We start from the raw sequence: 68,891 nt of genomic DNA, 5'->3' as shown, positions 1-68,891 counted from the left end.
GCTTAAACAGGCGACAGAGAGCGAAGATTATCGCCTTCTTCAGAGAGAAAAGATGATTTGCGGCTTGAACAGGCGGCTTGAACAGGCGGCTTGAACAGGCGGCTTGAACAGGCGGCTTGAACCGGCAGCGAAATAGAACGGAAGCGCGGAGAAGAAGAGAAGAAAGAAGGAAAAAAGAAAGAGAACGGTGCGCTCTCGGATTTTATTAGAGTATTAGTAACGGTTATTGATAAACCGTTACTAATGTTAAATCGCTATCAGTAACGGTTTTATCAATAACCGTTACTGATACCCCTTGTGAAGATGAAACGACATGATGCATATCAGTAACGGTTTTGAGAATAACCGTTACCAAGTATATTAGTAACGGATTCCCTTCAAAACCGTTACTGATACGCTTTGAATAAAATTTAAATTGAAAGCACATATTAGTAAAGGTTTTGAGAATAACTGTTACCAATACACTATTATTAACAGTTTTCCTTTAAAACTGTTACTAATACGCCTTAAATAAAATTTAAATTGAAAGCACATATTAGTAACGATTTTTTGAATAATCGTTACCAATACTCTATGAGTAACGGTTTTGAAAGAAAATCATTACTAATACTCCTTAAATAAAATTTAAATTGAAGACATATTAGTAACGATTTTATCTATAACCGTTACTAATACCCTTAATTTGAAAAAAAATAATAAAAACACTAGTATCTGTAATAGTGCTTTCTTATACCCATTACTGAAGATTTATATCAGTAACGGTTTTATATAGTCGTTACTAATATCTTAATAACAGTAACGATTTAATATTATTAGTAAAGGCGTTATAGCGTTGTTACTAAGCTTCCTTATCGAAGATTACTTTTCCACTAGTGATTTCAAATTGGTCCACTTTTCTTAAGCATATCAAGTAGGTTATATTACACAAGAGAGTATGTTATATAAAATTAAAGTAACTTATAAATTTTTAATGTTTGTAATTGTTATGTTAACTATAATTGTATGAGTTTTACCATGCATCATGTCAAAGTACATATTTTAACAATAGAGTATATTTTAACAATTGAGTGTAATGTTTTTGAAGTTTGATTTGGTCATTGATGTTGACATATTGTCGAGTAAATGTGATAAGAATAACATTTTATTTAAAGGCAATAATAGTAATAGTACCGTAGTAAAATAATTAGTTGTAGTGTCCTAAATTTTTAAATTCGACTATTTCAAAAGAGTCACTAAATTACATTGAATTGGAATGATATTAGCGTATATGTTCAAAGATATATTATAGTAGAGAGCTAATATAAGATTAAAATTTGATTTTGTCTGATCAATTTTATTATTATTTATTTATTTTTTATTTTGTGTTGTTATCAGTGTTAAATTGAAGATAATTTAAAGTTTTATAATTAATTTTGAATTTTAATTTAATTTGATTGTAGTTTCAAGATTTGTTCTTGTTGATGATTTGTGTTAGAAATCTTTATTCAATTGCGTTAATATATTTGGTGCTTAAAGAAACTCATGTTTTTATAAATTGTGTTAGTATTATTATAAATAGTTTGAAGAATATATTTTGATGAAGTTTGATGTATAAAATTTATAAATTATATTTTAGCTTTAATGACTTGTGTTTAAAGTTTAATTTGAATATATTTCTTTACGATAATAGATGATTGATTATGCTATTTTGTTTTAGGTATATTTTGAATGTATTTTGTGAGAATGAATGATTTGATTATGTTATTTGTTTAAGATATATATTTTGAATTTGTTTTGTTTTATATTTAGTTTTATAATTTATTTGAATATAATATAAAAATAATTATATATGTTAAAAAATTAAATTATAAAATATTTAAAAAATTAAATTTTGCGACTAATATTTCCATAAATAATTTTACTATAATGTAGAAAACATTTACTATAATGTAGAAAATTTCATCAAAGTTTTACAAATATTGTCGCAATATTTAAAATATATAAATTGGAAAATTCGTTGCAAAAACATTCCGACTAAATACTTATTCGTCATAGTATTAGCGACACATATATTTGCGAATAATTATTTAGATAAAAAACATCGCATATTATATATTCATCACAAATACATTTTTTCCCGAACTCTTAAAAAAATTCAAATGATAAGAGTAATTTCTAAAAGATAAAAATTAGTGGTCTTTGTCAAATTATGATAGCTTCCTATATTAAAATATATATATATATATATATATATATATATATATATATATATATATATATAACAATTATTTTATTATACTTGTTTTAAGATAATTAACTTGTTAAGGTAATTCTAAAAGTAGGATGGATTCTAAAGAAAAACAAAAATTACGATTTGATTCTTATTTAATAAATCTTAAATTGAAGTGGATATATGGTTATAAAGGATGATACTAGTTTTTTACATTTAAAAAAATGATTTAAGATAATTGTTTTTGTATAAACTCTTTTTAATTATTAAATTATTTTTAAATATTTAGTGCTTGATTTTTTTATATTAATAAAAAGTATATATTATAAATTTGTTTAAGAGACTAAATATTACAAGTTAAATTTTCAAAGAAAAATATATATTTTAATTTGGAGTAAGATTATGCTATTACTTAAGTTGTATCACATTCTCATATTAACAAAATTTACATTATATATTGACTAGACATTTAATTGATTATTTTAAATTTTGAAGTTAATGAGAAATTTATTTTAGATTCTATTATTAGTATGAGTGGATCGTCTACGTCACACACGTAACATTAACCAACCAAAGTGCTCCACGCAACTTTTGGTTGTAGAGAAAGAGTTTTGGTTAAGCGTTTGCATATATATATTGGAGAGATTTTCCTAGGATTTCGTCGTCGCCGCCTCATTTGCCTATTGATCAACAGGCAAAGTCGATATATCTTTATATGTTAGTCAGTGTCGATATCATTCCACAAAGCGGAGAAGAACTAGGAGTCGATGCAAATTCACCCTTTATTATGGGTCCTAACATCTAGGGTTCCGCATCTGGTTGATCTTGTCATTGAAGAGGTAAGTTTGTGCTTTATATAGATGTTTCTATGGTGGTTGGATCCAGTTTGGTGTCCCTATAATATTGGTTTAATTGATATCAGTTACCATTTCATGTTGATTCATTAAGATGTTTGACTGATTTTGCTAATTAATTTAGGAAAAATCTATTTTTTTAATTTTTATTGGTACAGTTAAAGGTCGGTCTTCCTGTCATCATGCTAAAAAATAGATAATTTGATATAATTACAAAGGAGTAACTTGGTCCATTATTACAAATAAGTTACTTGGTTAATTGAAGATAGGTCTAGGGTTACTTGACTATATAATAGATGATTGATTACCTAGGGTCTCTGGCTACAAGAAGGTTAATTGAGTAATGGTAGTTTTTTTCTACAAAGAGTACATGTTTATGGGGATAGAAATGTCTTCTTGTCTACGTGGTTACAAAAGAAATAATTGAATACAATTGAAAAAGAGTTAGTAGATAAATATGTTACAGATAAGTTACTTGGTTAATCGAATGTAGATCTAGGGTTGCTTGACTATTATAGATCTTGATTATCTAGGGTTGCTTGGTTATTATAGATCTTGATTATATAGGGTCTTTGGCTACAGAGGGATTAATTGAGCTACAAAAAGTGTACTTAGTTTTTTTCTACAAAAAAAAAGTATAGGCCTAAGGGAGTTACAAAAGACTTCTTGTCATCATGACTAAAACAAGGATAATTTTACACAATTACAAAAGAGAGTTACCGTATCAATTGGTTATAAATGATTTGGTTAATTGAATATAGAGGGTTACTTGCTCTAATAAATTTTTGATTAGAGAAGGTCTTTGTTACAAAGTGGTTAAGATTTACCCAATTCATAGGGTTTTGAGGCCCTTGGTTAATCTTTAGAATATTTTTTATTTGTTTTTGTTCATTTTTAAGTATATTTTATTATCATCAAAATAAAAATAAAAGTTGTATTTGAGTCACGACTTATCGGAAAAATATTATTTGAAATAAAAATCCGATTTGTAAAAAATGTACTTGTTAATTTACCTAAGACGACACTTAATAGTATTATGTTTATTAATATTTAAAAAAATATAAAAAAAATAAATAAGTTTGAAACTATATTTATGTTATTATATAAGGTAATATTTTTTATAGAAATATTAGAAAATATGAATATTTTGATTAATTATCTATAAAGAATTCTTAGTAGTAAAATTCAAAACAAAAATATGGGGAAAATATGAAAGATTGTTTATTATACTCTTTTTATTTTAATAAAAATAATAATCACTACAGGAATCACTTCTATGGTAGTGAATCTTTTACAATAATGATGAAATCTAATTATATGAATTAATTAATTTTATTAATTGTAGTGAAACATTGATGACAATAATTATAGAGGGATATATATATACTATAATTCATTATATCTTATTTAATTTTTAATTTTTATAATTAATTGTGTAAAATTACTACCATAAAAACTAAATGTATGTATATAGTAGTAGATTGAATAAATAATTATGTTATAAAATTCATTTTTCTTTATTAAAATATTTCTTAATTTGAACTATAATGGTAATATTTTTATAACACAATATTTTTATTTCAAATTTTCATTTCACATTAATATCCATTCAAAGTAATTAGTTAAATTTTTAATGAATTTATATACCTCCTCTTATTAATTAAAAACAAATATAAAATTAAGATTTTGATTTTAAATACAAAATGACATTGAAAATTAATGTTCATCTAAAATTATTTTATGTTTACAGGTAAAAATTAATTGGATTGACAATGTAACTATTTTAAAATAAAAATATTGTGTTAAAGGAATATTAACGTTATATTTCAAAAGAAGAAATATTTATTTAAATAAAGTGGATTTTATAACATAATTATTTATTCATCTACTAATATTATGATATAGAAATTTAGATTTTATGGTAGTAAATTTACATAAGTAATTATAAAATTTAAGAATTAAATTTTCAATTAAATTTTAAAAATTTGGTTAATACATTGGTTACGGTATATTAAATTTTATCTAAGTTTTTTTTAAAAAAAAAAATCTATATAAAGTGATTTTGTCATAACAAAAATCACAACATATTTTAAAAAAAAAAATTTCTTATTCAATCCAGTTAGAAACAACCAGACTAAAACCAAATAGAGTAAAAAGAAAGACAAATTTTCTTATATTCTCAAAATTTATATATATATTTTTTCAACATAAGATTTCTCTCTTCTAAAAAAAAAAATATATATATATATATATATATATATATATATACACGATAATTACATATTAAATAATTAAAATATATATATTGTCTTATAAATAAATTTTATTTATATATTTTCTCTATTAAAATATATATATATATATATATTTATATTGTCTTATAAATAAATTTATATTTGTAATAAAATAAAACTAATAGATTTGAAAGTTTCATCAACTTGCAACTCCTTCCTAACATCAACAAATTACATAAACAAATTACATAGAGCAAATTTAATCAATGTTTTTTATTTTATTTTACTATATTAACAATTATATTAAAATTAGTAATAAATTTATAAATAAACTAAATTTCAAAACCAAATATAATTTTTTTTATAAAATATTTAAATAACAAATATTTATTTTTATTAAAATTTTAAATATAATAATTTAATTTTAAAAGTTTATTTTTTAAAGTAATTACTTAAATAAATAGAATAGAAATAATTGTTTTGAAATAAATATTAGAAATGAAGAAATATAACTTTCATCATTCTTTAAAAAACATTTTTACACATTTATTAATATATTTAAAATTAATAATTATGCAAATTAATTTATATTTTAAATTTAATAATAAATTTATCAAATTTAATAATAATTTATAAGATAACAAAAATTTATTGTATAAATAAATATTTATATTTTTAATAAAAAATAAATATTATAATAAAAAATAAAATAACAATAATTGACCTATTCAATAAAAGAAAATTTAGGATAGGTAAGAAAAATTAAAAATAATAAAAATATAATTATAATAAAATATTTAAAATTTTAATTAATTTTAATAGAAAAATTATATAATGTAATTAATTTAAAAAATTTTAAAATAATAATATTTTTTATATAAAAATATAATTTATAAATTTAACATTTTATAATAAATTATATTATTAATGTATTTTAAAAAGTAAACTATTATAATACAAAATCAATCCATTACTTATTAATAAGTAAAATTTATTATTAAAAATAATTGTCTTAGGTAATTTAAAACTTTCAAATTTATTAAATAATTTCAAAATATTTAATTTTAAAATATATTTAAATAAAAATTAATGATTTATAAATTTTAAATTTTAAATAAAATTAAAAATTGTAATATTTATTATTGTTTTGTAACCTAATTTTAAATCTAATAAATAATAAAAATAAATTATTTATATTATTAATAAAAATGGAATAAATATTAAATAATTTAATTAAATATATATAAATAAATTAAAATGTTTTTTTTTTTATAGATAATAAGAATTTAGTTAAATATATAAAAAATTATTTAAATTATATTGTGTATCAACTTGATTGGAAAAATATTATTATTATATAAAAATAATCATTATATTTGATTCATCCCGATCATTTTGGATCAAAATCAAAATTTTAAAATATTAATTGAAATTTTGAGTTCTTAATTTGATCAAAACAAACCGTAACGGTAAGGGTTCTTGTTTTGGTGAAGTTGCTCAAACTTTTGGAATCAAAGAAACCAAGCTAAAATAAACGAATTTTAAAATGAATTTTGGTGTTCTTAAGGACCGAGGCTTGTTAGCATATGACCGAGAGATCTGATCGAGGATCTTCGGTCCGAATCGATAAATTCGAACTTAGGATTGAGACCTAAAACCGTGGATCCCCGAACCTATGACTGATGAACTTAGCCCATAGCTAACCTAGGCCCGATGTGTTTATACACCCTAGTCGATGAACTTAGACTATGGCTAACCCAGGACCGATATGTTTATACACCCAGACTGGTAATCTTTGTCAAGGACCGAGAGTCTTTAACACCTAGACCGAGGGACTTCGACACTCCGATCGAAAATCCCGAGCCTCGACCGAGGGTTTTTAGACCCCCGACCCATAAAAACGAACCCAGGGCCTAGGACTCCGGTCCTAAAGTCTGTTTGGTTCCACTTTTCAAAATCCAAAATTATTTTTGTAATTTTGAGATTTTAAATTATTTTCTATAAATTTTGAAAAATTAGAAAATGATTTAAAATCAGTTATTTTAAAATATTTTTGGGATATTTCCACAAAAATATTTCGATAAAAGCTCGTTTGAGATTTACGTTTAAACCTTAATGTCTTAAAAATGACGGATATTTTTGAGGTATTTCTCGTAAATCAACAACATCAGTAACATGTATCACAAAATAATTATTTAATATTTGTAAATTGGGGAGGTAACCGTTCTTAATTATTAACTCCAAAATATCTTTTTAAACCTTAACATAAATGATCGATGTTTAAAATATTTATTTGGTATTTGATTACATTGATTATTGATTAGAGTGACTGAAGTTGATTTTTTATTAACTTTCTCTTTATTCTAATCTATTTAATTATTTTTTTTTATAAATTTCAACATATTTAATTAAATCTTACCATACTACTAATTTATGTTAATAATAGAAATGTATATCAAGTTTTGAGCACATATAATTTAGCTTTGTTTAATAAATAACTTAACCAATAAATAAGATTGAATTTGGGGTGTAATATAGTTATGATAACATCTTTTATGGTGCGTTTTGACTATTGAAATTGTTATTAAAATTTCAATTCTATTTTTATATAATTGGCATTTTAAAATATAAAATTATAATTAATTTTAATTATTATATTTAAAAAAATATAGTAAAAATAATTTAAATATATATTATTATATTATTAAAATATTAATTTGATACAACCTTAAGTAACTCAAGTATCAAGTTTCTTTTAGAGTTCTATTCTCATTAAAAATTAAAAACAAATCCTGTATCCCAAATTTTGGGCTTAATCCGATAGCTTAAAAGACGGAAATAAGTTTTTCAAAAAGCAATATCTATCTTTTTTTTTTTTTTTTATAATTTTTGTCATAATTTTTCATTCACGATTGATTATTAGATATTGGTTCAATATATTAACTTTCTAAATTTAAAAAAAATCGTTTTAACTTACTAAATTCAAAATAAAAATAAAAATTATTGTTCCACACTTTAATCGTGTGATAAATTATAAAATAAAATAAAATAAATTGTTTGAAAAAAATAGATTTCAGAATTACAATTTCGAGATAAAAAAAATAGAATTGAAAATTACAAAATTACAATTTGTTTGAATTTTATTATAACAAAAATTTCAATTTTAAATTTTAAATGGTCTAATATCAAAATTAAAATTACAACCACAATTCCAATTATTAAGTTACCAACACATCAAAATTTCTAGTGATGATGTAGATTGTTTGGAGTATATATAAATATTTATGTTCCAGAATTAGTAGTAGGGGGTATATCTCTACATTAAGAGGTACAATTGTGAAGGTTCTATTCAAAATAAAAATTAAAAACATATGTGGGAATGCATTATTTATAATTTATCATAATTTTTCTAAAATTATAACAATTTTATTTATTTATTTTTGGTTGCAAACAAATAGTTTTTTAAGAATGAAAATGTCATTGAGCCCGTTAAAAAGAAAAAAAAGTTACAAAAAAGAGAAAACTTAACACATCTAATTAAATTATGATTCAAAACATTCTCTATTTATTTATGGAATAACCATAATTAAAATATATCAAATTACTCTCTCTTATATTATATTATTTAATTTATTAATTAAAATATTAAAATATTTTTTATTTTAAATTATTAATTTTTATTATTAATATTTTTTTAAGTCTTTTTATAAATAAAAAATAATAATAATATTAATAATAATAAAATAAAATACACAACAATCTAGGTTAATTATATAACATTAACCCGAACAGGCACAAATCAACAATATCATATATATGAAAAGAAAAAGTTTTTCTTTTTTGAAAGATTATTTATGTTCTCTTCCAAGTATATCAGTAAAAATTGTGTTCAAATGGGCCATTATATTTTCTTTATTATGCATAATTTTGTTATATTCTCGAATTTGGAAGTAATTTGTACATAATAACATTCCTAAGGGCTGAATTAATAATAGAGTCCTGTAAAAATGACACATTTTTACTTACATTCACACGGTAAATGGTAAATGAGTCAAGCCGAACTTAAAGTAGTTTGATCTCGAGTCGAGCTCAATTAAATATTTTTTTAGTTCGATTCAAACTCGATTTCAGACGAGTTTATAAATTAGAGCTCGACTCGACTATTTATCTACAAACTTGACTCGACTCGATTCGATAAACTTAAACTAAAATTAATTTTTCAAATATTTGTGAAGAAAAAATATATTTTAAAATTTTAAATTTTAATATTAAAATAAAAAAAATATTATTTATTACCAGACTCGAAAAAACTCGACAAACCATCCCGCAAATATTATATGAACTCGATCTCGACTCGAATATTAAACGAAACGAGTCGGTTCGAACTCGACTTAGATTTATCCTAGCATCAACCCAATTTGGAATTATGAACCGAAATCCTCCAGCCATCAAAGTTCAAGTGCCTATTTATACATTTGACAAAAGAACATGTAACAATAAAATTGATAATCAGACCGTAAATTTGGTGTTCTACTGATCTTCTCGATCTTTCTTCTGTTCATCATATACTCAAAGCAGCTAAAGATCAATTGACCAGAGATTTGTTCGTCATCGTCTTCTTAACGGTACAAGCTTAATCCTTTCTCTAGGTATGGCTTTTCGCATGGTTAACTTTGGACCTAATTGATCTCTCTCCGTTTGCGCGAAAAATTGAGGATCCTGGATTGATAAGGAAAACATTCATTTCTTAAATACAAGTAATCTACGGTCAATTAGCACTGTTCCTTTATGAATACGTTGAAATTGCCTACACTGTGTCAAATTGCATGTTTATCTTAGCTTGGTGATTATTTCGATTTGTATTTCTTATGCTTCTAGGTTTAAAGAAGTTTTGTATGAGTTTAGGAACTCTATCTGCTTCATTGATGGTGGGATGAGAAGAATCAGATCATTGCAGTGGAATTATAGAAATGTTGGAAGATCAATTTTTTTAAGATAAAACAATACCTTATAATATACAAATTTGATTGATTCTGATTTGGATACTATTACCTTGATCCATCATATAATAGATAATCTCTTTTTATTAAGTAACATATTTATATAAAAAACAGGTTCTCTTTGATTTTTTTACAAGAACCAGCATATATTTTTCTTGTTGTGTAAGCTAATATTCTTCTATGGTTAGTCAAATGTTTTCATTTGTTTGCTGGCCTCTATTTTAATCCTTTTAGACTACAAAGCTTGATTTCAGAACGAATGGTAACATGGGAATCTGCTTTCTTAGCTGCATCTATGTGCTCAAGTGTGTTGGTTATAGTTCCTTTTGATGATAGAAGGAAAATAATTTTGGGTGTATCCACTTTTTTTATATGCTATTCATAAGCAAACTTAATATTTGTTTCATGGTAAATCTAGATTCTATCATTCCATGTAAGGATTGGTATCAATTTTGCTACTACTTATGTTACTAGATTTTCTTGTTAGGTTACAACATAGTTGACAAATTTCCTATTTCCATTTGTTTTGGTAGAGCAAGAGGTTGGTTACACTTCGATTTTGGGTAGACATAAAATTCAGATAATTATAAAATTTTAGGTAATAAAAACTAATACGTGTTCTTCATTTGTTATTCACAATTTTGGCTTATGGATTTATCTTTTTCTGTCCCCACATTAATATAGCCTATAGGTGCTAGTTTGTGGCCAACCAACATTTTCATATATAGCTTTTTTACTTTTTCTCGTTAGCCAGAATTGCATCTTTACACAATTTATTTTGTTATTGGTTTAACGATTATCTACTTTTGTCTATTTCTAACAGATGGAAAGATCAGTCAATTTACTCGCATATAAAGGTTCTATTATTGAAGCAATTACCGAGTCAAAAAGACAGAAGAAACTATTTGTAGTTTACATCTCAGGTAACACCTTTCCACATAAGTTAGTCTTCGAATATCCTACTAGCCCATCCAAGGAAGGAGCTTAAAGTTTTCATTCTTTCTTGCGGATTTACAATTAATAAAAAACTGATCAGTGTGGTGAACTTTTGATCATTACACTAAGCATGATCTTCAAGTCCCATGTTACTTTAGAATGGAAATGATGTGGGGGGAATATTGGTTGGTTTTTAAAATGGTTTGGTATGTGGTATCTCACCCTGATCATTGATTTAACTTAGACAATGTTTGGTAGTCAAGTGTTTCTTATCCGTATTTGGCTTGGATCTGGATGAGAAAATGAGGTATGCCTAAAATGGTGACCGGGGTAGAATTGCTCAAGGTTTAGTGTGTGAATTGCTTTACTTAGTCATAGTCATTTATGAATGTTAAGATTTCAAGTTCACTATTCATTTCTTAACATTCACTTCTACAACAGATAACTGAGTGAATATCTCATGTCTCCTTTTCATTTTACTTCTCTTTTGGGAATTTTTTTCTAGGTGATAATTCAGAGTCAATTTCCTTGGAAGAATCTACATGGTTGGACTCAAAGGTAATTCTTCTTCCACCCTCATAATTTTCTTCTATATTTGATGTGCAGGTATATATTGGTGATAGTAGAAAAAGGATGAACTCAATGCTAAAATAGAACATTTCGAGCACTCAATTAATAGTTCTTCTAAAAAAATTTGAAAATTATATTACATGACTATGTAGAGATAGAGATTTAAGCTTATCTATTAGTTAGGATAGAGTTTTTTTTTATAGCATAGAGATTTAAGCTTATCTACTAGTTAAGATAAAGTCATAAGATAATATAACATAAAACATACTACCAACTAAATCTAATCCTACTATTCTGATAAATATCTTCTCAAACTGAAGGTAAACCAATTTTTATGATAATATTACATGTTCCAAATAATATTAAACTAATGTGTGAAAAGTAAAGCTTGTAATATTGTATTGTATCAGTATTTATTTTGTATTGAGCATCATATGCCACCTCTCAAAATTTGAATTTTTTTGGGGAACTCAATTTTTGGATTTACATATTCATTCCTACCTTTTTAGTTAATCTTGGTTAGTGCTTAGAGTAATATGGTACCTCTCTTTATTGAAAGAAAATGAATATACTCTTTCCATCCTGTAACATAATCACCATTCTTATCACTTCTAAAAATCAAATCAACAGTCTTTTTATGTACATTTACCATAATAACTTTCCCACTTGTAAAATCACTAAGTAATGATGTCTTTGATCTCTAAATTTCATTCGTAACTTCTCTTGACATTTTTCTAGTGGTATCATATAAAATGGGATGAATATAATTCTTGTATATCTGTAAATTGAAGACCCCTATGTGACATTATGACAAATCCTGGTCTTTTTGGTTTAGGCAGAAAATCTAACTCACTGGAAATAAATGTCTGTCTCTTGGTGTATGATGTCGTTGCAAAATAATCTAAATTGTAGTTTGTTTGAAAATAACGACCCATTTCTCTAAGATATTTTTAATCTATATTTGGCTGAAACTTTGGTCATGGTTTTGTGAACTTTTTAGCTCCATTGCCTTTTTCAGGTGGAGGACGTAATACTGAAGTACTGTATTTTACTGCATATCCGTGATGGGAGCACAGATGCTACCCAGTTTTCTGCCATATGTACGGTCTAGTACTGGATTGCACTACTATGAATTTGTGTTATTGCGTTATATGTCTGATCGTTGATCTGACATGTACAAATTTATACGACTTTATAATCAAAATTTTCCCAAAAAACAATAGTAACTTGGCTTTTCTCTTTTTTCATATCTTACAAATGAGATACTCATTATAGATGGTGATGTATGTGGATGCTTTATAAGTGTGGAATTGTCAAACTAGTTAGTGTGATAGTGGTAGAATAGTGGTAACTTCCTAGCTAGTAGTGGTAACTACCTATTAGCATTAATTTATAAATATAGTAGTATATTTTCATTATCAATACAGAAGGAAAAATAGAGGTCTTTAATCCCTCACCGATTCTCTCTCTCTAAAAACTCACAAGGCTAGCTGATTTTATTGAGAATAACTTTACTGTAATGATCTCATATACGTGCGAGTAAAATCTGAGTAGAAGAAGCATGTATACTTCCAAACATGCTATAACTTTTCTCCTTTTATTGACTTTCTTTTCTAGGCATAAAGTTGACTATTTAAAACTTGATAAATATATTCTTAGTTTTTTATCCTCTGTGCCCTGTTCACCTAGATAACCCTCTCTTATTCTTTCCTTGACTACATCTCTCTGTTGCATTTTATGTATTGCTTATAGACTTCATCAGTTTCTTGAGAATCTGAAATACTATGTTACACTCTTGCTCTATTGGAGTCTATTGTTGCTGCGTGACAGGCAGTTTGTTTATTCTCTCTCATTCAAATTAAAACTTATTTGGGATACATTGATCTTAATCATCATTTTTTTCTGGAAAATTATTTCTACTGCATAAGGTACTAGCTACCTTACTAGTTTGTCGTTCATATGTTTTTGTCATGGAATAGGATGGTTAACATGCATGAATAATGTTTTGGAACAATATCTTGGTAATAGATTCTTAGTTTGGTAATATTCTCATTTTTCATCTCCTAGGTCCAATATCTTTAGTCATTGAATTCCAATAAAAGCTCATCAACACTTCTGGCGCGTGAGAAATCTAACCCTGATTCACGAACCTAACAGATTTTGTAATTACCAATTTATTTATTGCAAGATATCTTTGTGCTCCTTTTACTCTTTTAGGGAAATAAGAAAGATGGCCTGCTGGGATGCATGATGTTCAGAATTGGGATAGCTTTTATCTGAGTTTTTCCATAGTTGTAGTCACCTCCTTGGCTAATGGAACATCCAAAGGGTTTTAGTTGTAGGAACTGCTTATCTATATTTATTTTCTCTTCATTCATGAATCTTTGATATGAGAAACATGTATCTGGAACTTCTTTTATAAAAGTTATCATGCATATAGGGTGAATGATAAATATATTGAATGGTTGAGACCTATCAATTCATGATACCTTCGGATGTACCTTTCTAAAATTGTTTGGTTGCCCATGAATAGATGATCACTTTGACATATTCATATTTGATACTCTGTTGGTTTTGCCATCAGTTGCTTAGCAAGCTTCTAACATGCAGTCTTTACATTCTCATCAACTTGCAGATCCACAGCGACCTGCTCCTTGTATCACAGCCATTGGATATAATGGTATACAACTGTGGCAAAATGGTATGACATTAACAAATAGACTATTTTCCTCCATTCATACTTGAGATACTTTCTTAGTCTTTAACTGTCATCCATTAGTCTCCTGTAAACATATTTAATTTGAATGAATCACAGAGGGATTTCTGATTGCTGATGTTCTTGCATCAAGTCTTGAGAAGGCGTGGTTGAGTCTTCATATCCAGGTAGATCACGCTGGTGACCTCTTATATCTTGGAATTTATTTGTATAAGCCTTCATCTGCTCACATTCATGACTCTCTAAGCTACATAAAGCATTTGTTTGAACATTCTCAGTCAAAATGTTCCACATGGAGTCAGAAATGAACTTTTTCATGCTACAATTGTTTATCACTGGAAAATTATTTAGAATATATCTGAAAAAAGCTGATGCAATCAGGAATTTTTCTTATGTAACCTTTTCCAGGAGACATTCTTGACTGTGGCACTTGCTTCAAATAAATCTGAACCACATGATACTCTGTACTCCAATAGCTTACCCATCGAGCAAGGAAGTTCTTCCACCATCAGTACTTCATCTACAGACACTAATCTTGCCCTCTCTTCAGATAATGGAGTCATTAGTTCCTCTGACCACGCAGTTGATGATGCATCTCCTGAACCAACTGTTCTTAAAGGATCAAGTGCTTCAAATGACAAAGTCAAAGAAGAACAAAACCAAAAACCTTTGAAGGAGAATCAGAGTGAAGCATCTTCTGCACCAACTTTTCTTAACAAATCAAATGCTTCAAATGAAAAAGAGAAAGATCAACAAAAACTTCAGAAGGAAAATCAGAACAAGGATCAAGCTGGTTGTAGTGTTGGAAATGCTCGAGCTGAATGTCAAACCTCAAGAGAAAATACAGAGGTGGCTGACCAGCAATCAGCTGCTAGAGAAGTAGAAGTTAAGAATGAAACACTGGAAGATACCTTGGAGGTTAAGTCAACAGATGTGCATTTCAATATTCGGTTGCCTAATGGGAGTAATATACGAGAGAAGTTTCTAGTGGAAGACACATTGAGAATGGTAAAAGACTATGTAGATGAAAATCAGACAAGTGCAATCAGCTCCTATGATCTAGCCATCCCATATCCTCGCAGAGTCTTCAGTAGTCACGGTATGGTTATATAACTCCTAAAATTTTATCCATCTCTATTTAACTTGGAATCCTGAACATGAGAAGACGTCTTCTATTATGGTTCAGTTAAAAATATTTAAACTGGACTTTTGTTTTCAGTTATGTGACCTCATTTTGTTTATGGATCCCGATTCATATACATAATCCGAAATAAGAAGTTCCTAATGGGTCCATTTGATATAATCTGCTGGAGACTCCAGCAGAGTATTCAAACGAAAAACATTGTATTTATCTTTTCTTGTGATTTTTTTTGTTTGTGTTCATATACTGCAATTCTTGTTTAAGATCTACTAGTACAGATATCTTACTTCTGACTGAAAAACTTATCTTGTAAAAGACCATTGATATCTATTGCAATGAGGAGAGGGATATCCACATAATTTTCCCAGGAACCCGAATTAAAACATCTGATACTCTTGATCTCTAGATGTCTGACTGATTAGTTTCATATTTGTTTCCTGGTTGAGCAATAGCCCTTCCCTTTTCTGGTAATTGGTACAAGCAGGAAGTAATACCGATAACGGATGTTAGCTCAATCTGAAGTAAATTATGCAGAAACTTTACAAAGTTATTATGAAGCTAGGGCCTACAATGTTATACCAAACTAGTACAAATTTGAAATTTTTTGTGGATCAAATCCCACAAGTTCATTTGTCAATTGAAAAATAATTTGCTTGTTAAATAAATTGGAGAAATCTAAATTTGATGAGATACAATTAAAAAATTAGGTTTAAATCTTAGTTTCCAAATAGATAAATTATTATTATTATTATTTTTTGAATGAAGGAAAACTAGCATGACACCCCACAGTCATGACCCCACTTCAACTCAAAGCGCTTCCAGATAGAATCGAACCCGTGACCTTTTGGTCTCTTAAATAAAAACGTAAACAACCAACTACAACCCATCACCATGAGATGGTTGGCAACTTTGTCACCTTGAATGTTCCCATTTATAGTTTGATGTGCTAATCGCTTAGTATCAATTAACATGTTATGTTCCTTCCCTTAAAAGCATTAGACTCATATGTAATGCAAATAAACCTTCAAATTTTTAATCTTATACTATATATGTGCAGATTTAAGCAGAACGCTTTCTGAACTAGGACTCTTTGGTAGGCAAGCATTGGTAATGGTTCCACATATTCGATCTACTGATGATCATAAAGGAGGTTCCTCATCTGAAAAGTATAATAGGGAAACCACTTCTATTCTCGATTCTTCGAATGAAACAAGTGGAGGATCTTGGGCGGTTGTGAAAAATATGTTTTCTTACATCAATCCTCTCTCCTATATTGGTGGTGGTGGTGCCAGTAGCTCCTCCACTTCTGGTCAGGAATCTCAAAGCAGCAGTATGTGGCAATATAGTGAGCTTCTCTACTCTCTTTTATTCTTCTTTTATGAGCAACATGTTTAGGGCTTATTTTGAAATAAACTGGTCTTTTAGGGTATTGTTAGGTGAAAAATGGATTATTTAGATCAAATGACCCAAATATCCTTAGTATTTAATGTCTTAAAATGTTTTAAAGAATAAAGTAAAGGCGATGAAAGAAGTGATTGATGTTGAAATGTTGCACATTATGTTATTTTATTCCACAAGGGCCAATGATCATTTTAATGTAATTTATTTTATGTTATTTTCGGTTTGGCTATTTGGAAACACTTTTGGAGCTGAATCTTGGTCTGAGTTTGGATGAGAAAACTTCAATAAATTTCCTTAGAAACACTTTTCTTTTTGTCAATTATCGCAGATGAATGTTGATCTAGATGGGATAATATTATCAAACATAACTTAATTAGACATATATTCATAAATTTGTTAACGTTTTCTTATGTAAACTGAGACCTCATATCCCATTCTTAAAAGTGTTTCCAAATTGGAGAATATGGATATGTTATAATATGATTTATGAAGAAAATGTTTGTTTCCCCACGCCCTTTCGTCTACGTCTCACCTCTTAATATATGGCTTCTCATCTTCTTCTTACATTGTTACATTGGAATCAGAGCGATGAATACTCATTCACTCTATCTATCTTTTCATCTTACTCTTGTTACAACATGTTAGTTTATTTAGACTTACACTGATAGAGACATCATTTTGATGACACGTAGGGTTGGTTTGATTCAGCTTATTCTCGAATCGCTATGGTGTATTTGGTAACAGTAGAGCTTATTCGTATTGTCATAGACAATTGTGTTTGATATACTTAATCGCTATCACCTGTTAGCCCCACCACCACGGGATAAACATTTTGCAGGTCTGTTTGATTTGGCTTATTCGCAATGGCTAATTAGACCCGTCTACGGTTGGCTGGCTGCTTATTTGCAGTCACGGCGTTTAAGCGAATCAAATTTGGCCATAAAATTATCTAATATAAAAGCCTCAAGGAAAGTGCTATGCATGTTCATAATATTATGCTTATTTCATTGTATCTAATAATTTAAATTCTAGAAAAATTGAAATTTAAAGATGGTTGTAACAAGCAGCCTCTCCCCTTATTTTCAGGTCCAAATCCTTCATTATTACATGAATCTAGGCAGACGACCACACCAACAGCAACTGGTAGAGCTACTACTACTAATAACACACAGAATGGAAGAACACCATCTCGTTTTGGAGGGAATATTCACACTCTTAGACATGATGAAGATGATGATACTAACTTCAATAATAAAAACACTTTCTGGAATGGGAATTCTACACAGTATGGTGGTGGTGGCGGCGATGACAATCCCAAGTAGAATTTATTTCAGGTGATCTCTAAATTCTCGCTCTCTCGTTGCATGGATCAATCAATGTTTTTAACCTTTGAATTGGTCGGTTTCTTATCTTTGCTCATTTCCAATGTGTCGATACTAAGAAGAATTATTACAAGAAGAACCACCTACATATGTTAAGTAGGTTTGTTTATGGGTCTCACTTTTTATTACTTTGTGTTAAAACATTACAAATATATATTTTATCTTAATGCAGTTATGCATGGATTTTTATTTTAATTTATGTAAAGAAAATCTTGTTAAACTTGAAAAAAACATATATGTAGAGTTTTTATCATTCCATTTTTTCTTATCAAGCTCCTTACATCTTGGTGAGATTTAAAAATTTTCATCAGTTTCTTATAGTCATTTCTATCCTATTTTTTTTCACGTTTCTTTTGGGACGTGTTTGGTTGTATTTGGCTGTTGCTTCTTTCGAACAAACTTGAAACATTTTAATTTTGAAAAAAAAAAAGGATTGAAACTCAATAGTAGGCAAGAAAATTGTTGTAAATGCATGAAAAAACAACTGAAAATGAAAGGGACAAAATCAAATAAAATTAGATTGACATGTTTTTTCTCTGTGAAACTAAAGTGTTTTTATTATTTTAAAATATATAAGAGAGATGATTGGTAAAAGAAATTAATATAGTGCAATTAAATTGGCTGAAAACAGTTGAGAAAAAAATAAAATTATTTAAATAATTAAATATTATTTCATCATTTATCAAACTTAATTTATTAATGAGCTCTTTATTAATATATACTAAAATAATATTTTTTATTATAAATTATTTATTTTATTTTATTTATATACCAATATCCTTTAAACTTTTTATCAAAAAATTCTCCACCAAAACCATGAGAACCCTAAATATTAAATGTGACCTAACTATATTTATTCCAAAGATGAAGCCTACAAGCAAATATTCTTGCAAAATACTATTTATTTCACAAAAGAACAATACAGTTGACCTCCACAAACAAAATGAAAAGTTTGAAACCAATATCTTATAAGTTGTAATTCATTCAAGACCCAAAGAAAGTCGCAACAAGCTCAACCACACTAGTCAAAAAGATATCGGTGGCCAAACAAGACCTAGCGTTACACTTTGTGAGAAAGATGACTCAACAGGAAACAGCAGTATATTATAAGCAACAGCTACACAAAGTCCCACAATTCTCAAGCCAAAGAAAAGTAAGCATATACACTCAATCATTTCGGGTCCAACCAACCCACAAAGTTCCCATGAAAAATAAAAATCAGACCAAGCACCAGAGAATGCCAATATATGAATCAAGGTCTTCCGATTTCATGTGCCCTCTATACCTCGGGAGATGGAGATGGAATTGGGGCTGGAGCCTTCAGCAGTGGTTGGAGAGCCTTTACAACTATGCTCATATTAGGACGAAACTCTGATTCATATTGCACACACAATGCAGCCACAGCTGCCAACTGTTGAAAAAAAAAGATTCATCAGTTTCTAACATTTTGCAACCGGACCATGGGTTTTTCAATAGTCGGGTTCCCATTTGGAAACACTTTTTACATCTGGATCCAAATCTAGTTGAGAAACCGTCAATAAATCTTTTAATGTGCTAACTAAGTTCTGTTTCCAAATGTGATCTTATTTGGATCCACACCCATAAATGGTTTCTCATCCTGATCCAATCCAGAAAATGTTTCCAAATGTCTTATCTGCATATCTGTTTCCTCTGACTAAATTTAGTGTTGTTTAAGTAAAATATAAATAGAAAGAATGTTTCCAAATGGAGGAGATGCATATAAGAGAGGAAGAAGAGACCTTGGCAACTCCTTTAGGAGGATATTCTCCCTTAAGTTTTGGATCCACACATTGTTTGACTTTATCTTCACTCAGCCGTGGAGTTGCCTGGAATATGGAAAATGATAGTGCCATTTGAGATTTTACATATGAACTTATAAGAACCGGAAATGGATAAGAGCAAAGGAGGCGGAGAACTGACCCAAGTAACAAGACTTTGCTGACCGCGAGGCATTGTATGATCAACAGGCTTTCGTCCAGTCAGAAGTTCAAGTAGAACAACACCAAAACTATAGACATCACTCTTTTGTGTTAGTTGCCCTGTCATTGCATACCTGCACATTTTGTTTGTTTTTATATTATTCTCAGCACAAAGAAGTGAGTCTAACTGCTGCATAATTTGACAATCATTGAAAGCCAGAGCGTCTAATTCTCATATGGAAGTTGGTAAAGAGGTAAAAAAATCTTATTTGCGTCATCACACTAAAGAGAAGTTAGTAGTTGTGTTTGCCAAAAATCACAATGATAAAATAAAAATCTCGTTATCATCCAGAAAATAAAAGCTCTATACCAAGTGAAACAAAAATAATATACATTATAATTTGGATCATGATCTAAATATAATTTGTAGGTCCAAATAATAACCTGATCATGATTGAGAAAAGATCTGATACCAAACGAAAGAATAAACCACTTCCAATTTTAATTTTGATGATTTCTGATTAGATTGTGAATTTTGACAAATACTAGTTTCTAAATGAGCTAAATACGGTTTAGCATAAGGGAGTAGAAGTATTACTCTGGTGCATGGTAACCGAAAGTCCCTAGAACCCGAGTAGAATGAAGACGAGCAGCCATATCAGGAGCCTGGTTTGAAAGGTTGAAGTCTGCAATTTTAGCTTTGAAGTCCTCAAAGAGAAGCACATTGCTTGACCGGACATCTCTATGAATTATGGATGACTGAACCTTCTCATGCAAGTACTCTAGACCCCTCGCAGCATCAACTGCAATCCTTACCCGTTGCATCCAGTCAAGCACAGGACCTGGCTGAGCCCCTTGTACTCCCTTTCTACCTGTCATATGAGATAATGGGCCATTTTGTTATCAACCTTTTTTCATGTTGATCATGATGGTGAAAAAAATCTCGATGATGTAACAGATATACTATAATTTGTATCATTATCTAAAGTAATAATTTGTATACCAAATGAAACAACGAAAATCACACCATAATCTGGATCATGATACAAAAATTAATTTACCATGTGTTAATTATATTCTCTACAAGGGCAATGGGCCGGCCATTTAATGGCTAGATTCTATATAAAGCCCACTAAGTAGAGAGTATATAAGGGGTAAGATTAGGTTAGGTTAAATCATGTTGAATTCGTATTCCTATCCATTTCATATCGGCTATGGAGGGTTGTCTCCAAGCTTCTCGTCTAAACGCTCAGGTCATTCCTTTACTATCTCTTATTGCATCTGTTATCCAGTCCCTTTCTAGTTGTTTCATAATTTGATCATGATACGGAAAACAATTCACTTACAAATTTAACTTTGGCGATTTTTCCAATGAGAAGATTGTGACTTACGTCAAATTACTAGTTTGTTTCCAAATAAGCTCAAAATAAAAATAATAATGTAAAGAATATACTGAGAGATATGAACGAAATCTAACTTTAATAATAAAGAAAATTGAAACGTACCATGCAGAATATCATGCAGAGATCCCATGGTAGCAAATTCATATGCTAGCACACGAGTATTTCCTTCTACACAGTATCCAAGAAGCTCTACAAAGTTTTCATGCTTCAGTCTTGACACCATGGATACCTATTTTTTATGGAGTGGAAAACAATATAGACGAAACCACTGTAAGAAGATAAAACAAGGAAGATATTAGATCAATATGTCTTGTAGAAAAGGAAAACAAACTTGTGACAAGAAATCATTATTTGACTCGGTTTCAGAAGACACGTCAAGCTTTTTTACAGCAACCGCTTTTTCATCCAAGCTTGCGTAGTAGACTCTTCCATAAGACCCTTCACCAATCAATGCCTTTGATCCAAAATTTTCAGTTTTCTCTTTTATGTCTTCCAAGGACAACGTTGGCACTTCAATGGGTAGAACTGCCTTCTGAAGTTCTGGTTTGACAGGAACTTGTGTCTTTGATCCTCTATGGTTTCCTAGGAAACATTAGGATGAATGAAATAGTTTCAGCAAAAGCACCAAGCAGCATAGGTCTGACACAAAGGATTAAATAACTATAGGTGGGACAACTAGGATGCATTTTACTGCAAATGCAATAATTTCTACTACTTAGATCAAAGATGAAGTGAAAAGGGTTCAGGGAGCCATTGGTGTGTTTTGTCACCCTTTTTTTTTCGGAAAGATCGAAATTTGTAATGTTTGCCAAAATTTGCAATAATCTAAAAGTAATTTGATTATCATCTAGAAAATAAAAAATCTCTATACCAAATGAAACAAAATAATTACTAAAATCTGGATCATGATCTAGAAAATAATTTATACCAAATGAAGCAACAAAAATCAAACTATAATCTGGATCACCATAAATAAAAATTATACCAAGAAAAAAAAAAATCAATTTTAACTTTTGGTGATTTTCAATGAGATCATGATTGTGACACAAATTGTTAGACAAAATATTACTTTCCAAATAGGTTCGATGTTTTACAAGTTCATTCAATTCCGGTACAATATGAACAGTAATGCACAAAGGGGAATCAACCATAGTCCTACATGAACATTTATCAAAAGGAGATCAATATCCCATCCAAGTAGGGGAAAATAAGACATTACATGATAGACAATCCCTATCTAGTTTTGCAGTACTACAGCAAGCATAATTCTTAAAGGTTTCCAAAAATGCTAATTAGATGATCAATATGAAGCTCAGGATGTGATAATAATTATCATGCATACAAGGAAAACACTCATGCCAAAAGTGACAACCAAGATGCATCAAATGTGCTACAAAAATGAAATAAGAACACACAAATGACTAACTCAAGCATCAGATGCTAAATTTTTTTTTTTGTCTAAGCACAAGAATGACAATTACATTCGCAATATGTTTTCTTCAGACAACACTAGTGTCAATATGAGATGGAAAAGGTGGAACTACTATGTTAATTTACCAACAAATACCAAATTCTAATTTACTTCTGCAACTACTCGTCAACTGAACCTATAAATCAACATGCCACAAAAACATAGACAGACAATATCCCAAATATGTCAAACACATAGATTGCATAATTACAAGATTAATAGTATAGACGGGCAACAGGGAATATGAGAGGCAATCAAGTCAGCATACCTTCTCCATGATTCTTCGGGCTTTTGAAAGGCTCAATGTCACTTTTTGGGTAGGATTCATCTACCTGACAAGTACAGCACAACCACTTCCGCATCCTTTCTCTCTTTCTCAAATAAAGATCGTCTGCTGAACCTCTGCTCTGCAAACGAACAAGATAACCAGGAGGAGGCAGATGACCCTACACCATTAGTCAAATGTTCTACACTTAATATTAGGTTTATAGGGAAAACAACAAAACCAGAGATCAAGAGCAATAGAGAAAGAGAAATGTGATAATTTGACAACAATCCTCTATGCATACAATATATTATGCTGGAAACAAGTAAGCAACCTATATAAAGGTCTTTTTAGTTTCAAGACTGAGACAACACCTAGTAATCATCAAACAGCAAACTAATGTAAAATACTCAAGAACAAGTCTACAACATGATACAGTCTTCAAAAAGCAAGTCATTTTTTCCCAATGTAAACAAACACATATTTGATCACATAAATATCATGTTTTGATAAATATCATGTTTTGATAAATATCAAGCTAACCCATATGATATTTTTTTTTAAAGGAAACCAATTGACTCTCACCACCAAACCTTGACGTATTCGAATATCATCCATCTTAAGATAGAGAATGAATACACAATTTGGACACTCTCCAGATGTCAAACAGAAGAGTAAGGAAGGAAATCAAAGAGAGAATCTTGGGTGTGTTGAAAACGAAAAGATCCAATGGATGTGAAAAGAAATTTGAGAAACAAAAAATACCCAAAGCCCTAGATATCTAAATCGGAATAGAGCGAACAAAAGGGATGAGAATAGATTAGCGGCCGGAATTCAAGGATTACCTGCTTTTATCCCTCTCTCTTTAGGGCTCGTACGGTTGAAATTGGGAGGGACAGATCAGCAGACAATGAAGCAATCGATTGAAGATATCACCAATGCTATCTCTCTATATATCTCTTTCTTATAGAAATTACTGTGTATATATATATATATATATATATATAATGTATATTACATAAAGACGATAGTTTGATTACATACATATATCATCTTGATATATAGAGAGAGAGAGGAAATGGGTTTGGGATTCTTTTCTTCTCATCAACGGTTTCTTTATAGATCGAAACCGTGTGTCAAAATTGTTTGACTAAAACCGTGTGTAATTTTCAAATTCTTAATGCATACACTATTCAAAAAAAATACATTCTTTTATAGAATTAATCTCGAATATGTGAGAATTCAAGTTGAAAGTTAATGAATTATTATTAGGTTTTGAGTCTTTCTATAACAAATATTAAGAATATTATCTCTAGAATTAAACATAAAAGCCCGCAGATACATTTAACCAATTTAACCCAACAATAAAACGTACTGAAACTAGAAACTCAATACTCGAAAATGAGTATGTTTTCAATTTAGTGTTAAACTTTTTGAAATGGGATGTTTTTGAATAGGAACTCAAACTCATACTTCAAAAAAAAAAAATGGTAATACAATGAAATTGGATGTTTTGATTAAGAACTCAAACTCAATGAAGAGCAATATTAAGAGGCTGCGACATCATTATTTTTTTTTTCTTTGAGTTTTATAAAGAAAATAAAATATTATTAAACTAATTTTGTAACAAACTATCCACTTAGATCAATTTTGAGATTTATGTATCAATGCATTATTTATTTATTATATTTTACTAATTCTAGAAAAAACATAAATAAATAAAAATATTTGGGATTACTCCAAAGTACAAACTAAAGATGAAAATATTAATACATTATATAATTTTAAATTTAAATTATTCAAATCATCTAAACTCCATGGCAAAAGCATCACCATATTTTTATTCTTCAGTTTTAATCCTACGTCAAAATGGAAATCCAAATATATATATATAATGATACTTAATTTTAAAATATTCGTATTGCCGGGTCGTGAGTTATGATTAATTATAATATGTATGTGAGAGTAAATTAATACTTGGGTTGGATTGTGGGTTGACCCGTCCATAAACTTGAAATGATTAAAATAAAATAAAAAATGTTATATGTATATTTCGAGCTTGCAACCTAACAAACAAGTATAACCCTTTAACCAACTGCCTAATAAAACTTTATATTTTAAATTTAACATCAAATTTGATGAACGCAAGACATTTTAATATTATAAGTTCAATTTTTTAACTAACTACTATATATATAAAGATGCTTAATTTCAAAGTGTTCGGATTGCCGAGTCGAAAGCTGTGGTTAATTTGGATATATATGTGAGAGTAATAGATATTTGGGTTGAATTGTGGGTTGACCCACCCATAAACTTAAAACGGTTAAAAGTAAAATTAAAAATGATATATGTATGTTAGTGATACGATGAGATTGTTGGTTTGTCAAAAGTGAAATTAAAAGATGTTGGTACTATCGAGATAGTTGGGGTGCAAAAATGAGATTACAAGATTAGTAATATATAATATGTCTAAAATGATACTTTTGATTTACCGAGAAATGAGGATAAAATTGGTGAACTAATGAGAAAAAAATTAAAGAAATATTTCTTTATCAAATTTGTTATCATGTTTCATTTTTTGGATAAATAATAAAAACAACGTTGAATGAGAGGAGTAAGACGACCACTATATTGTCTCAACCATTGAAGCCCCTAATGTTTATATCATAGATATTATCGACAAAAAAGATGATGAATGCGATAAAAATGATAATGCTGATGACGACAAAGATGTGAAAATTGTCTATTTCAATTTTATAAATTTCAATTTTATAAATGTGAATTTTATTTATCCTAACGTAGAAACATTATGCTAATTTATATAAATCCTCTAAACTTCAGCTTTAGGTATTCTATTTAGAGATTCTAAAATAAATTTAACTATTAAGTCAAAGAGTATTTTATCGAATGTAACAATAAATAAAAGAAATAAATTTGTTTAAATAATACTAACATAATAAATTTGAGTCAAATTTATGACTCCAATCAACCATAAATAAAATTAATTATATATATATAATTAAGTTTATGGTTATACAAAAACAACAAATTAAGAATGAGGGATCTTTAAGATTTTATTTTTTAAAAATTAGAAAATTAATTAAGAAGAATTTAGATGTAAATTAGTAAATAGGGAAGTAGTAAATTAGTGGAATAAAGATTATGGTAATTATTTTGGGCCCACCTCATCCCTCTATTAAATTAGTGGAACAATCCCTCACATGAGAAAAATGATAAAAGTCCCAACAAAAATTAAATTACAAAACAAAAATTCTTCCTAGAAACGCTCTTATTATATATAGTTTCATTTTCTCCATACAAATACCGGATGAAAATTTCTAAAACCAATTCTTACATCAAATAATACAAGTAACACTGATTACAAAATCTTAGTAATTCAAGCAAGGAACGGGTGGAAAAACTTGACCCTCGAGCTTTCCTTGTACGTTAATGCAATAGGAGGATGTTGTCCTTATTTGATGTACAACGTCAATTGATTGTACAACGTCAATTGATTGAATATTGATGTCTTTCATATTTATATTCTTACAATGCAACGACTCACTACATGCCAGTCTCACCGCAACCATTGAGCTTGAGGTGCCATGTATATTATTGAACCAAACATCACTCACTTGAACATTTGCTGTCTACACAAAAACAAAAATCATAAGAAGAGAGTATAATTTATTCGTTTAAAAAAAGAGTAGAAAAATAAAACTCACTTGGTTGTGACAAGTTGTGTGATCGCAATAGAATTGATCAATAACAATCGGTCTTTTTGTTCCTATTAAGTTTATTCTCTCAAATACTATATTCTTTGCATGACCATGTCCTCCCTGTAATCCGAATATTAGCAACTTCTTTTTATAATATCGTTAATAAACATATAGAAACTTTATAAATAATGATCAAATAATAACAATACCTGCCATGACTTGATTCTGGCTCCATTAATAGATCCATTGAAATTAATGTCGCTTACATAAACATAGTCTACGGTATCGTAATCTCCATTTTTGCCTAAACTTCCAACGCTACATGTTATAAACAAGAATTATGTGAAGAAGATGACATAAACAAATTAATGATTAGAGAAGAAATTGATTGATTATTTTCATTTAAATATGTAACTAATGGGTGAATGTATATTGACTTGTAATTACTAATTACCTTATTCCATGACCTGGTCCACAGTTAACCCTACTAATATTAATGTGCGAAGAAGGTCCAATTGATATACAATCATCACCTGCATAACAAATTAATTATGCCTCACAAATTTGAATTTGAAAATGACAAATAATTGTTTTCATTTAAATGGATTATTGTTATTATTTGTACCGGTGCCAATATTTGTGTCCTCTATGAAAACATTGGTTGAATGTTGAATGTGGATGCCATCAGTATTGGGGCTATCAGCAGAGGCAATTATCGTGAGGTTGGAAACATAAACCGAATCGGATCTTTCGATTGCAATGTGCATTTGTGGACTGTTCAAAAATGTCAAACCACTTATATGAACGTTGATTGAGTTCATTATCACAAAACCCTGTTCCATTTTTAGGGAATAACAAACCAAATTAAACAAATTAAATAAAAAAGAAGAAAATTTATGGAATTTATTTTGAAGGAGATTGAATTGATACTTACTGTTGGCTTGTGAGAGCAGCTCTAAAGAAATAGGGCAAAAAAAGATTTAAAAATAGTTAGAAAATGTATGCCTTCTATTAAAATTTATGACATTACAAAGTTCTTATTATATATACCTTTTTATGCTCATCATTTTCGCAATATGAACCCCACCAGTTGGAGCCTCGACCATCGATGGTGCCTGATCCCGAAATATAGAGGTCTTTTGTGAGATCGTCAAACGCAATCCACTGCTTGCATCCCTTGGAAATGCATTCCCATTTTTTGGGATCTTCATGCGCAACCAATGTTCCATTAATCTGAGTATATATTCAATAAGTATCCATTAGAGAATATTTTATTATAAATTCCATTTTTTCGTTGTTTTATCGTTTTGATTAGTCGATTTTTCTTTGATTGAAATTAAATAAAATTTCTTAAAAAATATTAGAAATATAGTAGTTACAAATATAACATTTTTTTATACAAATTGAAAGTCGTGAATAAATAAGAACATAAGATAAACTTATACCAAAACGTGGGTAGAATTGGACTCGCAAGGGCCCGAGAAGATCAATGGTTGCAATAAGAATGTATAGTTCGAAGGCACAACCATCGTGGGTGTTGAAGACATGGATTTACACGTTGCTTTCCATGCTTTCTCAAATGCCTGATAATTTGAACCATTTTAATATATGGTTTGAAAAAGTAACATTAATTTCAAATTTTCAAATAAAACTTTTCATTACTTGATTGTCTTCAGTAACACCATCACCAAAGGCACCAAAATCTAAGACGTTGAAAGTGTCTTCATTAGTGACATGTTCTAAGAGAAGTCTACATTTGACGGTTGAGATATGAAGATGAAATACAACCAAAAGAATCAATAAAATAAAGCTCTTCATGTTCATGATGTTGATCAAAATTATAGAGAAAGAGAATTGGAATTTGAATGATTGATTAATTAGGAGATAGATTAATATATATATATATAGCTAAAAAAATTATATTAAAAATAAATAATTAACAGATATGCATATAAATAGGAGGGGTGAGTTTAATGTAAAAAACCCAATCAATACGCAACTTATATAAAAATATTTATCTTTCAACAGATTTAATTTCTTTTTTTAGATTTAATACATGAAATAAGGCGGGTATTTCTAAATATTGTTTCTGAAAATACAATTAAAACGAGATTAATAAAGGTCATATATATATTCTAAACCGTTTGAGAGAAAGAGCTTTGAAAGTGTCTTTTAGGATTTATTTGATATAATTATTTTAGTATATTTTATTTGTGAAGTTTGTTTTTTCTTTTTATATTAAAATAATATTTTATAATAAATAAATAACCTCAAAATATATATCTCAATCTTTTAAAACTAATAATAATATTATTGTTTGCCTATTTGTTAGCGTAACAATTTTTTTAAATCAAATTCAGATTCCTTCAAACTACATTTACTATTTTTTTACTTTTCTTTAAAAGTTTTTTTATTTTATATTTATTTTTTAAAACTCACTCAAACTCAGTTATAAATATTTTGCACAAATTTAAAACTATTATAATTTAAGTCCAAATATTTATTTATTATAATAATAATAATAATGTTTAATTTGAATTTGCTAGAGTTTGTGGTTAATTTGAATATATATATGAAAGTAAATAAATATTTGAGTCGTGGGTTGACCAGCCCATAAACTTGAAACAATTAAAAATAAAATTAAGAATACTATAGGTATATTTTTTGTAATCTAATAAAATAAGTAAAACCCTTTAACCAACTAAGTTAATAAGACTTTATATTATATTTTAAATTTTACCCAAAATTTGATGAACGTGCAACATTTATAAGAATATAATCTATATATATAATGTTTAATTTGAATTTGCTTATGGTTAATTTGAATATATATATATATATATATATATATATATATATATATATATATATATATATATGTGAGAGTAAATTTATACTTGGGTCGAATTGTGGGTTAACCCGGCCATAAACTTAAAACGGTTAAAAATAAAATTAAAAATGTTGTATGTATTGAATGTTGAGAATATTGATATGCACACGGAAAACATAAAAAACAAAATAACATGAGATTATGTTGCGCGCTCTATCGACGATTGACAATCTAAAATTGCAGAATATGTATGATTTAGTGGATGGATCAGAAGAATCACATGAGAATGGAGGATTACATGATACAAATTGAAGAGAAAAGAGGATTAAGGAGATCAATGTGATGGATGAAGGTTGATTCCTCATTCTTCGTTCGAGTGTGAAGGATGATGAAGAAAGGGGAAATCGAAATTTGTTTTACTTGAAATAGAGAAATACAAGAAAGCAAGGCAGGAAGAAGAAAAAAGAAGAAAGAAAAGGTTATGAATTATAGGAGTATTTGTAATGGCTCTTTCGTCGTTACAAATGTTAATTTAATAAGTATTAGTAATAGTTTTTTAAAGAACCGTTACAGATGATTAAAGACTATATATAAGGGCATTTAAAAAACCGTTACAGATAGCTATATAATTTTATAAGGGCATTCAAAGATTTGTTACAGATACCCTTTCTTGGAAAATGAAACGACCGAAGCGGTATCTGTAACAGTTTTTCAAAGAACCGTTACAAATGTTTAAAGACTATCGATCTATAAGGGCATTCAAAGAACTGTTACAAATATCCTTAGTTCGAAAGACCAGAAAAAAAAAACATGTTATCAGTAACGGCTATAAGAAAGAGTCGTTACTAATAGATAATATTTGTAACGGTTATATAGAGCCGTTATTGAGAAATATATATCAGTAACGACGCTATAGAGTCGTTATAGCGTCGTTACTAATAATAGCACTATTACTGACATTCATTACAGAAGACCATTTTTCTATTATTGGAGCTTTAGTGCTTTACTTGCATTAATAGATTTTTTCTTTGTTATATTATTAATGAATTTTTGGAATTTGTAAGCGAGAACTCAAAATCATAGCAATTAATTATAATAGATGTTCAAATATATTGAAACAATAAAATCATAATTCTATACTTCTATTGCTCCATGATATGAATGAATGTGTTCTTGAGTTAAGTTGTGTTGATTAAATTAATTTTTTTTGAAAAGAGCTAGATGAATTCAATCTTTATTTGACGAAATTATAAATTATGACAATTTCAGAATCTGTCAACTACAAGAAATTGTTATAGCAACTGTAATTGATCTGTATAAAATGTCTCATAAACATTTGTCTGAAGCTCAAAAGAGAAAATTGAAACAAATGGAGGAGACATTAATTCAAACTCAAGTCGGTGATATTAACAAATACTTTAGTAGAAATAACAAAACAAAAAGAGTTGAACTATGAGATAGTTTGGTGATTGAAGAACAAAGTCACTTTGAAAATGAAGAATTGGTTGAGGCTGTTAATTTGGGTGAATCGAATGAGAACTTAGAGAATGACTCTCAACATGAAAAATTAAATTCGACCGAGACTTTGAAGGATGACTTTTTGTTTCCTAAGGATGGTAACATTAAACATTTTGATTAATCGCATTATACACGAATAATAGTAGATGGACAAACATTTGACAGACTATAGCTTGTATATTCAGAATATTTTGCTTTTGTTATAAGTTGTTCAAGACTGAACAAATGATGAGTAGAATGGGAAATTTGGGAATAACGGATACAAAGACTGCCATAATATACATAGAAGTCTTAAACATCATGAAGTTAGTAGGGATCCTATGGATTGAATGTTTGCTTGGGTTGAATTAGAAAAGAGGCTGAAAAAAATATGTAACTTCAAATCAACAAAGAAAGACAACATTGGAGGCAAGTGTTAACAAGAATAATCGCCATTGTAAAAACATTTGCCAAAAATACTTCGGTCTTCCGAGGAAATGATGAGAAATTTTATGTCGAGAACAATGAGCTATTTTTGCAAATGATAGAAATGGTTGTTGAGTTTGATCTAGTGATGGAGGAGCATGTTCGACGTTGTGAAGCAAGGAAATCACAATATACATCTTTAAGTCCCAAAATTCAGAATGAGTTGATAGAGACTTTGGAAAAAAAAGTGAAAAGGGCAATCATTGCAAAAGTTAAATGTGCAAAATATTTTTCAGTAATACTTGATGGTACTCTAGATGCGAGTCATCAAGAACAAATGTCTTTAGTGCTACGATGCGTGGATGATTCGATAGACACACCAAAAATAGAAGAATATTGGGTTGAGTTTTTTAAGATGGATGACATATCAGGTTTTGGTTATCAAGTGAACTTCTGAATGTGTTAACTAGAGTTGGGCTTGACATTGATGACGTAAGAGGATAGGGGTACAACAATGAGTCTAACATGAGTGGAAAACACAAAGGTGTACAATAAAGATTGCTCAAAATAAATTGTAAAGCTTTTTACACACTATGTGGTTGTCATAGTCTTAATTTGGCATTAGTTGATATGGTGGAATGTTGTCATAAAGCCAAGTCCTTCTTTAGAGTGGTGCAATGCATTTATACATTGTTCTCTTCCTCTATAAAGAGATGAATTTTTTTTAAAGATAAGGTGTCTGGTTAATTGTTAAACCATTATCACATACCCGCTGAAAAAGTCAGGTTTAGAGTGTAAAAGCTATAAAAGAGAAAATTGTACATATGAGAGATGTTTTACTTGACTCGGCGGAAGTTGCTAAAGATTCTAAAATAAAAAGTGATGTTGAGACCTTAACATTATATGATCTTGAGAGTTTGAGTTCTTGCTTGGAATGGTAATATGGTATAGCTTGTTACACGCAATAAATGATGTGAGTAAGTTTATGAAATCTGAAGATATGGGTATTAATATTGCAATTAACCTCTTACAAGGACTTGATCATTTTTTGATGAGTTTAGAGAAGAGAGATTTGCTAGTTCCATGAATGAAGCTATACAAATGGAAAGTGAAATGGGGATTGAACATAAATTTTGAGAAAAACGCATCATTCAAAGAAAAAAACAATTTGATGAAAGTGGCAATGATGATGTGACACAATCTAGTGAAGAGTTTTTTAGAGTTGAATATTTTTTTGTTTATAATTGATCAAGATTGATCTTTGCTTCAAGTTCGGTTTGAACAATTTAAACAATATCAAGAAATATTTGGGTTTTATTAAATTTGGAGAAGTTAAAACGTGAACTTTTAACTAACTTGATGAAGTCTTGTATGGAGCTTCAACAATTTTTGAGTCACGATGGACGTTCAAACATTAATGGTGATGAATTGTATTTAGAGTTCTTGGTCGTGAAATGTTATTTAACAAATGAAAAAAGAGCAATTGATATGCTACAATGTCTGGCAAAACTGAATGGTTTTTTCCTAAATACTTATATTATCTATAAGATTTTGTTAACCATACCAGTAACAGTTACATCGACAGAAAGAAGTTTCTCAAAGTTGAAGTTAATCAAGAATTATCTTCGACTAAATGGGTTATCAATGTTGTCGATTGAGAAAGAAATAGTCCATCAATTAGATTAGATTATACAGATTTGATCAATATTTTTGCCTCTAAAACAGCTAAACGAATGATGTTTATTTAGTTATTTCAAATATTGTTAACTTTTGTCTTTTTTATTGACGTGGCATATATTCCATACCGGACTTTACGACAACGAATGGACCCATTTTTAAAAAAAAAAATTGCCTCAAGCCTTATCGAACGTAGGTACGTATCTGTATGTAGGGGCTTGCCCACCCCGAAAAAAATAATAATATATTTTTTTTATGGTAAAAATGTGACATTATCCTTTATTTTTTTTACAAAAATCAATATAATTCACTAATTGTTTATCTAATTATTAAAAAAAATGATAAAACTTATGTTTTATCCACTTATTTTATCTAAAATTTTCTCGTTATTTTTTTAATTATATCTTAAATTATTTTCAAGCCCACCCAAACTCTGAATTATGGATCTGTGTCCTGTATCATTTCTTATAACATTTTTCATATTCTCTAACTTTTATAATGTTATCAAAATTATTTAATTGAAAATTTAATTATTAGAATTCTTGAATTCTAAGTTTAAATATGCAACATATAATTATGCATATATATATATATATATAATTAATTCCTTAATTTATTATAGTTAATAAATTCCTTAATTAATTATAATTATTAAAATATATTAAATGCTAAATATATATATATATATATAATATTAATTATTTTATATATATATATATATATATATATATATATATATATAGATTCTTAATTTTCAAAGTGTTTGGATTGTCGGGTCGAGAGTTGTGGTTAATTTGGATATATATGTGAGAGTAAATTGATACTTGGTTTGGATTGTGAGTTGACCCGCCCATAAACTTAAAACGGTTAAAAATAAAATTAAAAATGTTATATGTATGCTTCAAACTTGCAACCTAACAAAACAGGTACAACCATTTAACCAACTAGGCTAATAAGACTTTATATTTTAAATTCAACACCAAATTTGATAAACGCGGGACATTTTAATAATATAAGTTCAACTTTTTTAACTAACTAATATATATATATATATATAATATGATGCTTAAATTTTAAAGTGTCCGGATTGCCGGGTCGAGAGCTGTGGTTAATTTTGATATATATGTGAGAGTAAATGGATACTTGGGTCGGATTGTGGATTGACTCGCCCATAAACTTAAAACGGTTAAAAATAAAATTATAAATGCTATTACATTTTACCGTAATTTCTTTTTCTCGATTTTTATATCATTACTTATACAAATGCACCGACTGCATGCTAGTTAATATAATAATCTTTAACTATTACTAAAATATACAAATATGTAATTCTAAATCAATTATATATAACTGAATTTTCAACTTAATTATGTAAGTGAATGACTTTAGTATGATATATTTATTATTTAAATAAATAAAATAATAAATTCACTTCATTTGTACCGATTCTTTGAGAAAAAAATGGTACAAATTAAACAATGATCAATATAATATAATGATAATTAATAACATTAAAATTAATTTATATTTTGTTCATCTTGAATATGTTAAAACCGTTTAGATATGGGATGTATTTCTCTTTTATTTAAGCTAATCCAAAAGTTTAGGTCAACTTATAAATCCAATCTTGTTATTTCTAATTCATTAATTCATTGTATTGTTCTAGTCAAATTAAATTAAGAACGTATATGTTCATATTCTTAAAAATAACACAAATCTCAATAGATAGACATAGAGTCACTTATTAGATTCTTTAATTTATATCTTTATTCATTATATCTATAATATTAATACTTTATGTCGATAAATTAAGATAAAATATAATTGTGAAAACATACATGAATCTTTAACGAAAACGGTTCATTAAGTCAAGTCGTTCTTTGTTATTTTTTGGATCTTCTCTCGATCTTAATCTCTCAGTTCTGGATTTAAACTTGGATCGGAATGTGTGATTTGTGGGTTTAGGCCTTCCAACCCTTATCGATAGCAGTATGATGAGAGAAACATAATAGGTAGACTATCTATATGGGTTGAGACATAGTCCTAATATACTCATTTACTATTCGACCCATCAACAACAAAAAATAATAGTAAATAATATTTCAGCTTTTACACAAATATATCTCCTTATTTATTATAAAGGTATAAATATGCTTTAATATATCACTTTAATTAGACTTTAATATTTATAGGATAACAACTATTGCAACTAAATAATATATGCACAAATATTAAAAATAATTCCAATAATACTATTTTGATATGCATATAATATAACAAAAAACTTTCATTTTGTGTGTTGTCATGAATTCTTACAATAAATCTATTTTGAAGAGAACAAAAAGTACCAAAATTATAAGAGAGAATATATATCTTAAGAGTTGAGTATTCATTCTTTTTGAATTTTTTTTTTTTTTTTTTTGATGAAACTAAAGAGATAAAATAAATATTTTAAGAGTTGAGTTTCAAATCAATTTAGAGCGAAAAAAAATTTACTAGAAAAATAAATATCTTAAAAGTTGAACTTCAAATTTGTTCAGTAGAAGAAAATAAATCTATTTCTAAAAAAAATAAAAATTAGACCTTAATTATTTATAATTTCATTAGATATTATTTATTACTTATACAATACAGATACATTATACATAATTTAAGTTTGTACAAAACTTTACTAATTTTTTCAGTATACCTAAAACAAAAATGGATATTTCCAAAAATTATATACCACCCTTTCCATTGACAACTATTATTAGCACTAGAAATCATTAATACATATTTTCCAACAACATAAAATTAAGATTATAAAATAAGCATGACAACAAAGCTTATAACAGTTATCCACCATCTTCTTCTTCTTCAAGTAGCCTCTCCCTTCCATTTCCTCCCGAAGCCCCAGCCCCAGCCCCAGCCCTTGCCTTCCATAACCTTTCCACTTCCTCAAACGTCAGCCCCTTCGTCTCCGGCACAAAAACAAACACAAACACAAACGCCACAACAGTTACTCCCGACACAATCAAGAACGTCGCCCCAGTTCCTATCCTATTAACAACCGAAAGAAAACTCTGCGCAACAACCAGATTCGACACCCAATTCACAGTTGCAGACATTCCACCGCATATCCCTCTGTACGCTTCCGGGTATATTTCAGAGTTAATTGTCCATGGAACAGGTCCCATACCAGGAGAAAAGAAACTGATGTATAGAACTAATCCTAAAACTGCTATCCACCCACTGTTTGTAGAAGAAGAGCCGACAAAGAATGCTGCCGAGAGAAGAATCAGTGACAGGAAGACTCCTGATAAGCTACTGAGAGCCAGCTTTCGTCGGCCGACGTGGTCAATCAGGTAGATGCCGAGAACAGTTCCGGCGGCGTTCATTGCAGCGACGATCATTGAAAGGAAGAGTGCTAATTGATTTGAAGTAAAGCCAGCCATTTGAACAATTGTTGGACTGTAGTACATTACTGTGTTGATCCCAGTCAATTGTTGAAATGCCTTAAACAAATACCACATTTGGAGATGATTAGCATAACCAAGGCCGGATCTATGTCCAAGCCTACCCGGGCTACCCAAAATAGGTTGTATGTAAATGTCAATAACGACGGAACAACACCATCGTTATTGACAATGTTCCGTCGCTAGAGAGAATTAGCGACAGTAAACTAAGTATATTTTGTTTGTTTACTTTATATTATTTTCATTGAGTAGATTTTATGAAATGTTTTTAGCCCGGGTGGATTCTATATCATATCTCCGCCCTTTAGCATAACCATAGTCATGACCAATACTCGAGAAAAGACAACAATAATTCACATTACATATCATTGAAATACAAAAATAAATATATATACCTGAAGTCCAGCTCCAGCAAAGAATGCAAGCCTAATTTCTTTGGTTGAAAAAACATCCCAATACTTGACAGCACTCTTTCTCTGGCGTTCCTCTTCTAGTGCAGCCGCCAGTCGTTCTATCTCCTCTTCTAACCGATAAGGTTCATAAATTTGAGAAAGCACAGCAATGGCTTCAGCTTTTTTTTTCTGCACAAAAAATACATTAAAATCTTATAAAAAATTGCAAATCTTTTAGTTGGACTGATATGAGTACGTTTATGTACCTTCAGGTATAACCATCGTGGAGATTCAGGCAAATATAGCATAACGAAAAACTGGAAAACGGCAGGCACGCCAGAAACACCGAGCATCCACCTCCAAGTCCCTGGGACCTGCTCATCCATGATACCATTTTTTTTAGAAACACAAATGTAATTGAATCTGAATTCTAGGCTGAATGAGAAACCAAGATACTAATGGTCCAATAACATGGTGAGAACAGGAATAACCCTTTGTTCCATATTCAAATTATAAAGAACAGAATTCTATATGAAGATAATTTGAAGTATTATTACTATTATTTATTTGAAATGTCTAACCTGAGTGAATGCGAGATTGACGAGATAAGAAAGAAACTGTCCACCAGTAATCATAAGCACATTAGTGCTCACAAGACCACCTCTAATTTCTGAAGGTGAAGCCTCTGCAATATATACAGGAGCAGTTACAGATGCCACACCTACACCCAAACCAATCAAGAGTCTACCAAATATAAGTACATATGGATCTGGTGCAGCAGCCATTACAACTGCGCCTGCTGTAAAAACAACATCAGCTGAAAGTGTAGCTTTCTTTCGTCCATATGCATCATTTATCCATCCACCTGAAGCAGCTCCAATTATTGCTCCAACAATGGCCATGCTGACAATAGTTTCCTACAAACATGTTTCATATTTTCAGATTTCATTCTTCTAGCTGTTTTGGAGGTAAACAGGTTATGCCAGACGATTAATTAGAGAATAATGAAAAACATCTCAACCAAATGATGTTTCTCAAAGAAATTACCACATAATCTTTAAGATCACACATTACATACATGGAAATTAGAATTTTGTCAAATTATAATAGATAGAACTAAACATAAGCCATAGATGAGAAGAATGAGAGGCTCAAGACATCAAAATGTTGAAAATTGATCATTTTGTTTTTGAGAAAGTGACTTATAGTCCTTTCATTACAAATGTCGTTTTCGTTGAGCAAAACAAACATTTTCCTCAATATATTCGAAATTTTCAAACGGAATTAAGCAATTATATCGGAATGTTAAGAACAATACATAAAGTTAATCTAACTAACGACATAATCAAAACTAAAACCTTAATAATACCTGTAGGAAACTACTCTGTTTAACCACATCAAAATCATCCTTAATGTATAACAGGGCTCCTGATATTACTCCTGTAAAAATTCCCATTGCCAAGTTATATGAATATAGTAATTAATGAAGAATATCTTTTTTACTAGGATCAAGATAAAGAACAAAACAAGAATTTGGATCAAAATGCACTTCAAAGTAAAAGAAAGTTTTTTGTTTAGGACATTAATTTCAATATTAATTTGGTAAAATGAAATAATAAACAATAAATTCTCTAAAATAAGACAAGATTAATGATTGAGTTATTGAAATACATATATTTGGATTATTATTATTATTATTAAGCAATCAATTGAGTTAGAAGTGTTTACCTGTATCGTAGCCGAAAAGGAGGCCACCAATTCCGGCAACTACAGTTAAACCTAGAACATATTGATTGCTGAAGTAGGTCATTTTCCGATCAACGCCGGCATTGAAGTATCCTGAACTTTCCGGCAAAGATTCGATCGTCATCTTCTTTCCTACCTCAAATGCCGCCAGTCAAACCTAGTAAAATTGAAGGTTTGAATGATCCTTGACTGAAGAAGATGACCTAAATTAAGAATGGAAGAGATTTCCCCTGAAGATTCGAAGAAGAAGAAGATGATGATGATGGAGATTGAAGGGAGAAACGACAAATGAAAATGCTGTATTCGATCCTATCTGTTTATCTTCTTGCCCCCAAATTAATTAAGATTAAATTTGCTTTATTTTTCTTTATTATTTCCAAAATCAAATAATTTTAATTTCTTACTTTTTTGACAAAAATAAAAATAAAAATAAAAATAACTTTCTTTAATTATAATATTTATATTTTTTTATAAGATCTAATTTAACTCACACAATTTAATTAAAATCTGCCTCAATTTATGTTTTGATTAAATTGAATTCAAACGTTGAATTGTGTTAGATGAATTTCTATTTATCACAAATTTAAATGTTTACCATTTTTTTGAAATGAACAAAAACATTTAAAGATAAAATATTTAAAGATAAAATATTTTGTTTTCAAAGGAGATCAGAAATATGATTATTCTTATTTTTTCCATTTTAATTATATTATTTATTTTTACTAACAATATTTCTTCACCTATGCAAATTTCAATAACATGATATTAACATTATAATATGAAATTTAAAATTATAAAATTCAAATTCATTTTAATGGATTATGATTATAGTTCATTTAATTATAACTTATAAGTATATGAAATTCATTTTCCTCAAAATTTTATTCAAGAAGCTTTTGTTTTGAAATTATTAAGAACTCACTTGGATCCTCATTGATAATTCAAAATTTGGGGATATATCAAAATGTCTTTTTCTATACTTTGAGTGAAAATGAAGATTGTTGCAAATCTACCTGTATTTTTAACCTGACTTTATTTTTGAGACGGCTATTATGAACCCTTCAATAATGATTAATCTTAAAACTAATTTAATCAAATAAATCGAAAAAGGTAGAACATCAAAAGAGTCTCCTTATGCTTGTAATTGAAGAGCTAAGATCAAAGCAACTCTATAGACACTCGATTTCCGATTTTATAGGCTTACAAACTCACACTTCTCCTCGTGACTCCTGAGCCACGCTTGGATCCTTGCGACCATTTTAGTATATCTTTATTTTTTCTATAGTCCAAAGTTGAAATGTCTAGACTCATTGTTATTTGATTTTAGTTACAAAATTGTTGTGAACTTTTTTAATGATTAGACAAAAGAAGAATGGTACATAATCATGTATTTATTGTTGAAAAGGTTATGCATGTCTTTAGAAGAAGTAAAACATGGGATTGCTTATGAATTGAGGAAGGTCCAAAACTCAAGCTTAAAAAAATGTCTTTCAATCAGTCCCATCTAATGCTTATAATATTTATTTTTCTAAGACAAATATTTAAGGAAATGAATCAATTGAATGCATCAATGGCATTGTGCAATGTTAATAATCAATAAATGTTAGATCAATCTAAATCAAATAATCACCAATAGTCTTTACATGAACAAATCCCACCTACAAAATGATGAAACCTTTTAGTATCCCTCAAATATATCTCCCTTCCATAAACTTTCGAAACATATTTCACAAAACTATGACAATCGACGCAAATCCTTAAATTCTTCATAATCCTTATCGCCTTTCCACCAACCTCGGAACAAGAATAAATCATCCCAAAACCCAACGCAAGCTTTTCACTATGTCCCAACAAAATCTTCTCCTTTTGTTCCTCATCCACATCATATCCAACACATCCCAAATCAGGAACATAACCAGCTTCCTTAATCCTCACTAACATTTCCCTAACCTTCTCAAATGCTTCATCCTTCATTGGATGAGAAACATCACTAGCATGAAACGTATGAACCGTCCTATTAATCTCAATCCAACTTCTCCCCGGTTCTTTCATCACTGCCTTCTCGTTCATCCTTTTTCGTAAATTCCTCATATCCTCCCATCGTCCAGCTGACGCGTATAAATTCGAAAGAATCACATAGTTTCCTGCATTCTCGGGTTCTAGTTCTTCAAGTTTCTTAGCTAAAACCTCTCCAAGCCCGACTTCTGAATGAACCCGACAAGCACCCAACAAGGAACCCAAAATGGCAGCTGTTGGTTCGATTGGCATATGTTTAATAAACTCAACTGCCCTTGATATCTGACCAGACCGCCCAAGCAAGTCAACCACACAACCGTAATGTTCAATCTCCGGCTCGATCCTATTCACAAGCATCTCTTCGAAAATCTCCATACCTCTTTCGTCATTTCCTCCATGCCCACTACTCGATAGCATGGCTAAATATGTCACGTTATTAGGCCTAATTGTATTCTCTTCTTTCATTCTCTCGAAAAGCTCTTCCGCCTCGTTTACTAACCCGTTCTTACTGTATCCCACGAGCATTGCATTCCACGAGATTACATTTTTGTTTTCATTAAGGTTGTTGAATATGGTTCTGGCATAGGAGAGGCTTCCGCATTTCGAGTACATATCAATCAGGGAATTGTGAAGAACAACAGCATTAGGTAATTCAGTACGAATTATTTGATTATGAACTTGCTTTCCATGATCGAATGCAGCTAATCCAGATATCGCGGTTAAGAGGCTTGCATACGTGACATAATTACAACTCATCCCCTCCGTTCGAAACTTCCGAAAAACTTGGATTGCCTCTTCATCAAGACCTAATTGAGCATAACCGGAGATTAAAGCTGTACAAGAAACCACATCCCTTTCAGGCATATCATCGAACACACGATGCGCGTCATGAATTTTGCCTGATTTAGCATACATATCAAGAAGTGAGCTTCCAACAAATATATGGTATTCAAAACCACTCTTAACTAATAAAGAATGGATTTGTGTTCCATGATGGAAACCCAAATCACCAATGCAAGAAGTAAGCACAGTTGTGAAGGTGAATTGATTTGGTCCAAATCCAATACATGATCTTAACATCTCAACAAAGAGATTCAATGCTTCAGAAGTTAAACCCTTTTGCGAATAACCAGTTATCATTGCAGTCCAAGAGACGACATTTGTCTCAGGCATTTCGTCGAGCACTCTACGTGCATCATCAAGATAGTCACACTTCTTGTAAAACACAATTAATCTAGTGCTGAGGAAAACAGATGGAGAATAGTGTGTTTTGATCATGTGGGCATGAACCCTTTGCCCTTCTCTGAAGGCGCTAAGATCCACACAGTCATTCAAGATTTTGTTGTAGTCATCAAACTTCATGTTATGTCCTCGAACAGCCATTTGTAACAAAGGCTCGTTCAATTGATTGTTGGTAATTGAAGTTGTGAAATATAGTGGATTGATGGAAGGAAATGCACGTTTTGATGGGCATATTTTCCTTAACATTCTCCAGCCGCCCATGGAAGATCTCAATGACCCAGAACCAGATTCAGAACAAGAACCAGAATTGATAAAGGCATAGCTCTATAATTTGATGGGTCGTAATTAGATCTTCAAATATGAGAGATTGAAACTGACATAAATCTTTGAGCTACAGATTCAAAGAGGATGGGATTACCTTTGTCTGTTCTATTGCAAATATTTTTCACTTTGATCGAAAACTAGAAAATAATTTCTGAAAATAAAGTTTAGAATGACTACTTAGCCTAATTAATTTGCCTTTAAAAAACAATTATTTTATCAGAATTATCATTATTATTTTAAAATTTATCAAAATTAAAGATAAAAATAATATGGTATAAAAATAGGAATTAAAATTCTTTAAATAAAAAATAAATGAGAGTATGATTTTTTTTTTTAAAAATTTTTAGATCATATTATAAAAAAATGAAAATTGTAGATAATATTTGTTTACAAATAAAAAATTATTGTTTATTTTTTGTGATAGTGATAAGAATATAGTTTGACAAAAACTTCTTTGTAAATAAATTAATTTAAACAATAAAAAAGTGTTGAAACTTAATTTATAAATCAAATATTTTCATATAATAAATAATTTGATATTTTTTTCTTAAATTTTGTGTTAATTATCATATCACACCTTAAACTATAAAGTTTTTTAATTTGTTCATCTATTCATAAATAAAATGAAATACATCCACTTTAATTTTATCTTCTATTAGTTTTAAAAGACAAGTTAAAGTTATTTATTTATTTTTAATTTAAATATATTTTTACTATTTTATTTGTAACTTTTTAATTATTTTATTAAACTTTTTTTTAATTAATTTTAATCATTTTATTCAATAATTATTTTACAAAGCAGTAGATAGAATTAATTGCAAACAAGAATAAAATGTTTAATATAATGATCAATTTTATGAAAAATTTTATTCGTACTCCAAATTTTAATTGATTTGAGTCGATATAAGTCATTATATTTTAGTCTTATTCGGCTTAAGAGACCAAAATGTATGAGTTCGATTCCATTTGGAAGCAAGCGCCTTGCGTTTAAGTCAGGACCATGACAGTGGGGTATCATATTAGTTCTCCTTTAATTTAAAAAAAAACAATTTTAGTCTTAGATAAAAAAATGTTTAAAATCTCATTCTCTTATGAATAAGAACATATTTGTAACTGGCATATAAGTAAAAATCAATTTAATTGATCACTCTAAATTTGAAGATTCATCTCTATTTGAAAAGAAGACAAAGACATCCACACAACTGAAATGTACTAATAAACAATCCATAAAAAAAAAATTACCTAATAATGAAACTGTTGTTTAAAAATATAAAATTGGGTAACAATAAATTGGAATGAACGAAAATAAATAAGGTCTCATACCTAACAAAACACCCAATCAAAACTCAAATTTGAGTTGTGTAATAAAAAATAAGACTTTCCAATGTTAAAAAACTAACAATTGGGCAACCAAAAACTAAATTAGCAATGAAGTTATTTTCAGCTAAAACTTGCAAATAAAGAGAATTGAAAGCACAATATATACTAGGCCGGGTGACAGTACATTCAAAGATCATAAAATTGATAACTTATCAATTTTGTTTCCAATAAAAAAGGTCATTACATTATTATTAATGGTTAGATAGCAAAACTATAGATTAATAAAATAAAATACAACTTTTATCCTCAAAGAATTACAATCACTCAACAACAATCAAACTAGATCAATATTTGAACACAATCTACAAAACAATGTCAAGACGAATGTGCCGAAGCAATACAGGAACAACAACATCTGGACTACTCAATTGAGGGAGATGGCCTTCGGTCGACATGACTTCAACAATCGACTCCCCACCCAAATTCTGATGAATGTATTCAGATACCACAACGGGTACTGCAAGATCCTTCATGCTCTGAATAACATGACAAGGGACAGTTATGTGGGAAAGAAGATTTCGATAATCACTTCCGAAAATGGTTTGAGCGATGCTAAGGGCTATGTCAGGCCTCATGTTGAAAAGGGTGCGACTGAATTCTTGGACCGCCAAAGATTCCATGTCACCACCAACTGCCAATGGCGCAAAGCCTGAACACCATGACTCGTAGTTGGACCTCATTGCCTCGAATAGTTGGTCTAGATCTTCTTGCTCGAACCCACCATAGTAATCCAGGTCGTTAAGATATCTGGTTAAGAAGGATTTATCTAATGTAAATTTCCCAAAATTTTATATTGATATCAAAGATAAAAGAGAATATTGACATTAAAAAACAAGCTCAAAAGTGTTCAAAAGTATGTATAAGAGATTCACATGTTTGATTCCTAGATTTTTTAAGTTGAATTAGTACCAGATACTCTTTAACGTTGTTTTAAAGGAAATGTGATTTTATAAAATTTAATTTTAATAAAAAAAATTAATTAATCAATAAGAAAAACTCGATTTTTATTTTGGGCTCGAAATTGAGTCGTTTTTACTAATTAGGGGTTCGAGATGGCTCCAACGGTTAGAATTTTAGTTATTTAAGTTTTTCTCACAAACAAATGATGTTTTCTTATTTTTACATTTTTTAAAAATAATTTATCACAAATTTTCAAAACAAAATAAGTATTTTTTTCCAAATTTTCCAATTATTCGAACACATTACATCATTTGGATTCAAATCGTATTCAGTAGTTTCGAACATGTATATCTCGAAAAATACTTAATTTAAAATACAAATATTTTCAAATTGTTAAACTATATACAAAGTTATATCGTTTTGATTTCTTTAAAAAAATAATACAAAATCTATCTCCATTCAATTTTTTTTCAAAACATTACTCACATTACACTCAAACAAACATTGACAGATTAGAACGACTAAATTTCGAAAACAATATCAATTTAAAAAAAGAGGAATGATAGGGAGCACGACTTTGGGGAGCAACTCGTACAGCGAAAGTGACCTCGTTGTTATACAAAAGAGACCTCGTTCCTTTTGTATAACAACGAGGTCTATTTTGTATAATATCGATGTCACTTTCGTATATCAGCGATGTCACTTTCGCTGTACGAGTCGCTCCCCAAAAGTCGTGCTCCCAATCATTTTTCTTAAAAAAAACACTTCCAAATATATCTAAATATGATTTCATTTACAAATTAATTAAAAAAACAAAAATAATAAGTTAAAATAAAATTACCACGTTTTGTCCTAAAGTAAAATATTTTGTTTTTCATATTTTAAATTAACAAAACTACACATCCATTAAAAAACTAATAAAAAATAAGATGTGCTTGACCTGGGAGAGGCAGAGATCATGATGATCTTATCGAAGAGATCCGGGCGGCTGACGGAAGCGATAGCACCTATAATGGCGGAAACGGAATGACCCACAAATATACATGACCCGATCCGAAGTTCCTCGAGTATCGCCAAAACATCGAAAGCGTAGCCATCGAGTGTTGCGTAGCGGCTGAAATCGAAGAAATCAGGATTAGTAGGTCCGGCCCCCATGTTATCAAATAGTAGGATTCGGAAATCGTCGATCAAGTGTGGAACAAGGTGCTTCCACACCGATTGATCGGTTCCGAATCCGTGGGCCAACACAATGACCCGCTCGCCCGACCCTATGATCTTCAAATTGTGTGCTTCTTCGAGTATCCCCATTTCAGATTCAGTTTGGACTGTTAGGTACCTGTCTTTTTTAAGTCTAGAGAATGAATGGGACATGACTGATTATTAAATATATATACTATTTGTTTATTTATTGTTGTAACATGTATTATTGCGATGTATTTATTGGGCTTATTGGATTGTATATTAAGCCTTGTTTGGACTGAATAAGATTAAAAAAAATCTCATAATGAAGCAAATATAAAATATGTTGATACATAAACTCTAAAAATGATATAGTGAGTTTTGGAATACAAATAAAATTGAATTCATTTAACTATTTTTTTTTTTTTAAAATTGGCTTACATGAAATAGGAAAGACATGAATATTTTGAATCAAAATAAAGGAATCAAAATAAAGGGTTGTCAAGATAGTTCCCTTTAATTCAAGAAAAAGAAATGAATACAAATTAAATACTTAAAAAATAATTTTGATTTACTTCTTTCAGAGGCAAAAAGATTGAAAAGACAAACTAATATTATCACGTGGTGGATGCACATATATAAAAATATAAATAAAATAAATTTAATAAAATAATAATAATATGTATATAATGTTTAAATTTTTAATAAATCACGAATAATATATTAAAATAAAAAATAGAATGCTTTCATTCCACGTTTTATTCACTTCGATAAAATAACTTATCTTCTCACATATCTCATCATATATTTTTTCCGAATGAATCTCTCATCTTGTGACCTTACACTTTCACTTTGGTCAATCAAATATTTGATTTATATTTTTTAATATTTAACATCGTGACCTCACACTTTGGTCAATCAAATATTTGATTCATATTTTTTTAACCACATTCAATGATACCGACCTATTATCCCTCGACAAACCACATCCCAATCACACTTGTTAAAGGTTGTACTTGTTTTGTTAGGTTGCAAGTTCGAAACATACATATATCATTTTTTATTTTATTTTTAACCGTTTTAAATTTATGGGCGGGTCAACCCATAATTCGTCTCACATATATATCCAAATTAACAACAACTCTCGACCCAACAATTCAGACACTTTAAAAATTAAGCATCATTATATAAATATAAATTAGTTAGTTAAAAAGTTGGATTTATATTGTTAAAATGTCCCGCGTTCATCTAATTTGGTGTTGAATTTAAAATATAAAGTGTTATTAGTCTAGTTGGTTAAAGAGTTGTATTTGTTTTGTTAGGTTGCGAATTCGAAATATACATATAGTATTTTTAATTTTATTTTAAACCGTTTTAAGTTTATGGACGGGTCAACCCACAACTCGACCCAAATATCCATTTACTCTCACATATATATCTAAATTAACCACAACTTTCGACCCCCGACAGTCCGTACACTTTAAAAATTAAGCATCAATATATATATATATATAAATTAGTTAGTTAAAAAGTTAAACTTATATTGTTAAAATGCCTCGCGTTCATCTAATTTGGTGTTGAATTTAAAATATAAAGAGTTATTAGCCTAGTTGGTTAAATGGTTGTACTTCTTATGTTAGGTTGCAAGATTGAAACATACATATAACATTTTTAATTTTATTTTTAACCGTTTTTAGTTTATGGGCGAGTCAACCCACAATCCGACTCAAATATCAATTTACTCTCACATATATATATATATCCAAATTAACCACAACTATCGTTCTTTCAATCCGGACACTTTAAAAATTAAGCATCGTAATATATATATATATATTTGATTTTTCCTTCCCGAAGAGAACAAAAAACAACAAAATTCTAAGACAAACATTTTGGCGGAGATTTCAGAGTGGCTTAAGTCGACAACAAGTGCATAGTTGATATTTTGAAGGATTTTTAGAAAGTATAATGTATACGGGCTGTTAGTTTCCCCTTTATTGAGACATCTATTTTTTGTTCCATCTTTCTTCATTTGTTTAAGATGAGTTATATATGTTGTCTCAGACAGCGGTCCCACGGGGATAAAAAAAATCCCCTTCACCTTTTTTAGCGTTCTGGGTAACTCAGTCATCAAAGGGAGGGCCCGCTGTCTAGACTGCATTTCGGGAGTTTGAACACTATCGAAACCAAAAATACAACCCTGTCAAAGATATCGTTCCTTCTTTCCGGAAAAAGAAAAGAAATAGCCTTTATTCGATTGCGTGGTATTCTCGTTCTTTCAATTGATACTATTCTTTCTCTCAAAGAGAGCTATTAGGAGCTCATCAGAAGCCCCTTCCAGGCGATTTCAAGACAAGGTTGGATAGCCTCAATTTGATCAAAAGAAGTTTCTACGAACAAAAAGACGTGCTCCCCCAAAACATATGGTATTCTATTCCATATTAGATTACATGAATCCAGAGCAATTGAAAAAAAAATCCCTAACCTGGTTGCTCACAGAACATATGCTACGATCTGCAGAGTATTTCCATATTGATTGCGCATGCTACTAAATTAGCTGCTTTATTTTTGGTACTAACAATTTTTAATTGTTTTCCCCTAGGAGAAAGATGTACAAACAAAATGAAACTGGAACATCCAACCTTATTTTTTTATGTCAAAGACCAGAAGCTATGCGCAAATTATCATTGGATCTCGGTTGTTCTTAACAACGATGGCTATTCATTTAAGTCTTCAGAAAGTCGCCCCTATCTCTCTAAAGGGACTTATGCCACTCCACGACTTTCTTATGTGTTTGGGTCTCGAGAGTTCTTATTTTGTGTCATTGAAAGTAATGCCTTTATTTTACTTTATTGTCACATCTTGCAGTATTCTCCATTATTGTTGGGGTTGGTGTTTTTTTTCTTCTTTTTATTCAAAGTTTTATGTATCATTTTTTTTAAATGACTTTTTTTTTTTTAATGAAAATGCAATTTTCTTTACAGAATAAAAATAACTGATGGACGCTTGGTTTAAAGCGCTTTAAACAAGAGAATGATAATACGAATATAATTAATAGAGGTATAGAATGAAAATATATATGATTGATAAAAGTATAATATTTAGTTAAGATTAAATAATCATTATATTATTGTTAAAAGTGTTTGAATTTATTAAAGATAAATTATTATTTTTATTTGATAATGAAATTAGTATTAATATATATTTTACTATATTATATTTATTACTGTTGTTTATATCATAAATTTTTTTAAATATACAAAAATATTATAATTTATGTCATAATTTAATAAAATATTAAAAATATAAACACCTAGATCATATTAATTATATATATTTTTCTTAAAAAAATTAAAAAGAGTTTAATGGTTCAAACTTTTTACACTTTATTAAAATATTTTAAAGAAATAATAACTATATATATATATATATATATATATATATATATTTGTGTAGAAATACAAATAAAAAATTATCAACCATACATATTATATACTCCCTTAGCACATGCTAAATTTTACATTTATAGTGGGCACAATTTCTAAATAATAATAATATTATATGTATGGTGGGTGGTTGAAAAGTGTGGAAATAAAATAAAAGACATATTTGCCCCTGAAGATTAAAATTAAATTGAAAGTTTTTCTTTAAAATTTGCCCTCTTAAAATACATAAATATTTCTCTCTTAATTTTATAAAATTTCACCTACTATAAATATTTATTTTAAAGCAATAAATTCATATTAATGTCCAAGTCAAAGCCAAACACCAGTGATGAAATCAGAAACTCAATTGCTCAGTCTCTTTTGGAAGATAGAAATATAGAAAAATCTCGAAGGGGCAAATATAAAGATGTAGCTTCAAAATTTGGATACCGTCGACAAACAATCAATGCTATCTGGGAAGTGTCAAGGCAACAACTACAAGCAAGTATGCCCATACATGTAATCAATAAGAAAAGGAAAATAGTTACAACAAACAAATTTGATAGTGCAAAACTACAAGACATTGATTTAGCCAAAAGAGGAACATATAAAAAAGAATTGCGAAGGAAATGAAAGTTAGTAAATCTTCACATGTGATCTGATTTAAAATGAAACTGACTAGGGCTCATTCAAATGCAATAAAACCATCATTAACATATGCAAAAATGATTAGTAGAATCAAGTTTAGCCTTGAATCATTGTAAAATCATTGTAAGTTGATTACTCACAAAATGTAATCAAATTCAAGAGCATGGAGAATATCATTCATATCAATGAAAAGTGGTTCAACCTTACAAAAATACATCAGAGATATTATTTGTGTCAAAATGAGCCTGATCCATATAGGAGTTGTCAGAGTAAAAGGTTCATAACTAAGGTTATATTCCTTTATGTAGTGGCAAGGCTCATATATGATCAAATGTTGAGTGTTTATTTGATGGGAAAATCGAGATTTTTCCTTTTACACATATAGTTCTAGCAGAAAGAAAATCAAAGAACATGACATCAAGTACTTTAGAGGTAAAATATTTGGATTCAATCACAAAACATGTCACAAAGGATTGCTTCATCAATCAAGTAACATAAATTACACTCTAGAAGTTTCTCTTGTACTCTAATAGTCTCCTAAACAAGACTAAATATTTATTTTGTCTAATTGGTGACATAATTATAAGTCTTACGGGCTAAGTGGCCAAGTTTTTCCTCTAAGGATATCATAATCCAACAAGACAATGCTAGACCCCATATAGGGATGATGATCCAGATTTTAGGATTAATACAAGCATTAAAGTTATTCACATTGTATTTCAACGTGAATAAATAGTCCTAACATTAACATTAATGATTTGGGATGATTTAGATCATTGCAATCGTTACATCAGCCTACACAATTGATCAGATGCTTATAGCATTTGAAATATCTTTTAATGAACTATCACATACTATCCTTAATAATTTATTTATAATTTTACAAGATTGCATGGTTGAAATCATCAAAACAAAGGGCCTTAACCACTACAAACTCCCACACATCAAAAAATATTCATAACATGTCCTAAAAGTGGATCTACACTTTACTAAGTAATGTATGGACTATTTGATGGAAGCAAATGAAATAGATGGTCTAGAAGATCTTATCACAACTATTGATCAGATGGAGGGTGCATTCTAGGGAGGGTACATGTCATTTTTTGTGAAGTTAGGTTAGTTTTGTAAAGTAAGGACATTAACAATGAAGGTAAGTTAGTTTTTATGAATGTAAGACGATTTTTGTATGTTTACAGGTATAAAATACCTCCAAATAATGGAGTATGTTTTAGTTGTAAACATAACAGTGATATAAATATTTTCATCACAGATTTCAATCATAAAGTCACTAATCTAGCATGTATCCAAAAAATCTCACATATATTTCAGTCAACATGTTTAAAGCATCACATATTTCACAATAAATAATTTTCAATTAGATGTCACTTGAGAATATTCTGGTATCAACAAAATGGAAGGGCAATAAATAGCCAAAAGAGTTAACATACGTCTCTCCATTGCATAGGTGTCTAGTACCATGGCCAAATAGTCCAATTCAACAACCATCGACGAAGGGGAGTCCAATTTAACGGATATCTAAGCCAAAGTCTCTAATTTAACCACCATCGATGAAATACTTTCCATATACGGTGAATAAAGCGAGTTGAACTCACTAAGCGTTGAATCCGACCATGTAGGTAACTAAAACTTTAACATACTCTCAGAGACCCATGAATCGAGCAAGAAATTGACTGATTCTGGCTCCATCATAACATGCGAGCACAAATCGACGTCACTCATAGTGAGAATAATAGATGAATCAGACTCCCTTTCACTGATGATATATTTAGAGAAGATATCGAGCACAAATGATATTTAGAGAAGAGAGAATTTCAATTGAGTAGAGAGAGAGGGGAGTGGGGACGAGTAAGTGGGTGGCGATGATATTTAGAGAAGATATCGAGCACAAATGATATTTAGAGAAGAGAGAATTTCAATTGAGTAGAGAGAGAGGGGAGTGGGGACGAGTAAGTGGGTGGATTAAGGTTTTTAATTGTGTGTATTAATTGTTTAATTGAGTGACAATTGCTGTAATATAAGAAAAAAAGTATGGATAATTATGTAGGGTACATGTTGACTAAATTGACTAGTAAAGCAAATGTAAAGTTATGGCGAGACCAAAAAAAAAAATATAAAACTTATGAAGTCTTTATAATCTTATATACTAATAGTGGATCAAATACATTATGTTAAATATAACATTTTACTTAATAATATATTATATAATTTTAATTATTATTTTTTATTCAAATATTTAATATTTAACTTTTCTATTATTTTTATAGAATTATTTTTATAGAATACTATTATTTGTTCATTTATTTTTTAATTAATATATAATTATAACGCCAAAAATCGACCCTTCCCGAGAAAGGATTTTAGTTATTCGATAATCGCGCCACATAACTCACATTCCTCTTGAGTCTCGAGTCAGATGTGAAACCAATATTATAGACTTAACTAGATTTCATTTAAAAATATTAATTTAGACTAGTTTTGAATTGTTTAGAGTCACCACCTAATTTATTATTTGAGAAATTAGGAAAGATTTTTTTTGCGTGTTTTAGATGTTTTATTCTTGGTTATGCTCTTAGTTACACATAGGGTTAGAAAAATTACCGATATTATAGATATATCGAAAACCGTACCACGATATATCAAAAATATCGATTTTTAGGGTATATCGAAAAATGTAAGGTATGGTACCAATACCAAAATTATTGGTACGGTAAAAGTATGAGATTTTCAAAATTTTGGTGAAGAGAGAATAATTTTTCCAACCAATTAGATTGTGGCACGTTATTTTCTCTCCTTATCATTTCTCATATATATATATATATATATATATATATATATATTAAAATATAAATAATCAAATTTATAAAAATAATATTTTTAATATATATTAAAATATAAATAATTATATTTATAAAAATATTAATTTAAATATAAATATATATATTTAATATTTATAAAAATAATAATTTATATATAATAATAATAATAACTTTAATGGTTTAAATGTAAATAAATTTAAAAAAAAAAAGAAAACTGAGTTTAAACAATAAACTAAATTAGTTTGAGAATGAATAAATATAGTAGGTTAGTTTGAAAATTAATAAACAAAGTAAGTTAGTTTCACATGTTGAACGGAAACCAGATTATATTTGGAGAAGATCTACCGTCTCCCAGCAGTCTCTGTATGTGTCTCACACTTCAAAACTTAGTTATTTTAGAAGTAATGTGGATCCCACGTCCACATTTAATGTGTAATATATAGGGGACTGTTTATGAGATAGAAGATTCAAGATTATTTTGAGAACTCACCCCCTTAAGACCCCCTTTGGGGCTCACATCTTTTGTACCAAATCCTGAACCACTCTATGTTCCAATTTAATAAAACGATGCAATTTTAAATAAAAAAATAAGGCATGTGTTGATCCTCCAAATAAACCCTCACAGCCTAAAAAAATCCCCTCTCCTTTCGTGTCTTATTCTTTCGTTTCGTCTTTTCTTCTAAATGCATCCTCTTTAGTTGCGACCGATTCTGCCGCCGCTCTCCATCACAATCGATTTGTCTGTCTATCGCCCACCTTTTTCTATCGTAAGGATCCGCCCGCTGCTCTCCGTCGCAACGGATCTTCCCCGCCGCTCTAAGTCCATTAAGTTTTATTGTTGCAACCGAAAGTTCTTCAAGGTTTATCATTTCACTGTTCTTCTCCAGATCAGATCTTCTGCTACCGAATGGGGTGTTCCCCTGTTGCGGACCAATCAAAACTCAGCATTATTATTATATTAATAAATTAAAACTGGGTTGAAAGAAAGAAAGAGAACCCGAAACCCGTATTTTATTCCGGGTTCAGCAGAAACGGAAATGAGTGAAGCTTCCTTCACTTCACTCTGTTTTACATGACCATTGAAGAGACAGTCTACACTGTTTTACATAAAGTTGTCCATGTAAAATTAATTGATACATATTCACTGTTGAGTGAAGCGAACTTCAATTGACTCTGATTTATAAATTATGTTTATAAATTTATTTATGATGTATTTAAATGATTAAATAATAATTCATATAATTTTATTTCTGTTATATATAAAATAATAATTATGAATTAATATAATTTTATTTAAAGATCAGTTTAAAATAATAATCATAAATTATATGATTTAAGATATTTAAATTAATTTTTATGAATGATTATAATTATATGTTATAATTGTGATATATTCAAATGAATTTGTACAAATTATTTCATAATGTATATATTTAAATATTTAATATGCACAAATTTTTTTATAATGTATTGAAATATATTTTGACAAATTATTTAAATTTTTATATAATTATATAATTATATATTGAATATATACATATAAAAACATATTTTTAATTATGTTTGAAAGATATTTAAATAATTTTGTAAATATATTGAAATAAATTTGTAAAACAAAAATATTTATTTTTTTTGTAATATATTTAAATAAATTAAAATATTTAAAAATTTATTTTTAAGATATTTAAAAAAAATATTTAAATTGTTTTATATTTTATATAATTATATATTAAATATGTATAAATGTTTATGTAAAACCATTAACACATTTATGTAAAAATATTTATACGTTCATGTAAAAACATTTATGTCTTCATGTAAATCTGCAAAAAAAACAAAAAAAGAAGCGCTATCAGGTGAAGCTTGTTTCACCCGAGTATTTACAACACTCAAATGAGTGAAACAAGCACTACCAAATGAAGTTTGCTTCACTCAATATTTACAACGCTGAAAAAAGTGAAGCAAACTTCACTTGATATTTACATTTGTAAGATATTTAAATTAATTTATTTTAATTATTTTATATGATTATATATTAAATATATATATAACAACATGTTAAAAAAAATTGTAATATATTTAAATAAAGTTGTAAAACAAAATATTTTTAAATTTATTTGTAAGATATTTAAAAAAAAATTATTTAAATTATTTTATATTTTATATAATTATATATTAAATATATATAAATGTTCATGTAAAATCATCAACACATTTATGTAAAAACATTTATATGTTCATGTAAGAGCATTTATACCTTCATGTAAGTCTGCAAAAAAAAAAAAAAAAAACAAGCACTACCAGGTGAAGCTTGGTGAAGCAAGCTTCACCTGGGGATTTACAGCACTCAAATGAGTGAAACAAGCACTACCAGGTGAAGATTGCTTCACTCAATATTAAAGCGCTGATAGAAGTGAAACAAACTTCACTTGATATTAAATTTGTAAGATATTTAAATGAAATTACTTTAATTATTTTATATGATTATATATTAAAAATATATATATATATATAAAACAACATGTTCAATTTTTTTTTAATATATTTAAATAAATTTGTAAAACAAAATATTATAAAATTTATTTATAAGATATATTTTTAAAAAAAAATATTTAAAATATTTTATATAATTATATATTAAATATATGTAAATGTTCATGTAAAACCACTAACACATTTATGTAAAACATTTATACGTTAATGTAAAAGCATTTATGCCTTCATGTAAGTCTACAAAAAATAAAAAAAAACAAGCGCTACCAGGTGAAGCTAGCTTCACCTGGATATTTACAGCGCTCAAATGAGTGAAACAAGCACTATCAGGTGAAGTTTGCTTCACTCAATATTTACAGTGCTGATAGGAGTGAAGCAAACTTCACTTGATATTTACATTTGTAAGATATTTAAATTAATTTATTTTAATTATTTTATATGATTATATATTAAATATATATATATATATATAACAATATGTTCAAAATATTTTTTAATATATTTAAATAAATTTGTAAAACAAAATATTTTTAAATTTATTTTTAAGATATTTAAAAAAAATTATTTAAATTATTTTATATAATTATATATTAAATATATATAAATGTTCATGTAAAACCATTAACACATTTATGTAAAAACATTTATAGGTTCATGTAAAAGGATTTATGTCTTCATGTAAGTCTGCAAAAGAATAAAAAAAACAAGCGTTACCAGGTGAAGTTTGTTTCACCTGGGTATTTACAGCGCTCAAATGAGTTAAATAAACACTACCAGGTGAAGTTTGCTTCACTTAATATTTACAGCAGTGATAGAAGTGAAGTAACTTCACTAGGTATTAAATTTGTAAGATATTTAAATGAATTTGTTTTAATTATTTTATATGATTATATATTAAATATATATATATATATATAAAACAAAATGTTCAATTTTTTTTTGTAATATATTTAAATAAATTTGTAAAACAAAATATTTTAAAATTTATTTGTAAGATATTTTAAAAAAAATATTTAAAATATTTTATATTTTATATAATTATATAATAAATATTAAATATATATAAATGTTTATGTAAAACCACTAACACATTTATGTAAAAATATTTATACGTTAATGTAAAAACATTTATGCCTTCATGTAAGTCTGCAAATGAATAAAAAAACAAGCACTACCAGATGAAGTTTGTTTCACCTGAGGATTTACAGCTCTCAAATGAGTGAAACAAGCACTACCAGGTGAAGATTGCTTCACTCAATATTTAAAGCGCGGATAGAAGTGAAGCAAAGTTCACTTAATATTAAATTTGTAAGATATTTAAATGAATTTACTTTAATTATTTTATATGATTATATATTTAATATATATATAAAAAACATGTTCAAAGTTTTTTTTAATATATTTAAATAAATTTGTAAAAAAAATATTTTAAAATTTATTTGTAAGATATTTTTAAAAAAAATATTTAAATTATTTTATATTTTATATAATTTTATATTAAATATATGTAAATGTTAATGTAAAACCACTAACACATTTATGTAAAAACATTTATATGTTAATGTAAAAGCATTTATGTCTTCATGTAAGTCTGCAAAAAAAAAAACAAGCGCTACTAGGTGAAGCTAGCTTCACCTAGGTATTTACAGCGCTCAAATGAGTGAAACAAGCACTACCAGGTGAAGCTTGCTTCACTCAATATTTACAGCGCTGATAGAAGTGAAGCAAACTTCACTTGATATTTACATTTGTAAGATATTTAAATTAATTTATTTTAATTATTTTATATGATTATATATTAAATATATATATAACAATATGTTAAAAAAAAATTTTAATATATTTAAATAAATTTGTAAAACAAAATATTTTTAAATTTATTTGTAAGATATTTAAAAAAAATATATTTAAATTATTTTATATTTTATATAATTATATATTAAATATATATAAATGTTCATGTAAAACCATTAACACATTTATGTAAAAACATTTATATGTTCATGTAAAACCATTAACACATTTATGTAAAAACATTTATATGTTCATGTAAAAGCATTTATGTCTTCATGTAAGTCTGCAAAAAAAAAAAAACAAGCGCTACTAGGTGAAGCTAGCTTCACTTGGATATTTACAGCGCTCAAATGAGTGAAACAAACACTACCAGGTGAAGCTTGCTTCACTCAATATTTACAGCACTGATAGAAGTGAAGTAAACTTCACTAGATATTTTAAAAAATAAAAACAAGCGCTACTAGGTGAAGTTTGCTTCACCTGATAGCGCTTGTTTTTTTTTTATTCTTTTGCAGATTTACATGAAGGCATAAATGCTTTTACATAAACGTATAAATATTTTTACATAAATATGTTAGTGGTTTTATATGAATATTTATATATATTTAATATATAATTATATACAATATAAAATAATTTAAATAAATTTTTTAAATATCTTAAAAATAAATTTTATAATATTTTAATTTATTTAAATATATTACAAAAAAAAATTAAATATTTTTATTTTACAAATTCATTTAAATATATTTACAAAATAATTTAAATATCTTTCAAAAATAATTAAAAATATGTTTTTATATGTATATATTTAATATATAATTATATAATTATATAAATTTTTAAATAATTTATCAAAATATATTTCAATACATTATAAAGATATTTGTGCATATTAAATATATAAATTTCATAATTTATATAAATTCATTTGAATATATCACAATTATAACATATAATTATAATCATTCATAAAAATTAATTTAAATATCTTAAATCACATAATTTATGATTATTATTTTAAACTGATATTTAAATAAAATTATATTAATTCATAATTATTATTTTATATATATCAGAAATAAAATTATATGAATTATTATTTAATCATTTAAATACATCATATATAAATTTATAAACATAATTTATAAATCAGAGTCAATTGAAGTTCGATTCACTCAACAGTGAATATGTATCAATTAGTTTTACGTGGACAACTTTATGTAAAACAGTGTAGACTGTCTCTTCAATGATCATGTAAAACAGAGTGAAGCGAAGGAATCTTCACTCATTTCCGTTTCTGCTGAACCCGGAATAAAATACGGGTTCCGGGTTCTCTTTCTTTCAACCCAGTTTTAATTTATTAATATAATAATAATGCTAAGTTTTGATTGGTCCGCAACAGAGGAACACCCCATTCGGTAGCAGAAGATCTGATCTGGTTCTTCTCATTCTGAGGAATCAGAGGCATGGAACAATTTTCACGCTCGTCACGCCCCTAGAAAGTTATCAAATATTTTATTGTTTTTCCATCATTTTAGGTTCATACTTATATTCATGAGTTTTAATCATATTGTCGTTTTGAATTTTTCATTTTTTTCTTATATGTCAACCATTACTATGTCCAACTAGCATAATACCCTTGCGTTTTAAGGATAAATAAAATTCATATTTATAAAGTTGTAATAAACAATACTCACATCTTTGTCATCACCATCATAATCATAATCATCATCATCATCATCGTTTTCATCGCCTTCATCATCTTTTTCGTCGACAATATCTATGGTTTGAACATGAGGGACTTCAATGGTTGGGACAACCTAATGGCCGTCTTACTCCTCTCATTCAACATTATTGCTATTTATAAAAAAGAAAAGAAAAAATGATAACAAATTTGATAAGGAAACATTCATTTAATTTTTTTCTCATTAGTATACCGACTTTACCTTAATTTCAAGGTCAACCAAAAGTATCATATATTACATAATAAATATCTCATATTACTAATCTTGTAACCTCACTTTTGCACCCAACTATCTCAACATTACTAACATTTTTTAGTTTCACTTTTGACAAACCAACAATTTCATCATATCACTAACCTCTTTACCTTAACTTCTCTGGTAGACCAACAATCTCATTCATATATTTAACCACAAATATTTTTTGTTTTTTAATTAATCTCTCATCTTATCCCTTAGCAAACCAACCACAAATCTCTTATAATTGACAAATCAATGTTACTGGTCTCTTATCCCTCAGTAAAACCAACTACAAATCTTAATCACACTTCTTTTATCCCTCGACAAACCAATCACCAATTTCAACCGACCTCTAATATCTTGACCTAACGATCCTTTGTTATCGATTTCTTATCCTTCGACGAACCATATCCGATCACACTTTCACGTCTCTTATCCTTCGACAAAACTAACCAAAAATCTCAATCAAATTTTTACACGTCTATTATCCCTGGATAAATCAACCACCAATCACACTTTCACACGCTTCTTTATCCCTCGACAAACTACACCTCAATCACACTTTCACAAATCTCTTATCATTGACAAACAAATGTTACCGACCTCTTATTCCTCGACAAACCAACCATCAAATCTCAATCGATTTTTTATCCATCGGTAACCACATCTCAATCTCAATGTTTACCGACCTCTTATCCCTCGACAAATCAACCATAAATATTATTCGACCTCTCTCTAATCTCGTAACCTCACTTCTAAACTCAACCATCTCAATAGTATCAACATCTTTTGACAAACCAACAATCTCATCATATCATTAACCTCTTTATTTTAACTTTCGTAAATAATCTCATTAATGTATTTAACCACCAATATTTATTATTTTCCAATTAGTCTCTCATATTACTAATCTTTCATCTTATCTCTCTTAGTAAACGAACCATAAATCTCTTATCATTGACAAACTAATGTTACCGGCCTCTTTTCCCTTGGTAAACCAACTACAAATCTTGATCACACTTTCACATCTCTTTTATCCATCGGTAAACCAACCACTAATCTCAACCGACCTCTAATCTCGTGATCTTTTGTTACCGACCTTCCACACACTTTTATCCCTCGAAAAACCAACCACCAATCTCAATCGACCTCTAATCTCGTGACCTCACGATCTTTTGTTACCGACCTCGCACAAACTTTTACACATCTTTTATCCCTCGACAAACCAACCATAAACCTACCTTCAATCACACTTTCACACCGCCTCGACAAACCACATCTCAGTCACACAATTTCTCAAGTCTCTTATCCTTGACAAACCAATGTTATCGTCTTCTTATCCCTCTTAGCAAACCAACCACCAAATCTCAATCGTCAGCCAAACCACATCACAATTCCAATTGAACTCCAATCTCGTGACCTCGTACTTTGGTCAATCAAATATATGATTCACATATTTTAACTATCAATATCTCATTTATTATCGGCATTTTATCCACACATATAATTTACTTAAATTTGCATTTGCAAAGATTCGAACTCTTGTCTCGTGTGTGGAAGATGGTCACTTTAACAATCAGACCACTTATGATTGATGTGTTTTATTGATAATTTTGTGTAAGTATGTTGTTGTATATTTTGTAACTAATAAAATTTCGAAATTTTATTTTTTTTATAAAATTCACAAATAACATTGGACCATTTTTATTAATAAGTTAAAACTATTTTTTCAATATATAAAATATTATTTATAATTTTGTGTTAAATATAAAATGCAGATAAATAATCACAAAGATTAATTTATATTTAATTATTTTTTCAGTAAAAAATTTATTGTTTATCCGTCAAATATAAATTGTATACAAATAATCAAAAATAACAATTTATTTTTATTTAAATATATCACAAATTAAGTTTTAAATAGATTTATATATATATATATATATATATATATATATAATATAATTTTAAAAAATGGTCCATATATAATATTTATATAAATTATAAAATAATGAATATGGTATAATTATTGATATATATATATATATATAATTTATTTAAAAAAATTATATTAAAGAACACTAATTATTTTAATATAATTAAATTAATTTTTTATTCTTAAAATGTATTAATTTTTGAATGGTTAATATTGATTATATATTTCATTTATTAGTTATAAAGAGAAATGAAAGAAAAATTATAAATAGTTTTATCCGTTTTCTTATTCAAACTGACCCACGGTTTGATCCACACGGGCCGTATCCATCTACTCTCACGCCAAGATTCAAATTAACCACTATTGACCCGACCATCTAGATTTAAGCATATATATATACATATATTTACATATAGGAGATAGATATGAATTATTGAATTATTGTTGAATTGAACTTTATTGAAGTTTATATCCACTGAGTTATCTTTACCGATCGAAAATAAATACCAAGTTTTCTTTATGAACCAAATTCATACATCACATATGGAAGAGTAGAAAGAGAAAGCAAGATTAATGAATCTCCGTTAAAATGATTTGGGTAGTTTAGTAGAACCTAAATCTTTCTAGTAATGTCATGTTCATTTAGTTAGTCCATTGCTTGGTTTAAGATTGATTTTGTTGAGGAATTCCTCTTACATAAAGTGTATAACATATGTTAGAAATCTCATTGCTTGGTTTAAGATTGATCTATTTTCTTTATTCAAGGATTTTAATTGCTAAATGTGTTAACCTCTACTACAACTAAATTTTAAGCACTATAATAGAACGAATCACATTTATCCTCAATATTCAAAGTTTAAGTTTGGTCGTGTTTGGTATTTTGCATTGAAGAATTGGTTATAGGAGAGAAGATATATATTAAAAGTTATAATATTTTGTTACGATTTGTTTCGTAAGATGTGTTTATGGATTCAAGAATCAAGTTCTTGTTCTCTAGGGCCGGTGGAAATTCTACAATCAAAGGGCAGCGGAAGGTTTTCGATAGAGAATTTGGGGAGGGGATAGAAGAACCAAGGGTGCAAAGAGAAATACTGTTGTTCTATACCAAACAGTCCATAATAAATAATAATAGACGAATGGAGGCGAAGTTCACATCTTCATTATTCCATTCATGGGTTCTTGGGGAAGAAAGATTAGCCTTATGTAGGTAATGTCTTGCCCCAAAATATTCAGTTACAACAACTACTAGAAAATAACATAATTCGGTTTGTAAAATAGAAAATGAAAGCAAAACAAAATATTAAAACAACAATACAAAAATTTGGCCCATGTGCACAATAGGACCGCGAATGGGTGCCGAAAAAAGTTGCTGGAACTATTCTAGGACCGAGGCCTTGATTTGTGGACCCTAGCATATTTTTGATTCAATTAGTTTGTATTCTTATGATATTTATAAGAGATAGTTTCTTTTAGATACTATAATGAAACCTATGTGCTTATGTGGAAAGAAAACAATGGTAGTGATATCATGGAATGATACTAATACGGGAAGGATATTTTAGTCATTTCCTAATTGATTGATATGTTCATTAAACATATGTTTTAATTTTTATCTTGCAAATTTCATTGTGACTTATTAATGGATAGTATAAGATCGATGTTTTTGTTGAAGACAATAGCATTTACATAATAAGTATAGTATAAGATTGATGTTTTTGTTGAAGACAATAACATTTACATGAAGCTTTGACTTCTTCTTTGTACTTTGCGATATTATTCAAGACAGTAAAAATATTCAACTTTCCTATTATATATATGAGAAATAATTGGGGGAGAGAATTTGGGAGAATAATTTGAGTGAAAATGATGTGTCGAAATTTGATTCTCTGAAAAAATAACAAATTTTTTCTCTCTTCTATTACTCTCACTTTTTATCATTTTTTCAGTTAATGATGTGGTGACACGTCATTTCCTCCCCAAATGTTATACTATATTATATATCGCCTATTGCCCATTTGTGTGGAGAAACACACCACAAGATGAAAATGAAAAATAAAAAAAATGTAATGACAGCCATTAATATAGTTTAAGTTTAATTTTATTAGTGGAATTATAAATTGTTGGGAAAAGGAAAGCAACCCACATCACAACCTGACTAGGACAATTATAATAAATACAAACCAAAATGATGATAGAATGTCTATCTATCTGATTGTACACAAAATTATTATTATTAGTATGACAGAATGTCTATCCCATCCACTACCAAGCTAACCTATTGCATTTGAGCTAATAATACTACTGCTGGTTAATGAGGGGCTTCATTTTCAATTGTATGTCAAGAAACAGATCAATCAATCAAATGCCCAAAGCAAAAGAAGTAAACAGACAATCGAATTAAGTCTAGGAAGAAACATATTAGAATTTGATTTTCACAAAATAGTTAGATTACAGATAATGATGATTCCTTACTACTACAAATAAAACGCAATTATCAAAACAAAACAAATTATAAGCACCGACCACCATTTTATAATGATCAAAACAGAACTCAATTTCGTACATTACAATTAACTGTATATCTCAATTAACTTTACATTGATTTTGTTCATTTCGTACATTATAACATCTTTCGACCTCTTGTCTTTGAGAAGAACCTATATCAAATGGTCGTTGTTTCTAAAATAATAAAAATGTTCGAAATTATTCGGTAACTTATTTAATTATAAAAAACCACTTCAATATAAGACTAAATACTACTCGTATAATATTATATAGCAGTTGTGTATTTGATCAAAACATCAAAAGTTGTGAATTACAATAACCCAAGTTTTGTTGACTTGAATTAATATAGACCACCTATAAAATTGGTGAAATCAATAGAAAATGATAGTTATATATTCTTTAAAATTTATTAATAAGTATTTGAATTAGTTTTACTGTACTTAAGAATGCAGTGCTAACCAAACTTGTGTAGCTTGAGTTCTAGACATATTGAAACTTTCAATGGAACCACCAAGTGTATGTGTATGGTTTATATGCTAGCTGAATAAAAAAGTATAATTTTAGAACCTTCTGACATCAATTATAACATTAGTGTATGATTAAAATAATTCTAAACATAACTCACCATAGGTTGATATTGTCCATAAGGCACATATGAAGTAGATTCATAATGCTCTTCTAAACTCTAAACTCTGTTATGGAAATAAAATATAATTAATTAATTGCTTATAATTTTAGATATTTAACAACATTAATAAATTTTAAACATTCTAATAAAAGTATAACTGATACCATATTGATGGTTTTCTCTTTCTTGACATCTTTTTTAAGCCAACTTTCAACAATTTTTCTGAAACTGGTTTCATTATTTTTTTTTATTTTAATCCCTTTCACTGTAAAGTAATGTTCTTCATCATTCTCATTAGCATGTAAATATGAATCTACCACCTTAAACAGACCTATAAGACTTTCTTTAACAATCAAGTGTTCTTGCTCTTCGCTGCATTGGTACTCAATTGAGCAAATAATCCACACAGTTCTTTATATCGAATATTTTGAAGTATTTTAGACTCCAAAGATTCTTAATCAACATTTAAATCCTTAACTTCAAAATATTCAACCTTAACTCCTCGTGTTCACCTTTTCAATATGTACTCACCGGGAATGTTATAGACATTGGTGATCGTATATATATTTAAAATATGAGAACACATAAATAGTCTCCATTGACAATTCTGAAGCCAAGAGATCAAGTCTCCAACTTTCAATCTAATTTTTCAGAAAATCCGCCATTAAAGCTCGAGTTTGCTAGATTTTTCGAAATTTTGTGTAAAACCTTAAATCTTCGATCCGAGCATCCCCAAAGATTCCTTAAGGTCTAACCTTCTAAGGAGTATTCTCAAATCTTTGGTATGCTTCAAATCACCCTTTAATTCATACTTTTGGTTTAAATTTAAAATTCGTATATTTCAGTTTTATGATGCCTAGTTGTTGAATTTTTTGATTGAAAATAATTCCTATGATCATTTATGAGTTTTATGTGAATGTCAATATTAGTTAATCGATCTCAAACCAAAATCCTCAAATTTGAATTTTAAGAAATTGAAAAACGAGTTTTCTATTCTTGAGTTAATCCTCAAGAACAACAGCTTAAAAAGCTTCCCAACAATTTTATAATGTTGTTGGGCAACTATTTGGATCATGTTTGATTCATCTTGATCATGTTTGATTAAAATCAAAATTTTCAAAATAATTGAAAATTTTGAGTTTTTGAATTGGTCTAAATGAACATTTAATGTTCATGTTTTGGTATCAATCAAGTATATATGAAGTATAAGGAAGTTGTTGGCAAACTCATTACACTTCAAAACAACTTTAAAGTAAAAAAAACTCGATTTTTGGGCATAAACTATTTTGAACGAATTAATCATCACACATGTCGATTAATGCATTGAGATGATGTTCTAAATGTTCTTGGAAGCTTTGTGAAGATGCCTAGACTCCTAGATTAAAGAATCCAAGCTTCCATTAACATTAAAAAAACCCATAATTTTGATGTTCTTGAAGACCGATAGGCCCGACCGAGGACTGAGAGATTCGACCGAGAATTTCAGTTAGGACCGAGAAGTCCGACCGATGTTCTTCAGCTCGGACCGAGAGGTCTAACCATTGTTCTTCATTCATAACTGAGAGGTCTGACCGAGAATTTGTACATCCGACTGAGAAGTCAGACCTATGATCTAGGAGTCTCGCACCCTACCGTTGACTTCCACCTAGGACCGAGAGGTCCGACCAAGAATTTTCAAACCCGACCGAGAATTCCAGCCAAGGACCGAGAGTCCTTAGCCACCCAATCAAGGCTTTTCAGCCAGGACTGATAAGTCCAACCGAGGGTCCCAAGCCCGACCGATAAAAACGAACCCAGGACACTAGTCCTAAAGCCTGTTTGGTTTCCATTTTCAAAATCCAAAATTATTTTTGTAGCTTTGGAACCTCAAACCATTTTCTAAAAATCCCTAAAAATTAGAAATTAAATAATTTTAAAATATTTGTGGGATATTTCTAAAAAAATTTATATTTTGACAAACGCTCATTTATGATTTATTTTTAAACCCTAATGCATTTATAATTGATATTTTTCATATATTTTCCTCCTTAGTCATCATCAATAACAAATATCAACATCTAAATAATTGTTGTTACAATTCTTTAAATAAGGTTAAAACATACGCATGGCTAGGATCGGAAAATAATCAATTAAAATAAAACGTTATACAACTAATTTTCAAAAGCCAAATTTATAAAGTATAGACTGTTTTAAATGTCAAAATATACAACTGAATTCTCAAAAATCAAATTATAATTTGACTACAATAAATTCTCATGTTATTTAAATTTAAACTCAAATTAATTATTTTTATAATTAATTTTAAAAGCTGTCATGAATCATTTAAAATATTGTTTTATTTTAAAAGATTTCTAACACGCCAATCAAGGTTGAAATTATCAAACCTTGAAATTATCAAACCTCGAGCCCCTCTAGACCCACCATGAGTTTTCCGGGTTATATATATATATATATATTTACGGTTAAAATTTGACAATACCTTATAAGTTTTATAATTTTTTTTTTATATAATTCACTGTTTGTTTATTTAATTATTAAAATAAAACTTATTTTTATCCATTCGTTATTTTTTTATGCCCACCTTAAATTTTTTTCAAACCCAACCCTGAATATGTGCCCACATATACCGCCACCTTTAACTTTATATTGAACCCTATGCACTAACCATAATTCTTTTCATTCCCTTAATCCCTCACACCCACATATATCATCACCTTTATTTTAAATATTATGTACTAACCATCATTCTTTTCATTCCCATAATCCCTTACACCTACCTATACCATCACTCTTACTTTAATAATTATGCATTAACTATCATTTTCTTCATTTTAAAATTCCTCAAATTCACCCGATATAATCTACACCAACTAGACTCGAATTCTCATCTCAAGTTTGAAATATAAATACTTTAACTACTATAACACTTATTATTAGTAAATTTAATTTATAATTTTGTGTATGCATATATATATATTTTTATATATATAAACTCATAAAATAGAGATAAATAATCAGATAAATTAATTTATTTTTATTTAAATTTATCACGAATAATTTTTAAATAGATTATTATATATAGAATAAATAATTATATAGATTATAAAATAATTAATACAAATAAAATTATAAATTTAATTAAAAAAAACTAATAAAATGGACAAAAATGATCAAATAAATTAATTTATTTTTATTTAAATATATCACGAATTAATTTTGTATATAGGTTATTATATATAATTATTTAATATATAATTATACAGATTATAAAATTCTTAATATATATATTTATAATTATTTATTAAAAATAGTAAAAGAAAATTAAAAAAAAAAGACATTTGAAATTCATAATTAATTCATTTGTATTAATTATTTTTTTAGATATATATAATAAAAAAATAATATTTTGTTTAACTTATAATCATACCATTGTTAACTCAGTTGAGTTTATATTTAAATTAATTAATTCGATTATTTTGTTCAGTATAAAGATCAATTAAACTCTATTATATATATATATATATATATATATATATATATATATATATATATATAATATAATAAAGAAAGAAAAATTATATATTTTTAAAATTATGATGTGGGTGATATATATTTTATATTATAAATAGAATGTTATATAAAAAAAAATATGTATATAGTATATAAATATTATATTATGACATAGACGATGAGATATAATATTTATTTAAATTTATTTCTCCTACACAGTTGATTATATGGATAGAGCAAGGATATTCGAAAAAACTTTGTTATTATATATATATATATATATATATATAATATTAGATAAAAATATATATACTAAATAATAGTATAATAGAATTTTACATGCTCCTACTAACAAACATAACTGCCTAAGGAGAAATAAATTTTATAAAGTTGAATTTAAAATTTGACTTTTAAATTAATTTAAGATTTATAATGAATATTAGATATTCACTACAATACTATAAAGTCCCTTTCTTCAAAGAAAAGTATTAATTTTGTAAATATTTACTAATATAATCTTAGATTACCATGATCTAATTTTCCTTTGTAAGAAAGTATAGTAATTTTTCATTATAAGTAATCTTTATTTAAAAAGTAAGTTTTTAAGATTTTTACTTTAAATCATAAACAAATCAATTAATTGATCCCTATCAAAATATAAGTTTAAAAACATTAGTTGTTTCATTTTTTTTTTGTTTTATAGGACTTGTTTGGTTTTTAAAGGTGTATTATAAATTAAAAACGTATCAACTAAATATGTTAACTCCTTTAAATTGTTACTATTAAACTCATCAATCCAGTTGCAAAAATGTCTTTTAAAGTAAA

The 68,891-nt window shown here is 28.3% G+C and overlaps 6 protein-coding genes across 8 annotated transcripts; 1 reads left to right on the top strand and 5 right to left on the bottom strand.

The window, feature by feature from the left end:
- Positions 1-9,795: 9,795 nt before the first annotated feature.
- Positions 9,796-18,699, top strand: LOC124938042 (plant UBX domain-containing protein 11). 2 transcript variants are annotated; one of them, XM_047478409.1, is made up of 9 exons: positions 9,796-9,922; positions 11,121-11,220; positions 11,739-11,791; positions 12,822-12,903; positions 14,439-14,504; positions 14,619-14,686; positions 14,928-15,618; positions 16,718-17,005; positions 18,148-18,699. In XM_047478409.1, exons 2-9 carry the CDS (start codon positions 11,121-11,123, stop codon positions 18,381-18,383), a joined length of 1,584 nt encoding a protein of 527 aa, XP_047334365.1. In that variant the 5' UTR covers positions 9,796-9,922; the 3' UTR covers positions 18,384-18,699. The 2 variants fall into 2 exon arrangements, with proteins under 2 accessions (XP_047334365.1, XP_047334364.1); XM_047478408.1 differs by having other exon boundaries at positions 9,809-9,946.
- A 708-nt stretch (positions 18,700-19,407) lies between these two features.
- On the bottom strand, positions 19,408-24,543 carry LOC124938388 (PTI1-like tyrosine-protein kinase 1). 2 transcript variants are annotated; one of them, XM_047478816.1, is made up of 8 exons: positions 24,368-24,543; positions 23,526-23,703; positions 22,118-22,368; positions 21,889-22,015; positions 20,982-21,255; positions 20,385-20,517; positions 20,204-20,290; positions 19,408-19,854 (listed from the first exon to the last, which is right to left on the bottom strand). In XM_047478816.1, the coding sequence occupies exons 2-8, from the start codon at positions 23,617-23,619 to the stop codon at positions 19,723-19,725; spliced, it is 1,098 nt and encodes a 365-aa protein (XP_047334772.1). In that variant the 5' UTR covers positions 23,620-23,703; positions 24,368-24,543; the 3' UTR covers positions 19,408-19,722. The 2 variants fall into 2 exon arrangements, with proteins under 2 accessions (XP_047334772.1, XP_047334770.1); XM_047478814.1 differs by lacking the exon at positions 24,368-24,543 and adding an exon at positions 24,108-24,241.
- A 2,368-nt stretch (positions 24,544-26,911) lies between these two features.
- On the bottom strand, positions 26,912-29,059 carry LOC124939319 (probable polygalacturonase At1g80170). The gene is made up of 9 exons (XM_047479802.1): positions 28,904-29,059; positions 28,687-28,824; positions 28,292-28,474; positions 28,176-28,196; positions 27,867-28,074; positions 27,696-27,774; positions 27,451-27,559; positions 27,248-27,361; positions 26,912-27,172 (listed from the first exon to the last, which is right to left on the bottom strand). The coding sequence occupies exons 1-9, from the start codon at positions 29,057-29,059 to the stop codon at positions 26,912-26,914; spliced, it is 1,269 nt and encodes a 422-aa protein (XP_047335758.1).
- A 7,386-nt stretch (positions 29,060-36,445) lies between these two features.
- Positions 36,446-39,550, bottom strand: LOC124937907 (inositol transporter 1). The gene is made up of 6 exons (XM_047478240.1): positions 39,247-39,550; positions 38,888-38,958; positions 38,100-38,435; positions 37,785-37,892; positions 37,522-37,707; positions 36,446-37,165 (listed from the first exon to the last, which is right to left on the bottom strand). Exons 1-6 carry the CDS (start codon positions 39,386-39,388, stop codon positions 36,506-36,508), a joined length of 1,503 nt encoding a protein of 500 aa, XP_047334196.1. The 5' UTR covers positions 39,389-39,550; the 3' UTR covers positions 36,446-36,505.
- Positions 39,551-40,878: 1,328 nt separating this feature from the next.
- LOC124938383 (putative pentatricopeptide repeat-containing protein At3g13770, mitochondrial) lies at positions 40,879-42,945 on the bottom strand. Its single transcript, XM_047478809.1, has one exon. It carries the CDS (start codon positions 42,781-42,783, stop codon positions 40,891-40,893), a length of 1,893 nt encoding a protein of 630 aa, XP_047334765.1. The 5' UTR covers positions 42,784-42,945; the 3' UTR covers positions 40,879-40,890.
- Positions 42,946-44,477: 1,532 nt separating this feature from the next.
- On the bottom strand, positions 44,478-46,451 carry LOC124940630 (probable esterase D14L). Its single transcript, XM_047481151.1, has 2 exons — positions 46,067-46,451; positions 44,478-44,973 (listed from the first exon to the last, which is right to left on the bottom strand). The coding sequence occupies exons 1-2, from the start codon at positions 46,432-46,434 to the stop codon at positions 44,529-44,531; spliced, it is 813 nt and encodes a 270-aa protein (XP_047337107.1). The 5' UTR covers positions 46,435-46,451; the 3' UTR covers positions 44,478-44,528.
- Positions 46,452-68,891: the final 22,440 nt, after the last annotated feature.

This window comes from Impatiens glandulifera, chromosome 5 (genome assembly GCF_907164915.1).
Source record: "Impatiens glandulifera chromosome 5, dImpGla2.1, whole genome shotgun sequence".
NCBI classification, from domain to species: Eukaryota; Viridiplantae; Streptophyta; class Magnoliopsida; order Ericales; family Balsaminaceae; genus Impatiens; species Impatiens glandulifera.
This window is presented reverse-complemented; position numbering and strand designations above follow the sequence as displayed.

What these genes read in the sequence shown, in the direction of transcription:
- LOC124938383 (XM_047478809.1), bottom strand. Translation starts at nt 42,783, where the DNA reads ATGGGCGGCTGGAGAATGTTAAGGAAAATATGCCCATCAAAACGTGCA.
- LOC124938388 (XM_047478814.1), bottom strand. Translation starts at nt 24,140, where the DNA reads ATGGATGATATTCGAATACGTCAAGGTTTGGTG. An exon ending in GAATACGTCAAGGTTTGGTG is followed by an intron (nt 23,704 to 24,107) that starts GTGAGAGTCAAT and finishes CTAATGGTGTAG; the next exon opens with GGTCATCTGCCTCCTCCTGG. An exon ending in ATAATGATTTCTTGTCACAA is followed by an intron (nt 22,016 to 22,117) that starts GTTTGTTTTCCT and finishes CATAAAAAATAG; the next exon opens with GTATCCATGGTGTCAAGACT.
- LOC124937907 (XM_047478240.1), bottom strand. Translation starts at nt 39,388, where the DNA reads ATGACGATCGAATCTTTGCCGGAAAGTTCAGGATACTTCAATGCCGGC. An exon ending in CACGATGGTTATACCTGAAG is followed by an intron (nt 37,708 to 37,784) that starts GTACATAAACGT and finishes TTTTTTGTGCAG; the next exon opens with AAAAAAAAAGCTGAAGCCAT. An exon ending in TTGCTGGAGCTGGACTTCAG is followed by an intron (nt 37,166 to 37,521) that starts GTATATATATTT and finishes TATTTGTTTAAG; the next exon opens with GCATTTCAACAATTGACTGG.
- LOC124940630 (XM_047481151.1), bottom strand. Translation starts at nt 46,434, where the DNA reads ATGGGGATACTCGAAGAAGCACACAATTTGAAGATCATAGGGTCGGGC. An exon ending in ATGATCTCTGCCTCTCCCAG is followed by an intron (nt 44,974 to 46,066) that starts GTCAAGCACATC and finishes CTTCTTAACCAG; the next exon opens with ATATCTTAACGACCTGGATT.
- LOC124939319 (XM_047479802.1), bottom strand. Translation starts at nt 29,059, where the DNA reads ATGAAGAGCTTTATTTTATTGATTCTTTTGGTTGTATTTCATCTTCAT. An exon ending in CCAATTCTACCCACGTTTTG is followed by an intron (nt 28,475 to 28,686) that starts GTATAAGTTTAT and finishes ATATATACTCAG; the next exon opens with ATTAATGGAACATTGGTTGC. An exon ending in GGACACAAATATTGGCACCG is followed by an intron (nt 27,775 to 27,866) that starts GTACAAATAATA and finishes TTTGTTATGCAG; the next exon opens with GTGATGATTGTATATCAATT.
- LOC124938042 (XM_047478409.1), top strand. Translation starts at nt 11,121, where the DNA reads ATGGAAAGATCAGTCAATTTACTCGCATATAAAGGTTCTATTATTGAA. An exon ending in TATACAACTGTGGCAAAATG is followed by an intron (nt 14,505 to 14,618) that starts GTATGACATTAA and finishes AATGAATCACAG; the next exon opens with AGGGATTTCTGATTGCTGAT. An exon ending in CAGAGTCTTCAGTAGTCACG is followed by an intron (nt 15,619 to 16,717) that starts GTATGGTTATAT and finishes ATATATGTGCAG; the next exon opens with ATTTAAGCAGAACGCTTTCT.